We start from the raw sequence: 72,089 nt of genomic DNA on the forward strand, positions 1-72,089 counted from the left end.
AGTCAAATGTTTGTTTCTGTCAAAGAAGTGAAGATTAGAAATAGATTAACCCGTATTGTCGTAGTCAGGGGTTAGATCGGAGGGAGTTGGGTTTTACACCCATAGAACTAGATTGAGTTCTATTTCATGAATTTTTGTTCTATTGTTCCACCACCATAGCGCAAGGAAATGTGTTGTGGGAGTGATTTCTGTTAACATTGCCATGACAAAGGCAAGAAACCTTTAAGGGATACATTCACCACTCACAACACCCCAAATCAACCACTTGTTGTAGTTTTTATGAGTTTTCTCGGCATGGTACCTATCCGACAAGGAACAAAGAGGCAATGGTAATCCTTTCTGATCTTCTCTGGCTACACAGAGAGATGGGGCTGACAGGCCTGTGTTTTGATTCTTTGGCCCTGGAGCCCAGAGGAAGGCTTCATCAGGGGTTCCATGTCATCGAGACCACTGCAGTTCCTGTGTGGAGGCAGTCTGAGCTTCTGAAGTTTCCAACACAGACCTCTTAAGATGGAGGAAAGGGCCTGCGATGGTTATGGGGTTCCATCCATCATAGCCGATCATCCCCATTGGAAGCATAGCAGCAGGATGTGTAATATACCATTACAGATCCCCAGGCCGTAGTCAAGTTTAGGGGGGCCGATCGGCCAATACTGGGGCTTGGTGTGACGAGTTCCTTTCTGTTTCAATGGATCCCTTTGTTGCTCATCAGGTGCAGTCACATGGCAACCCTGCATAAGGAGAGGAAGATATGGAGTGGAAGGGAGGGGTTCTGGGGTTCATGCATTTATGCGTATTAATATGCACCTCCTTGAAGTGTCCTCAAGTGCAAAGGTATTTTAGGAGAGAACTCAATTCTTAAGTGGTTTAACACTGAGTGAACATGCACCATTGGACCTGATTGAATGTGTTTTGGTGTTGGAGCACATATAAAATAAAGTCACAAGGCTTCTTTCAGTCACAAGGCTTCTTTCAGAGGAGGAGTGCACATGTGCATTGCAGCACCACCCATGCAGGTATGTGAGAAATGCTGTGGTTAACGACTCCAGGGGTCTTGTAAAGGTGGGCTGGAGGTGGTCTGGTCGGTGGGTGGACATGGGCCTTTATCAGCTGCTCTGAGAGAAGAAAGTCAGGTCTGTGCTCCGGCATAAGGAAACAGTGTTCCGTCAACGAACGCCTCTCTGAGCAACTTGGTAAAGAACACAGGTAGGCAAACACAAGTAATCCTGCACACATGTACTGACGTACTCATGTGCCATTTTATCTCAATGGGATGCATCATACACATGCACACGTCACACACACACACACACACACACACACACACACACACACACACACACACACACACACACACACACACACACACACACACACACACACACACACACACACACACACACACACACACACACACACACACACACACACACACACACACACACACACACACACACACACACACACACGGTTTTGTATTGCTATCCTTGTGGGAACAAAATAATTGATTCCCATCCAACATCCTATTTTCCCTAACCCCTAACCCTAAATCTAACCCTAACCTAACCATAACCTAACCATAACCTGACCTTAACCTGACTCCAAAGCTCTAACCCTAAACTATACCTAACTCCTAACCCTAATGCTAACCGTAACCTCTATCCCTAATTCTAACCCTAACCCTAATTATAACCCTAAACCTAAACCTAACCCCTAAGCCTAAAATAGCATTTTTCCTCGTGGGGCCCGGCAAAATGTCCCCACTTGTCCAAATTTTCCTTGTTTTACTATCCTTGTGAGGACTTCTGGTACCCACAAGGATAGTTAAAAAAATACACACACACACACACACCAACCTGATTGGCACGTCATGGTACACTGATTGACCCATCATTAACTATGATCATTACTTAAAGTTTGCATAGTGTTACTATAAAACATGCCCAACCTTCTGGTATGTTCCTCCTATAAATACAAGTGCAGTCCAAAATCAACTCCCTGAAAGTGGCACTTCATACAATTATTTGCTTTTCCTTTTTCCCCTGATCTCATGAAACCTCTGTATCCCTAACCCTGAAGTCTCCAACCAGAGGTCTCTGCTCTCCAACGTTAAACAGTATAGACTTAGGCATAGCCATGTCTGTGCCCCACAACACAAACGCCCCAGAGACTTAGGGAACATTACAACTCATTGGTTCTCACTGTTTGATGGTTTTCGTTCTGTATCACTTGATTCAAGTATTATTTAAGTTGGATCATTTGGCGCAAACATTGAGTCCGCTTCAAGTCTCATGTTTCCATATACAACAGTGGAAGTGAGTTTTGTCCAATCAGGCCAAGCTTATTCTGGAAAATCATAAAGATCCTTCAACATCCTTAATTAGCTCATCAATTTCATCATGTATTCAAAAATCTCCTGGGAGACTCGGCCTAACAGGGTGGGTTGGCAGCCCTATAGTCCATGACCAAGTGACCAGGAGCAGTATGTACTGTATCAAGTGTCTCAGGATTGGAGTGCTGATCTAGGACCAGGTCCCACCTGCCCATGTAAACTCATCATTATGATATAAAAGGCAAAGCTGATCCTTAATCAGCACTCCTACTCATAGGCTGCGTTTACACAGGCAGCCCAATTCTGATATTTTTTCCAATAATTGGCCTTTTGACCAATCACATCAAATCTTTTCACATCCAATATTTTTCAGAGCTGATCTGATTGGTCAAAATACCAATTATTAGAAAAAATATCAGAATTGGGCTGCCTGTGTAAACGCAGCCTATGAGTAGGAGTGCTGATTAAGGATGGGCTGCTTGTGTAAACTCAACCTTATACGCTTCTTAAATACGGCCCCAGAACTCCAGTCTAAGTCATAGTTCTGTCTGAGTCCTGGACCTGAGTCTTACAACAACACTACTAACAGCTAATGAGCTGAGTGAACAGTCCTGCTACAGTAAATGGGAACCATTGAGAGGCAGCTAACACCAGGAGCCCTCATTCTACCCTGGAACCTAGCGAGACGTGTGCATACAGTGTTCACCATTCAACTGGAATCAAAATAAATACACAGGGCTTTCAACAAAAGAAGCACTGAAGGTTTTATAACAGAGCTTTTCTTTGGGAGTCAGCTTCCCACTCCAGCACACTTCACAGTGTTTAACCCCTAACAGATTAGATCTGCTTTGATTTCCCCTTGGACTACCTGGTCTGATGGCTAATGCAATACCCTCCAATAGAGGGTATAATAACTTGTGGTCAATGGAAAATGTGGGCCCAATTGTAAAAAACATACAAGTGATCAACTGTCCTGAGTGTATCTTCTCGACACCAGTTACACTGTAGATGAAAACATTCACTATCAAAAGGAGGGGGAAAATCATCAGCGCATCAATATACAACAAAGCTAGTGACAGTGGTTCTACATGCAGCTTTGCAGCAGACATAGCTCAGAGGCCTTGGCTCCAGTCATAATAAGCCCATTCATTTCATTGCGAGTGTAAAACACCCTCTTCTCCCCTCTGAAGCTGCAGTAGAAGCCCTAGCTGTAAGAGGCTGTCTCAGTGCACCAGTGTGGAAGGGAAATGGGACACACTCAGCCAATAACAGGGGTTGTAACAGCTGTAATAGCCTCCTTTGTAACGACTTCCTCCGAAGTCGGTCCCTCTCCTTGTTCGGGCGGCGTTCGGCGGTCGACGTCACCGGCCTTCTAGCCATCGTCGATCCACTTTTCATTTTCCATTTGTTTTGTCTTTGTTTTACACACCTGGTTTCAATTCCCCAATTAAATGTTAATTATTTAACCCTCTGTTTTCCCCATGGTTTTTGTGCGTGTTTGTTTTATGTATTTCGGTCCTTTTGTGTGGGCTTGGTATTACTACATTTTGCGTAATTTTGAGTAAAGTTACTTTTATTACTCATCTCTGCTGTCCTGCGCCTGACTCCTCTGCACCAGCTACACCCAGACCTTTTACACCCTTTGACATCCTCCTTTTGCCTCCGGGTCAAAGTACCAATGTGACTGACTGGGTTTGAGCCTGGGTCTCCTGTACGCCAGAAAGAGGCCAGTTTACTAATCACACCAGTGTGGGTCACCAGCCCTGAACAGGGATTGGACTAGTCTAATGTACTACATACAAATCATGGATGGACCACTGGAGGCCCCAGGGAAGGAATATCTGCCATATTCAAATGATATTAGTGGTAGAAGACTAAATACTACATACTCAATGACAGCAGATAGATCTACTTGTTCATAAACAGTGCAGTATTGACAACAAGCTACTGTACCTACTGTGGTTTGAATCACTGTCAATATGTTCTGTCTACCACTAAAATGTATAGCTTCTCCCAAGAAGCTGTCACTTAACAAAACCAAAGTCCACAGGAGGAGTGCCTGCTGAGCATTAATTAAACTGAAAGGTGTGACTGTTGTTGTTTAAACTATTAACATAATTCCATAATATTTCAGTTGAGTCCGTTTCCTCTCCAACCTTGCTTTCCAGACAGTAAAGCAAACAGCACAGGAGAGGGGCAGTAGGTATGAGAGAGAAATTAGAGAGAAGGTGAGAGGGAGTAAGGGGGAAAGAGAGAGAAAGAGAGAGAGAGAGAGAGAGAGAGAGAGAGGAGGGGAGGGGAGGGGGGAGAATGACAAACTGGTCTGATTTACTGTACTCACTGTACCAGAGGGGCTTGTGAGGGAGCTTTGTGTGTTCTTCTCTCCTGCTCAGCAAGGCTGCCTGGTGGCTCTGAAGAACGTGGTATTTTGCAGTGAAAAGAGCTTCTGAATGAGGGGAAATGTCCACTGGTCCCAAAGGGTTTCATCTGAAGCTGCTACGTCAATCAATCCTGTGTCAACTCTGTTACAACAAACTCCTCTATCTGTCTATCTGATCAGTGACAGATTCTATGGCTGATTCTGCTGATAGTAACAGGTAGGAGACCTGTTCTGTCAGGGCCTGGGGTAAATATAATCTTTAGGATTTTCTTCCACTACTATAGTATCGGGTATACAGTTAGAAAAAGGGTTCCAGGGGGTTCTTCGGCTGTCCCCATAAAAGCACCATTAGATTCCAGGTAGAACCCTTCTTAGTTCCAAGTTCCCTTTTGGGTTCCATGTAGAACCCTCTGGTTCTACATGGAACCCAAAAAGCTTCTACCTGGAACCAAAACGGGTTCTTCAAAGGGTTATCCTATGGGGACAGCCGAAGAACACATTTAGTTTCAAGATAGCACCTTTTGTTCTAAGAGTGTAGAACATTGACCTGATTTGCCTCTATGCAATGTGTTTCTCTCAACAGTTCCTAAAACAGGGTTACATGTGGAACACATGATGTAAAAACAGTGTGTTACGTGGCTATGCCTCTACACTCTGGACTAATTATGTTATTAAAACATAGTTAATCCCAGTGCAGTATATGTCAGTAATGGAAAGGAAAGTAATGGCGGTTACTGTAACTTCATCTACAGTCTAGAGGAAAGGGTCTCGTTGTAGCCTTTTAAGTTCATGGTCATCACAAACCTTTGGGATGACCTCACAGTTTATATTCTACCCATTGACAACAGGCCATGGAGGGTTTTCAGTTATAAAACAGTTTGTGAGGACTTATTTGTATTCATGAAGGTGTGGTTTCCAGGTGTAGCACTGCTTTTAAGAGGTGACCATATTATTCCTCCGTCTGAGTCAGCTGGTTCTAACCATCACCTGTCCTCAGCTGTGTATTTCCACCTCACTTTTCCTAAAGTGCCGGTTTGCCCACAACTCTGACTAATATTCCAATTACAACATGATATAAATGAACATATGACTGGTCCATTTACAGCACATGGAACCTGTGAATAATGCAACTGTAGCTAAGGTCAGTTAGTCGTACCTAGCTTAAGCTCGAGCAGCGACGGCACAGTTCCTGAGACCTGAAGTAATTGAGCCCCCAGCCCGAACAATAACAGCTGATGGGCAACATTTTTATAGTGGAAAAGCATTTTGCAAAGTGCAAAAATTACCATAGGCCTGAACCAAATTCAAATCTGGCAGCATGATTTAATTGTGAAACGTTACTTCAACAATGTGCCATATAAATAGACGTTTATTTATGTATTGCTCAGTTTACTAAACTCCAGTTAAATAATCGCCTCCTTACAACCTTATAGCATACATTGTTGAAGAAAACGTTCAAATGTAATAAGAGTGTGAGATTATAATGAGGTTTACGGTACTGTTTGGACAGAAAGGTTGCCTGATTTGTTCTTAGGGTAAAACACAAACTTTGCACAGAAGTGAGCGATTGAAGTCAGAGCATTTCACACAAACTGTTAAGAAGAGTAAAATGTCACCGTAGAGGGTGTATTTAAACAATAAGGCCCAAGGGGGTGTGTGTTATATGGCCAATATACCATGGCTAAGGGCTGTTCTTAAGCACGATGCAACGAGGAGTGCCTGGATACAGGCCTTTGCTATGGTATATTGGCCATATACCACAAACCCCCGAGGTGCCTTATTGCTATTATAAACTACTTGCCAACGTAATTAGAGCAATAAAATAAATGTTTTGGCATACCCGTAGTATACGGGCGGATATACCACGGCTGTCAGCCAATCAGCATTCAGGGATCGAACCACCCGGTTTATCATTTCAAATAATGCCTACTTTCAGTATAACCGGTTACGGTTAGAGCTAGTCCCTTGGCGTTTTGCTTTTGTGAAGGATGTCACGCTGCATGCTTAGCAAGTATTACCTCCCCTAATCGGCTCATAGAGAGACTCGAACTCAGGACCTCTGGCTTGCAAACACACGTAACCACCCTCCTGAAACATTCCGACTGTAAAAGGTCTTCTTCAATGGCACAAGCGGCAACACACACATCCCCATCTGCTACACTGTTCATTAGTGGATTACACACGGTACTCACACAGTAAAATAACTGTAGTAGTAAGGGGTCACATTAAGCATTTGAATCACAGTGAACTATGTTGCTAACCCATAATCAGAGCAGATGACACAGAAAACTAAATCTCATGGAATTGTTGTAAATGCAGGTATTGTCTTTTCCCCTGTTATTCCTTTTATTTGTGCATTCAGCTCTTCCTTTTATGTTCTGATGTGAACATTGTATTGGAGAAAATCTAAGTCTGGCTAAGTCTGTCCCTTGGATTGGTGACACAGTGCGGACATACAGGCCCGCTGTGGGATACCAGGACCGCCCCTTACGAAGTTGTCTCCAGGCACTTCAGTTACACTGTTCAGCTTAAACACATGTGAGACAGATCGGCCAAACACACCCCTCCCCAAACCTCAAGTCACATTCAACATTCCCCCCATTCCTGCATCCCTTGACTCCCTTCACCTTCTCTTCTGTGATGCTTTCTTACAGAAAGGGAAGCAGGAGGAAAGAGCAGGTAAGCATGTGGGCAGGAAACGCTGTTCCCTTACACGGCCTCAGTCATACATGAACATGACACACCCTGTGGGTTGTTGGGAGGGCTGGCAATGTAGAGGCTGCTTCCTTTACACGGCCTCAGTCATACATGAACATGACACACCCTGTGGGTTGTTGGGAGGGCTGGCAATGTAGAGGCTGCTTCCTTTACACGGCCTCAGTCATACATGAACATGACACACCCTGTGGGTTGTTGGGAGGGCTGGCAATGTAGAGGCTGCTTCCTTTACACGGCCTCAGTCATACATGAACATGACACACCCTGTGGGTTGTTGGGAGGGCTGGCAATGTAGAGGCTGCTTCCTTTACACGGCCTCAGTCATACATGAACATGACACACCCTGTGGGTTGTTGGGAGGGCTGGCAATGTAGAGGCTGCTTCCTTTACACGGCCTCAGTCATACATGAACATGACACACCCTGTGGGTTGTTGGGAGGGCTGGCAATGTAGAGGCTGCTTCCTTTGGAGTCAGAAACCTAATTGGACAGGGTCCTCTGTGTTAGACTTGCCAACAACTATGAAGGTTAAGAGACTTAATGAGAGCAAAAGACAGTAACAGAATAACCGTGGATGGAGGACAAAGGATGAAGCTGACACATAATAAAATTTATAAATTTTGCACACAAGAAATAAGAATGTAAATGTACTCCTTTCACAGGCTGCCTGGTCAATAAGTCAAGTCCATTATTGAATGCAATCTATTATCAACATAACAATTAAGACCAGACAGAATGCTTCGGTGGATAAATCTTCACTTAAACAAAATTCCAGAATGTGTCATTTTTTGTAATTGCATGTGTTGCTATTTCCTGCCCCAGTGAGCATTCAGTGGTACCACAGGAGTGAGTCTGGACCTGAAAGGGTCTCTGTTTGCCCCCCACCCGGTTTATATATTTTTTCCTACTCTTTTATCAGCACGTTGGGATCCATTTTGATACCCCTGTGAAACAAGATATGAGTAATGAGAAACAGCGAGAAAAAAGGAAGTGGGTGATTTAGTCACATTAGGCCGGAGTTTGACCTTTCACCTCATTTATGCTGAGAGGAATGACATAATAGAGAGAAGGGGACACAATATACATGTTTCTGCTATACATAAGAGGCAACAGAGCTATAACTGTAGCACTATGTACAGTACACCACATACATAATCCATCATTGACTTCTGTAGCTGCCAAAATGAATTGGGTTCCCAGAAACATCATCCAACCTTTTCCATGCACCCAAGTGATGACATAGTTTTTTCCCCATTTTACAAACCCAGATGGTTTACTGAGAACAAATATGAATAGGCCTACTATGGTGACAATTCCTCATCATAAGGAGTCAGTTGACCAAAATATCATCAGCGGGTTGGTGCCCTCTAAACTAGGCTAATTCAGGTGGTTGCCTCTGAAGTTGATACCTTAAAGTCTTTGAAATGCTAGGGCCAAAACAAATGGTATGGAAATATGACTAGGCCTATATGAATAAATCACAGAAATGTAACTTATGTCACTTGACTTATCTGGATCATTTGACTTGTGTCTGCCGTTAGCTAATTTCACTGGGAACAAGAGTTTGGTGTCATGAGGTAGCAAGTTTGAATATGTTTTCTCCATCCTCCCCTTCACTCACTACACCCTCCCCCCCCCCCCCCCCCCCCTTCCAGGTTTGTTACAGCTAAACCTGCTCCCCGTGGGAAAGTGGATTCTTTTCGCTCTCGACACTCCCGCGGACCAACGTCCTCTACCGCTCGTGGGCTGTCACTGGGATTTTAAACTTGTTCACGCGACCATCAACGGGACAAGAAACATTTACGACAGAAAACTCCCTGAGAATAAACGTCCCTCGAAGAAATAAGAATACCAGAATAATTGACCTTTTCTGCAGGTCCAGTTTTTATCTTTGAGCTGACGGTCGCGGAGAGACTCTGCATTTCCACAGGTGAACAAAACGTAATTATTTGGTTCGGGCTTTTATCAACTTGCAAACTTTAGCTTTGTGCTGTAGTGTATTGTCCACGAGCGCACATAATTCATCATCTTCACACTACCTAAAATGATGCGCAAGTCGTGCGTGCCGATAATGCAACCTTCTTACCTAGACTAATCTACACATTAGCTATCTGTAAAGATGCCGCCCTACTCCCTCCTCTATGTTTAATATAACACACATACATTCATTATTCATTTCGGTTGCCTATCCTGACGTGAAGTTTGTTCTATAGAAAGTATTTGAACCTGATGTGTGCCACAGAAACTATTTGACTCTAGCCACAAAATTAAGGAAATTAGAAGGGGGGAGATTCTCGGTGTTGTGCCGAAAGTACTATTATAACATAATAGTATTTTTGGGGGGTGCTTAGATTTGTCCTGTTAACACACAAATGTGTATGGGAATGTGATTTTTTGCATATCCCAACCCCCCCTGAGACACCCTGAGGGAGTGGGGTCACAGCCAGGGATGCCATTGTACAGTACCCCTGGAGCAATTAAGGTTAAGTGCCTTGCTCAAGGGCACAGCAACAGATTTATATATTTTTCTCCTTGTCAGCTCTGGTATTTGAATCAGCAACCTTTTGGTTAGTGGCCCAACACGCCAACCTCGAGGCTACTGCCAACCCTAAATGTGATAGATACATGAATCTAGTCCACTTCACTCACCTCAGCCCCACCTAACAGTTAGCCTAGCTAGCGACCTCGTCAAGAGGTTTGGACCTCTTAGTGTAACTTTTAAGGTGTTGGGACTGACAGTCAGAGGGACCTGTAGATGAGTCCCAGTCAGGGCTATTCACCACATTGGTGTCAGAGGTAGGAGGCACCTGGGTGCAGCCATCTAAAAGCATGTCCCATCAGTATGGACACAAGGGACTTACAAGAGTCAAGCGTTGGTACACGCTTTCCGAAAGAAGGGGTATTCTGTATTGACCTAGTACAACACCTATCCCTTTTTACCTCAGCAGTTGTCACAATTACAAAGTGCTTTACAGATACCCAGCCTAAAACCCCAACGAGCAAGCAATGCAGAGGCAGAAGCACAGTGGCTAGGAAAAACTCCCTAGAAGGCAGTAACCTAGGACGAAACCTAGAGAGGAACCCGGCTCTGAGGGGTGTCCACTGTCCAGTCCTCTTCTGGATGCCTAATGAGTGACTTTGTTCCAGGCGTTCAGACCTCTTGGCATAATGATTAAGGTGTTGGACTGACGGTATCGATAACCTAACCAGATTTGTCAATGAATTTGTCTGTGTGACACAGTTTAAATGAGAAATAGTATTATATGTGATATAAACATACTGAATTTAAATGTAAAAATAAAAATAATCAATGAACTATACAACTATACCCTAATGTCATTCAATGCTGTCATAATACCATACTGATAGTGTCTATGCCTTGTTCCCGTTCCACACTACTGAGCTGAACCGTGCTGAGCCAAGCCAGACTGTGCTATCCTGGTTAAACATCCATCATAGTTGCTGGGACCGTGCTTGGCAGAACAATGTGAAAACGAGCCAGCACAGTACTGTTCAAGTCTCCATGATGGTGTGAACCAGGTAGCAGTGCAAAAGAGCCTATAATTTACATTTTAGTCATTTAGCAGACGCTCTTATCCAGAGCGACTTACAGTAGAGTGCATACATTTTTACATACTGAGACAAGGATATCCCTACCGGCCAAACCCTCCCTACCGGCCAAACCCTCCCTAACCCGGACGACGCTATGCCAATTGTGCGTCGCCCCACGGATCTCCCGGTTGCGGCCGGCTGCGACAGAGCCTGGGCGCGAACCCAGCCCAGCCTGGGAGCGAACCCAGAGACTCTGGTGGCGCAGCTAGCACTGCGATGCAGTGCCCTAGACCACTGCGCCACCCGGGAGATCTATAATGGGATGAGTATAAGCTAACCTTGCCTCGTACCTGCAGATTTGCCTTGATAATGCCAAAGCTTGAACACTGTCATGAGTTTCACCAATAATGGACACTGCTGTGCCAATGCTCGTCAATGTCCAAGCAGTCATCATCGACACAAACGCCAAATTAATTGACAAAATGTTCTCTAATGTGGTTTCTGTTCGATGCTAATTTGCAAAAGGTGTGTCCCTCTCACTTTCAAAATCCTATATTCACTATGAGAGCTCTGATCCAATCAGTGTGTTAGTCAGCAGTAGCCATCACATCCATTAGCCATGGACCCTAACTGCTGCCATCATGTCTTACACTGCTAGCTAACCTCTCTACCTGAATGTGAGCAGTGTTACCCTGCCACTCGTCTCTCAGTGGAATGGAAAGGGCCTTGTGTTTACATTGGGCCTAATGTTGTCAGAGCTCCTATAATACCAGCTTCAGGGGGAACAGACCGGGTCTTATGGGCCCCAGCCACACCGGGAATAGACCGTACCACACCAGCTCAATGGAAACACTGTGGGGGTTAGCTGTTAGCACGGCGCTCAAATAACCTGGCGGCTAATGAACTGTCACTTTTTTTCTCAAAACAAGACGTTTTTAGTCTATGTTCGCCTGAAAAGCTCTGGCCCTGCCAGCTTTGAACCTTGATTCCAGGGTTGGCTATGTCTTTCGATGCACGTACCAGTTGTTAACTCTTTGCTAGTGGTTGGTTTTTAGATGTCTGATTCTGTTAAGGTTTATGGGGTTTGATAGTATTGAGAACAGCTATTCTCTTCATATTGACCCTACTACACTGATTCAAAGAAGTCAGCAATATGTCAAACAATGATTTCATTGTTATGCAGCTAACGTTTTTCTAGAATGATGGAGCTTATATGATGACCTTGCCTCTTTTTGCACATACTGTATTAGATCATAGAGGCAGAATAGAGACAGTAGTTACCTAACTTTCAGAAGGCTGAAAGGTTGAGGTGGACTAATGGATTGAACCCTCATCTCCAGGTGCCGTATGTGGTTTGGAAGTGTCAGTAATACCGCTAGATCAGCCTCCTGCACTACTGTCCCATAGTGTCTCTTAGAACCCCTCCGCACCACATGTATCATCATGTCACGGTAGAGTTTGCAGGGACGTGCAGAATCCATGGGCTCTGCCAGAGTGGGATCCCTCTCTATCTGACTGGACAAATATTGTCTGTCCTCCTGGGAGGTTATCCCAGGACAGTGGTCTAATACTGGGATTCTTCCTGTCCTGCTGAGAGGTTATCCCAGGACACTGGTCCAGTACTGGGATTTTTCCTGTCCTACTGAGAGGTTATCCCAGGACACTGGTCCAGTACTGGGTATCTTCCTGTCCTGCTGAGAGGTTATCCCAGGACACTGGTCCAGTACTGGGATTAATCCTGTCCTACTGAGAGGTTATCCCAGGACACTGGTCCAGTACTGGGATTCTTCCTGTCCTACTGAGAGGTTATCCCAGGACACTGGTCCAGTACGGGGATTATTCCTGTCCTACTGAAAGGTTATCCCAGGACACTGGTCCAGTACTGCGATTATTCCTGTCCTACTGAGAGGTTATCCCAGGACACTGGTCCAGTACTGGGATTCTTCCTGTCCTGCTGAGAGGTTATCCCAGGACACTGGTCCAGTACTGGGATTATTCCTTTCCCTACTGAGAGGTTATCCCAGGACACTGGTCCAGTACTGCGATTATTCCTGTCCTACTGAGAGGTTATCCCAGGACACTGGTCCAGCACTGGGATTATTCCTTTCCCTACTGAGAGGTTATCCCAGGACACTGGTCCAGTACTGCGATTATTCCTGTCCTACTGAGAGGTTATCCCAGGACACTGTTCCAGTACTGGGATTCTTCCTGTCCTGCTGAGAGGTTATCCCAGGACACTGGTCCAGTACTGGGATTATTCCTTTCCCTACTGAGAGGTTATCCCAGGACACTGGTCCAGTACTGGGATTCTTCCTGTCCTGCTGAGAGGTTATCCCAGGACACTGGTCCAGTACTGGGATTATTCCTTTCCCTACTGAGAGGTTATCCCAGGACACTGGTCCAGTACTGGGATTATTCCTGTCCTACTGAGAGGTTATCCCAGGACACTGGTCCAGTACTGGGATTCTTCCTGTCCTACTGAGAGGTTATCCCAGGACACTGGTCCAGTACTGGGATTCTTCCTGTCCTGCTGAGAGGTTATCCCAGGACACTGGTCCAGTACTGGGATTCTTCCTGTCCTGCTGAGAGGTTATCCCAGGACACTGGTCCTGTACTGGGATTCTTCCTGTCCTACTGAGAGGTTATCCCAGGACACTGGTCCAGTACTGGGATTCTTCCTGTCCTGCTGAGAGGTTATCCCAGGACACTGGTCCAGTACTGGGATTCTTCCTGTCCTACTGAGAGGTTATCCCAGGACACTGGTCCAGTACTGGGATTCTTCCTTTCCCTACTGAGAGGTTATCCCAGGACACTGGTCCAGTACTGGGATTCTTCCTGTCCTGCTGAGAGGTTATCCCAGGACACTGGTCCAGTACTGGGATTCTTCCTGTCCTACTGAGAGGTTATCACAGGACACTGGTCCAGTACTGGGATTCTTCCTGTCCTACTGAGAGGTTATCCCAGGACACTGGTCCAGTACTGGGATTCTTCCTTTCCCTACTGAGAGGTTATCCCAGGACACTGGTCCAGTACTGGGATTCTTCCTGTCCTGCTGAGAGGTTATCCCAGGACACTGGTCCAGTACTGGGATTCTTCCTGTCCTACTGAGAGGTTATCCCAGGACACTGGTCCAGTACTGGGATTCTTCCTTTCCCTACTGAGAGGTTATCCCAGGACACTGGTCCAGTACTGGGATTCTTCCTGTCCTGCTGAGAGGTTATCCCAGGACACTGGTCCAGTACTGGGATTCTTCCTGTCCTACTGAGAGGTTATCCCAGGACACTGGTCCAGTACTGGGATTCTTCCTGTCCTACTGAGAGGTTATCCCAGGACACTGGTCCAGTACTGGGATTCTTCCTGTCCCTGCTGAGAGGTTATCCCAGGACACTGGTCCAGTACTGGGATTCTTCCTGTCCTACTGAGAGGTTATCCCAGGACACTGGTCCAGTACTGGGATTCTTCCTGTCCTACTGAGAGGTTATCCCAGGACACTGGTCCAGTACTGGGATTCTTCCTGTCCCTACTGAGAGGTTATCCCAGGACACTGGTCCAGTACTGGGATTCTTCCTGTCCTGCTGAGAGGTTATCCCAGGACACTGGTCCAGTACTGGGATTCTTCCTGTCCTACTGAGAGGTTATCCCAGGACACTGGTCCAGTACTGGGATTCTTCCTGTCCTACTGAGAGGTTATCCCAGGACACTGGTCCAGTACTGGGATTCTTCCTGTCCTACTGAGAGGTTATCCCAGGACACTGGTCCAGTACTGGGATTCTTCCTGTCCTGCTCAGGTGTAATGTATTATTACGTAATCAGGCTTGGGTGTTGAAGGGAGAGTTATTGATCTGATGTTTGTTGTTTAAGGCAATGTGACAGCTGACTAACGCTTTACGTTGACTTATACCTATGTAACTATACGGGAATAACTGAATAATTGTATTCTGTGTCTAAGCTTTCCATTCTGTGTCTATGTTGACTCCCAACAGTCATACTAGATATTTTTGTGCACAATATTAACTATGTATACGTACGATGTTGTAACTGGAGATCAAGGATGAAATAACATGAACGTAAACTCACACAAGATCTGAAATGGCTTCATGCTGTTATGACTATCTTCACACAATATCTGAAATGGCTTCATGCTGTTATGACTATCTTCACACAAGATCTGAAATGGCTTCATGCTGTTATGACTATCTTCACACAAGATCTGAAATGGCTTCATGCTGTTATGACTATCTTCACACAAGATCTGAAATGGCTTCATGCTGTTATGACTATCTTCACACAAGATCTGAAATGGCTTCATGCTGTTATGACTATCTTCACACAAGATCTGAAATGGCTTCATGATGTTATGTTATGACTATCTTCACACAAGGGGGAAAACACAGTTAGGTACTCAGAGAAGATGAACAGTAAGGAAATTGCATTTGCTTTTTGCTCAGAAAATGACTATTCTGGCGTGACAATATAGCCTAGAGCTGGGCGATATGTACAACAATCCATATGGTGATAAATTGCCTGAATTGATGCAATAAATAGAACGATACGTTTATAACATTAATGTACACCATTGTTTTTTACTACTAGTTTGATGGTTGTATCCATTAATTGTCCCATTAATAATCACATACATTATCAAACTTATTTAATTTAAAACTTCACATTTCTCTAGTATAGGCTACTTATGGTAATGAAGGATATCAGCAAAATGCCTGCGATTAGTGATCGGTATGGTCGGTGTCGATCATTTTCTGTTTATTGTCCCAGATCTAAAATAGCCCCTACCTGTAACACGCTATAGATATAATCAGTACCCTGTTTTCTTCTTATGTTAGGATAAGTGTGGGAAACATGCTGTGTTAGTGGGTGTAACCATCCGGCATGGTCTGGTAATAGCACAGTGCTCATAGTTACCCCAGTGTTAGGTTAGAGTCTTAGGATGCATCCCAAATGGCACCCTATTCCCTATATAGTACACTTATTTTGACAAGAGCCCTATGGGACCTGGTCAAAAGTAGTGCACTATAAAAGGGATAGGGTATCATTTGGGATGAAGACTGTCATGGCTCATTTACTGGTTACGTCCCATCAAGAGAACAACTGTGATTATTTCATTACCATTAATCTCAGCAGCCAGAACCAAATAAACTACTGTTAAAGATGTCATGAGAGATTAGATCACCATAGCTTGCCACTAGATTTGGTTTATATTGAGTTATTTAACCTTTATATTCAGGTTGCTATTGCAGAGATAAATCTATTTTTCGAAAGTGACCTGGTCCAAGTGGTCCTAAGCCGGGTACCATATTCTGAATAAAAAATATAAATTGAAAATACATCATTATATACTTAGATCAGTGAGGGACTGAACCTCGTGAGACATGTATGCACACACATATGCACACACACACACAAGCATGCACGCACACACACGCAAACACATGCATACACACACGCAACCACGCACACACACAAACCCACACACACTGCTATTCTAGTCAGATTTATGTACTGACCAAATCATGAAAGACAAAACTATGACTGCTCTGGGTTTACCAAACTCATATTTTATTGGTCCATGTGTTTGCTACCGTTGCATTCATTACTTTCCAGCCATTGTGATGAGCCTGTCCTCCCCCCTCCCCATTTGTCCCTCCTTCCAACAGCCTCCATTGATCTGTAATAAGATGCCTGTTTCAAGTTTACTATACGTGGCTAATACATTGATCCTTCTCAGAGAAATGCACCCTGGTCGGCTATTCAAAGTGTTCAGCGAGAAGCCACCTCCCCTCCACCTCCCCTCCACCTCCCCTCCACCTCCCCTCTCTCTCCAGAAATGTTGTAGTCTTTACTTAAAGAGGAGGGAGGGGCTGTTACTCAGAAATAACCGAATCGAGCTCCAACGCAATAACACAAAACCTGAACATTTACTTCTGAAATATAACTGAGTAGCTCTTTGTTAATGGTGGGAGAACAGGGAGGTTGTGTATGAGTGTGAGTACATGTATATGAGGATGTTACTAAGCATTTCTGTTGACTGCTTTCGTCCCTGGCTACCTCCTCCCTCCGGTTTAGAGGTTTGTGTTTTACGCCTCCACCACACTGACAGCGGTGTTGTGTTTCGGTACACCAGAAGTACATTCATTTCCAATGGAGCGCTGCGTTTGCCTTGCAGCATGGCGTTGCAGAGACAGTTGTAGTGTGTTCTGTGTGCTGCATACGTTGGATTTGTCGAACGTATGCATTAAACTGTATGTTGATGTTGAACTTTTGTTTCACACATATCCAGATGATGCTGCGTACTATTTTGCACAATGACGCTGTCGGTGTGATCGATGCGTTAACAACAGAACGGACTGCTGTGTGAGATGAGGAGTGACATTTGTAATGCTTTATTTCATGAGCTTGGAGTTGCAATAAACTAACGTATATAACACTTACCACATATCAAACTCTTTCAATTACATGCAGAATTACAGGACGTTGATATTATCATGGTATTATTATCCCTTACTTGTAGCAGTATCAATACTGATGTTACAATGCCTTTGTCTATCCAATTCACCTTCTAACTTTATACTGTCACAAATGATATTTGCTTTTTTACAGTATATTAATTTGGTTGAATTTCATACAATGATGACTTATATGCTTATTTTATATCTATGAAAACTGGGGAGAGTTCATCTGGGGGGGGGGGGGGGTAACTGAGCTGCAGGCAGGGAGGGGGTTCATCCCTCCAGCCCTTGTTTAAAGTTGCCTGGAACGAATAGGCCACTGTAACTTTATGTACACAGTTGTTAAACTATAGCAATTCATTCACTCTAACAATATAGCCCTTTGTGCTTCCAATTCAATCAGAATTAATTCTGTAGTTTTGATACAACCTACATAATGAAACTGTTTATCTCAGTGAAGCTAGTAGTATAGGATGGCGTTTCAGTGTGCTTCATTCATTCTGATGTCATTAATGCCCAGATTGAACTGGTCTAAAAATGGATATTAAAAAACAGGACTGGATTTACTGCAGGTATAATGGTGTACTGTGCATGCCTTCCACACAGGCACCTCTGAGGTAATGGGTTTGTTTGGGAGGAGTTGGGAAACTAGTTCACAAATGTGTAGGCCTCTGTAGCTCAGTTGGTAGAGCATGGCACTTACAACGCTAGGATAGTGGATTCGATACCATCCGTACGTAAAATTTATGCACGCATGACTGTAAGTCACTTTCGATAAAAGTGTCTGCTAAATGGCATATACAGTGCATTTGGAAAGTGTCCAGACACCTTGACTTTTTCCACATTTTGTTACGTTACAGCCTTATTCTAAAATGGATTAAATAAAAACAAATTCTCATCAATCTACACACAATACCCCATAATGACAACGCAAAAACAGGTTTGTAGAAATTTTTGCAAATGTATTAAAAATAAAAAATAAATACCTTATTTACATAAGTATTCAGACCCTTTGACTCAAAATTGAGCTCAGGTGCATCCTGTTTTCATTGATCATCCTTGAGATGTTTCTACAACTTGATGGGAGTCCAACTGTGGTAAATTTAATTGATTGGACATGATTTGGAAAGGCACACACCGGTCTATATAAGCCCACAGTTGAGAGTGTATGTCAGAGCAAAAACCAAGACTTGAGTTTGGATGAATTGTCCGTAGAGCTTCGAGACAGGATTGTGTCGAGGCACAGATCTGGAGAAGGGTACCAAAAAATGTTAGCAGCATCAAAGGTCCCCAACAACACAGTGGCCTCCATCATTCCTAAATGGAAGAAGTTTGGAAGCACCAAGACTCTTCCTAGAGCTGGCTGCCCGGACAAACTGGGCAATCCGGGGAGAAGTGCATTGGTCAGGGATGTGACCAAGAACCCGATGGAGCTCCAAAACTTCCTCTGTGGAGATGGGAGAACCTTCCAGAAGGACAAACGTCTCTGCAGCACTCCACCAATCAGGACTTTATGGTACAGTGGCCAGACGGAAGCCACTGTACACAGCACATGAGAGCCCACTTCGAGTTTTACAAAAGGCACCTAAAGACTCTCAGACCATGAGAAACAAGATTCTCTGGTCGGATGAAACCAAGATTGAACTCTTTGGCCTGAATGCTAAGCGTCACGTCTGGAGGAAACCTGGCACCATCCTTACGGTGAAGCATGGGGGTGGCAGCATCATTCTGTGGGGATGTGTTTCACTGGCAGGGACTGGGAAACTAGTCAGGATCGAGGGAAAGATGAACGGAGCAAAGTACAGAGAGTCTATGAATGTCCTTGAGTGGCCCAGCCAGAACCTGCACTTCAAACCGATCGAACATCTCTGGAGTGACCTTAAAATAGCTGTGCAGCGACACTCCCCATCCAACCTGACAGAGAGTATTAGGATCTGCAGAGAAGAATGGGAGAAACTCCCCAAATACAGGTGTGTCAAGCTTGTAGCGTCATACCCAAGAAGACTCGATGCTGTAATCGCTGCCAAAGGTGCTTCAACAAAGTACTTAGTAAAGAATCTGAATACCTATGTAAAAAAAATATACATTTGCAAAAATGTCTAAAAACCTGTTTTTGCTTTGTCATCATGGGGTATTGTGTGGAGATTGATGAGGTAAAAAAAAAGATTTAATCAATTTTAGAATAAGGCTGTAATGTAACAAAATGTGGAAAAAGTGAAGGGGTCAGAATACCTTCCGAATGCACTGTATTACTATTGTATTATGATGATCTATTATAGATGTAGTCAGTGGACTGGACTGGGGCCAGAACCTGAGGCACCCAGTACCTGAGTGCCTCTAGTTACATTAACAAGGCATTCTAGTAGATGTCAGAGGCCAGGAGAGGTACAGAGGGTTTGTGTGGAAGTGATCCTTAATGGTCGACATTCTTAGACAAAACTGGTCTGTCTTTGATTTTAAGGTCTTTTAATGAATTTGAATGAATTTAGGCCAATGAATGCCTTTGTATAACATTAACCTTAAACTACAATGTAACAGAACACTACCTAGGGCGCATAGTCAGCGTTTATTCTTTTGATTTCAGGTAAACTATGATCAGGTGGATTGTATTACTTTGTGTTTGTCTGTCCGTCACCTCGGCAACATTCAACAATTATCAGCAAATCAGCAGCTATGAGGAGCACTCCTTTCTGGGTATGTGGACATATTACTCCTCACTATACAGTGCATATGAAATGACATATTTATCTGTGTCTGGTTTCATGGCTTTTTGTGTGTGCGTGTGTGACTGTGTCTTTACCTGTGTCTGTTTGTTAATCATTGTGTGATTATATATATATATATATATATATGTCTGTGTGTGTGTGTCCATCTCTCTGCCCTCTTCCCCTCCAGACCCTGAGGACACACTGAGTGTGAGCGTCCCACTGGAGCTGCCTCAGCGTCCTCTACTGGGCAGCACCTTGGTACTACCCTGCTACTTCCAGGTGGGTCGGCCTGGCACCAATATCAATACTACACAGTTATGAGAGATAAGGATGTTGGATTTAGCAATACATATCATATTATTTCTTTTTTTTCATTTAAAATTAACAAGATTACTACCTCCTGTTTCAGGGACCCTCCCACCAATGTTTTAACTCCCTCCACTGTGTTAACTCTCTCCACTGTGTTAACTCCCTCCACTGTGTTAACTCTCTCCACTGTGTTAACTCCCTCCACTATTTTAACTCCCTCCACTGTTTTAACTCCCTCCACTGTTTAACTCCCTCCACTGTTTTAATTCCATTCTGTTTTAACTCTCCACTGTTTTAACTTCCTTCACGGTTTAACTCCCTTCACTGTATTAACTCCCTCCACTGTTTTAACTCCCCCCACTGTTTTAACTCCCTCCACTATTTTAACTCCCTCCACTATTTTAACTCCCTCCACTATTTTAACTCCCTCCACTGTTTTAACTCCCTCCACTGTTTTAACTCCCTCCACTGTTTTAACTCCCTCCACTGTTTTAACTCCCCCCACTGTTTTAACTCCCTCCACTGTTTTAACTCCCTCCACTGTTTTAACTCCATTCACTGTTTTAACTCCCTCCACTGTTTTAACTCCCTCCACTATTTTAACTCCCTCCACTGTTTTAACTCCATTCACTGTTTTAACTCCCTCCACTATTTTAACTCCCTTCACTGTTTTAACTCCATTCACTGTTTTAACTCCCTCCACTATTTTAACTCCCTCCACTATCACTGTTTTAACTCCCTCCACTATTTTAACTCCCTACACTGTTTTAACTCCCTCCACTGTTTTAACTCCCTCCACTGTTTTAACTCCCTCCACTGTTTTAACTCCTTCCACTATTTTAACTCCCTCCACTATTTTAACTCCCTCCACTATTTTAACTCCCTCCACTGTTTTAACTCCCTCCACTATTTTAACTCCCTCCACTGTTTTAACTCCCTCCACTATTTTAACTCCCTCCACTGTTTTAACTCCTTCCACTATTTTAACTCCCTCCACTGTTTTAACTCCCTCCACTGTTTTAACTCCCCCCACTGTTTTAACTCCCTCCACTATTTTAACTCCCTCCACTATTTTAACTCCCTCCACTGTTTTAACTCCCTCCACTGTTTTAACTCCCCCCACTGTTTTAACTCCCTCCACTATTTTAACTCCCTCCACTGTTTTAACTCCCTCCACTGTTTTAACTCCCCCCACTGTTTTAACTCCCTCCACTATTTTAACTCCCTCCACTGTTTTAACTCCGTCCACTGTTTTAACTCCCTCCACTGTTTTAACTCCCCCCCACTGTTTTAACTCCCTCCACTATTTTAACTCCCTCCACTGTTTTAACTCCATTCACTGTTTTAACTCCATTCACTGTTTTAACTCCCTCCACTATTTTAACTCCCTCCACTATTTTAACTCCCTCCACTATTTTAACTCCCTCCACTATTTTAACTCCCTCCACTGTTTAACTCCCTCCACTATTTTAACTCCCTCCACTGTTTAACTCCCTCCACTATTTTAACTCCCTCCACTATTTTAACTCCCTCCACTATTTTAACTCCCTCCACTGTTTAACTCCCTCCACTATTTTAACTCCCTCCACTGTTTTAACTCCCTCCACTATTTTAACTCCCTCCACTGTTTAACTCCCTCCACTATTTTAACTCCCCCCACTTTGTTTTGACTTGTTTTCATGTTTCTCATAATACTGTTTTATGTATCAACTCTTTTCACATATTTGATTCCTGGTGAGGAGAAAAAACTCACTCAGACAGGACTGCAGTTCAATTGACCAATGAAGAGTTACAGTGATACAAAGTTCCACGATAAGAAATCCCATTGTAGTTCCACCATTATGTGACTTGATGTGTTTTATTTCAGAGTGGTCATCAACATAAACATAGTATTTACTATTGTATTGTAATGTAATTATGTTTTTCTAATAAACTTGAACCTTACTTCCAGGATCACACCGTCCACGACCCCGGCGCCCCCACCATTGCCCCCCTGTCCCACCGCATCAAATGGAGCCGCGTCACTAAGGAGCGTGTCTCTGTCATCCTGGTGGCCATGGACGGAGAGGTCAAGGTGGAGGAGGACTATCTGGACCGGGTCCACATGGTGGGCTACCCCCAGACCCCCACTGACGCCAGCATCAAGATCACAGAGTTGAGGTCCAACGACACCGGCACCTACCGATGTGAGGTCCAGCACGGCATCGAGGACAACCATGACACTGTGGACGTCCTGGTTCAAGGTAGGGACAGAGGGTAGTGGGAGTGTGACGGCAGCTTGCTGCCAAGGAATTCATCTTTGGATATTGCTCTCTTTGTAAACAAAGTTGGTGCTTAAAGCTACCCCTGTACACATGTGAGTTTCTATCTTTTGATTTTAGGACATTAAAAATGTTATTATTTGCCTAATACTAAGGATTTGTATTGTTTCATGAGTATTTTCTATAATCTGCTCTATGTACTGTATATGAACCATACAGACAACTTTGAAGCAAAATAAATCATGTATCTTTAAGCCACACAGATAGACCGTGATCTAATTATTTTATGGAGACATTAGTGGCTGCTCTGTCGCTGTTACACTGTTGTCTCTCTCCAGGTATCGTGTTTCACTACCGGGCCATCACGACACGCTACACTCTGACCTTTGAGAAGGCCAAGGCAGCCTGTATCCAGAACAGTGCTGTGATCGCGACCCCAGAGCAGCTCCAGGCCGCGTATGATGACGGCTTCCACCAGTGTGACGCCGGCTGGCTCTCCGACCAGACTGTCAGGTCAGTCTATATCCCTCTCCTTCAGCTGCACTGATCTGAAATCAGTTGTTGAAAGCAGTGAAGTGAATGAAGTGACTGGAAATAACTGAACTGATTTGAGAACAAAGTGAAGGAGGGAGTCTATAAGGATTGTCTTTAAATAGTGTTTGTTTTCTTTAAAATATTAAGTGAGCTTCAGTGAGCTTGCCTGACGCAATGGAATAATCCCAAAAGTGCAAGCTCTGCCTATCTGGCACTCCAACTAGGCTCAATCAAATGCTTTGAAAGAAAACAATGATCTAAAAAATTGAACAAATACTTAGAATTTTGAACCCAGATCTGTAATCTATCCAATGTTTGAAAATAAGTTAAACGATTTTATTACACAGTTTATAATGACTGTGCATACAGTTCTCTAAGCATCATGAGGTCTTGAGATCATTTACTTTGTATAGGAATTATAAATAAAGTTGTACTTGACGGTTTGTATTTCAACATTGTCCATTTATGTAATGTTTCCATTTTCACGTCAGTATTTGGTTTGATCCTCCATCTAAACACAGACGTCTGCCATGCAGAACTTCCTGTTGAATGTTTGACAGCTGAGCCTCTGAACATGCCACTTCCTCTCGACACACAGCCTCTCTTGTCCTCCAGCCATCCCTCCTTCCATCCCTGGCAAAAACCTAGAGGATTGTGTTTACCTTTCTCTGATCTCACCTGTACGTTTTTTTCAACACCTCAGAATGAAAGCCCTCATTCCATAAATCTCCTCTAGTTGATTTGTCAGAAATACTAGAAGGTTTAGAAGAAACATTGCGGACCGGTTTCCCGGACACAGATTAAGCCTAGTCTTGGACTAAGAAGCTTTTTAAAGCTTTTAAACCTTCAAAATAATATGTTTGAAATAATATGTAACCCAGTAAGGAAGACAAAGGCTCCAGTTGAATCAATAAAGTAACACGGCTCTGCCTCAACTGATTCAGAATGTTGATGTTGTAATGGAGGTGTTTAACTCTATTAAACCAACACACTGAATAGAATTGATTTGGGTCAAAACATATACAACGAGACATACATCAGATCCCCACAGGATACCACTTTAAAAGATCTCTCTGCAAGGTAGGCCTATCACTCTGCACTGGTATGGATTTTACACTCATTTCTGTTTTCTGTGAAAGGTACCCAATCCATGATCCACGTGAGAATTGCTATGGCGACAAAGACGAGTTCCCCGGGGTGCGAACTTACGGAGTGAGAGATGTCAACGAGACTTACGACGTGTACTGTTTTGCCGAGAAGATGACAGGTAACCAAGGCAACATCCTTGATCTTTTTTTCATAAGTGAGTGACAGGATGAGATCAGGACATGTTCACTTTGGAGAATACAGTCGTTTTCACAGACGCCTTTTTCTCTCTGATGTGAAAATTGTGAACATTTTAATTGTGATTAATGTGGATTGCCTTAATCAAATAAATTAGTTACATTGACTCAAATATTCTTAACTACACAACTATCAACCTCAAGTTACACTGAACATGTCACTATCTCACGTCCATCCTGTCCTGTTCTCTCCTCTCCCAGGCAGTGTGTTCTACTCTGCCTCTGTGGCTAAGTTCACCTACTCTGAGGCTGAGGAACAGTGTAGTAAGCAGGGGGCCCTGTTGGCCACCACAGGACAGCTGTACCTGGCCTGGCAGGCTGGTCTGGATGTGTGCAATGCAGGCTGGCTAGGAGACAGGAGCGTCCGCTACCCCATCAATGTCCGGAGGCCGCAGTGTGGAGGGGGTCTGCTGGGGGTACGGACCGTGTACCTCCACGTCAACCAGACGGGGTACCCCCTCCCCGAATCCCGCTACGATGCCTACTGCTACACAGGTAGGTTGCATTTAGCCTGGTCCCAGATCTGTTTGTGTCGTCTTCGCAACTCCTATAGGAGTTGGCTATATAGCACAAACAGATCTAGAACCAGGCTAGGTTACACTGTGAATCAACCATAGACTGGAATGTGTTATCATTGGAATGAACCTACCGACACAAGATTATTTTAATATTTCATATTGGTAAGTGTTTTAGTGTCATATTTGTAAGCTTGTGTGTGTGTGTGTTTTAGTGTCATATTTGTAAGCGTGTGTGTGTGTGTGTGTGCGTTTTAGTGTCATATTTGTAAGCGTGTGTGTGTGTGTGCGTTTTAGTGTCATATTTGTAAGCGTGCGTGTGTGTGTGCGTTTTCGTGTCATATTTGTAAGCGTGTGTGTGTGTGCGTTTTAGTGTCATATTTGTAAGCGTGTGTGTTTATTTTAGTGTCATATTTGTTAGCGTGTGTGTGTGTGCGTTTTAGTGTCACATTTGTTAGCGTGTGTGTGTGCGTTTTAGGGTCATATTTGTTAGTGTGTGTGTGTGTGTGTGCGTATTAGAGTCATATTTGTTAGCGTGTGTGTGTGCGTTTTAGTGTCATATTTGTAAGCGTGTGTGTGTGTGTTTTAGTGTCATATTTGTTAGCGTGTGTGTGTGCGTTTTCGTGTCATATTTGTAAGCGTGTGTGTGTGTGTGCGTTTTCGTGTCATATTTGTAAGCGTGTGTGTGTGTGTGTTTTAGTGTCATATTTGTAAGCGTATGTGTGTGTGTGTGTGTGTGTGTGTGTGTGTGTGCGTTTTAGTGTCATATTCCTAAGCGTGTGTGTGTGTGAGGGTTTTATTGTTTCATATTTGTCAAATGGTTGAATTTGTTCAGGATCACAACAGTGTTAAGTGAAACAGTAAACAACCATTCTCACCACACGTTTCCGTTTGGAAACCGTTCCCAACAGTTTAGTGATCACGAGCATGAACCCTTTCTTTGGTCTCCTCTAGAAACGGACGAGGAGGGCTCAGGCATGGTGGTGCCCACCGAGGCGGGCAGCGGCGTGCTGAGCGTTGCCACGGTGACCCAGGGTCCTCCCGAGTTGTTCTACAGGAACATGACCACAGAGAGCGAGGCGCTGGGTGAGGACCTGGCCACCCAGAAACCCACTAGCGTGGACTTCACCTTTGGCACTGAGTTGCCCCTGCCACAGCCGCCCAGTGTCACCAAGCTGCCCCTGCCACAGCCGCCCAGTGTCACCGAGCTGCCCCTGCCACAGCCGCCCAGTGTCACCGAGCTGCCACAGCCGCCCAGTGTCACCGAGCTGCCACAGCCGCCCAGTGTCACCGAGCTGCCACAGCCGCCCAGTGTCACCGAGCTGCCACAGCTGCCCAGTGTCACCGAGCTGCCTCTGCCACAGCCGCCCAGTGTCACCGAGCTGCCCCTACCACAGCCGCCCAGTGTCACCGAGCTGCCTCTGCCACAGCCGCCCAGTGTCACCGAGCTGCCTCTGCCACAGCCGCCCAGTGTCACCGAGCTGCTCCTGCCACAGCCGCCCGGTGTCACCGAGCTGCTCCTACCACAGCCGCCCAGTGTGAGAGAGTTGGTTGTGGATGTGGTGGGGAGAGTAACGGTCAGGCCGGATGTGGGGAGTGAGATCGGCGAAGGGAGCGGATCAGGATATTTATTTTCTGCTACAGGTCAGTGACTGGATATCTGCTGGGTTTGACTGTAAATAGCATACATAGTCACTTTTCATGGGACGCTGTGTTGGAAAAGTTGTTTCTGGAACAACTGAGTGTACAAGCCCTACTTTCAATACTACTGAGAGTTTGCATGTTGAAATGGAAAGACAAGAATTGCAGTCATTGCTGAGGAGACTTGTCAGCTTTATAGGTTGACTGTGAGAGGATATTTGCAATGTCGTTTTTACACTCTGAAGAACACAACAAATAATTGATTAAAAAATCTGAATGATTACAAACTGTGAATAAAAACACACTTGGGTGATTAATGTGTTTGGTGCATGAGATCAAGCACATTATATCAGCATCATTCCCCCTCCATCTGTAGGCGTGGTGTTCCACTACCGTGCTGGATCTAGCCGCTACGCCTTCACCTTCGTGGAGGCCCAGCTGGCCTGTCAGAGTGTTGGAGCCTCCATCGCCACCCCAGAGCAGCTCCAGGCTGCCTACGAAGCCGGCTACAACCAGTGTGATGCAGGCTGGCTTCTGGATCAGACCGTCAGGTAGGAGGGAAGACACACACACACTTGTCTGTACACATGGGCACACAAACATATTTAAAGACAGATTAATACATGCGCACACACACACACACACACACACACACACACACACACACACACACACACACACACACACACACACACACACACACACACACACACACACACACACACACACACACACACACACACACACACACACACACACACACACACACACACACACACTAACTACAGGAGGCTGATGAGAGGAGGATGGCTCATAATAATGGCTGGAATGGAGTCAATGGAGTGGTATCAAAAATGTGTTTGATTTGTACGATACCATTCCATCCATTACTATGAGCCCGTCCTCCCCAATGAAGGTGCTGCCAGCCGGCGGCCACCTGTACCACATACAGATACTGTACTTGTTTCAAGTCCCTGTTCCTTACCATCAGTACAACCCTCTTCTTCTTCATTATACTCCCATTCATGGCCATGAATAAAGGTTGTTTTCATGCCCAGGTATCCCATCGTGTCTCCTCTGGAAAAGTGCCCTGGGGATCTGGAGACTTTACCAGGAGTGAGGTCCTATGGACTGAGGCCCGCTGACGAACAATACGATGTGTACTGCTACGTGGACAGACTCAGGGGTGAGAAAACACACTAGGTTTTGTTCACTCAAATTGCTCTTGAATCACTTTGTAACACAGAGATGTTGTCATACCTTGTGTCTATTTCTTGTCTGTCTATTGCAGTAGTAGTCTTTAAAGATAAGTCAAGAGGTTGGGCTAGTTTATTATATATACTCTGTCTTAACTATGTGGGAAATGAATGGCAATTGAAAAAGAGGTTTGGCTTTTATCACAAACCACATCGCTGTGGGAGTTGTTTTGAGCACTGACTGTCCATGTCCTCTCATCCCTTAACCTGACTGTCCTCTCATCCCTTAACCTGACTGTCCTCTCTTCTCTTAACCTGACTGTCCTCTCTTCTCTTAACCTGATTGTCCTCTCATCCCTTAACCTGACTGTCCTCTCATCCCTTAACCTGACTGTCCTCTCATCCCTTAACCTGACTGTCCTCTCTTCTCTTAACCTGACTGTCCTCTCTTCTCTTAACCTGACTGTCCTCTCTTCTCTTAACCTGACTGTCCTCTCATCCCTTAATCTGACTGTCCTCTCATCCCTTAACCTGACTGTCCTCTCTTCTCTTAACCTGACTGTCCTCTCTTCTCTTAACCTGACTGTCCTCTCATCCCTTAACCTGACTGTCCTCTCATCCCTTAACCTGACTGTCCTCTCTTCTCTTAACCTGACTGTCCTCTCTTCTCTTAACCTGACTGTCCTCTCTTCTCTTAACCTGACTGTCCTCTCATCCCTTAACCTGACTGTCCTCTCATCCCTTAACCTGACTGTCCTCTCTTCTCTTAACCTGACTGTCCTCTCTTCTCTTAACCTGACTGTCCTCTCTTCTCTTAACCTGACTGTCCTCTCATCCCTTAACCTGACTGTCCGCTCTTCTCTTAACCTGACTGTCCTCTCATCCCTTAACCTGACTGTCCTCTCATCCCTTAACCTGACTGTCCTCTCTTCTCTTAACCTGACTGTCCTCTCTTCTCTTAACCTGACTGTCCTCTCATCCCTTAACCTGACTGTCCTCTCATCCCTTAACCTGACTGTCCTCTCATCCCTTAACCTGACTGTCCTCTCATCCCTTAACCTGACTGTCCTCTCATCCCTTAACCTGACTGTCTTCTCTTCTCTTGTCACCATCCTCTCATCCCTTAACCTGACTGTCTTCTCTTCTCTTGTCACCATCCTCTCATCCCTTAACCTGACTGTCCTCTTGTCACCATCCTCTCATCCCTTAACCTGACTGTCTTCTCTTCTCTTGTCACCATCCTCTCATCCCTTAACCTGACTGTCCTCTTGTCACCATCCTCTCATCCATTAACCTGACTGTCCTCTTGTCACCATCCTCTTATCCCTTAACCTGACTGTCTTCTCTTCTCTTGTCACCATCCTCTCATCCCTTAACCTGACTGTCTTCTCTTCTCTTGTCACCATCCTCTCATCCCTTAACCTGGCTGTTCTCTTCTCTTCATCTTCTCATCCCTTAACCTGGCTGTCTTCTTCTCTTCTCACCATCCTCTCATCCCTTAACCTGGCGGTCCTCTTCTCTTCATCTTCTCATCCCTTAACCTGACTGTCCTCTTCTCTTCATCCTCTCATCCCTTAACCTGACTGTCCTCTTCTCTTCATCCTCTCATCCCTTAACCTGGCTGTCCTCTTCTCTTCATCCTCTCATCCCTTAACCTGGCTGTCCTCTTCTCTTCTCACCATCCTCTCATCCCTTAACCTGGCTGTCTTCTCTTCTCTTGTCATCATCCTCTCATCCCTTAACCTGGCTGTCTTCTTCTCTTCTCACCATCCTCTCATCCCTTAACCTGGCGGTCCTCTTCTCTTCATCTTCTCATCCCTTAACCTGGCTGTCCTCTTCTCTTCATCTTCTCATCCCTTAACCTGGCTGTCTTCTTCTCTTCATCTTCTCATCCCTTAACCTGGCTGTCTTCTTCTCTTCTCACCATCCTCTCATCCCTTAACCTGACTGTCCTCTTCTCTTCTCACCATCCTCTCATCCCTTAACCTGGCTGTCCTCTTCTCTTCTCACCATCCTCTCATCCCTTAACCTGACTGTCCTCTTCTCTTCTCACCATCCTCTCATCCCTTAACCTGGCTGTCCTCTTCCCTTCATCTTCTCATCCCTTAACCTGGCTGTCCTCTTCCCTTCATCTTCTCATCCCTTAACCTGGCTGTCCTCTTCTCTTCATCTTCTCATCCCTTAACCTGACTGTCTTCTCTTCATCTTCTCATCCCTTAACCTGACTGTCCTCTTCTCTTCTCACCATCCTCTCATCCCTTAACCTGGCTGTCCTCTTCTCTTCTCTTCTCACCATCTTCTGATCCGTTAACCTAACTGTCCTCTCTTCTCTAGGTGATGTGTTCCATGCTGGCTCCAGTGAGGGCTTCACCTATGACGGTGCTCTGGCTCACTGTCAGGAGCTGAACGCTACCCTGGCCTCTACTGGACAGCTCTACGCCGCCTGGAGACAAGGCTTGGATAAGTGCCGCGCAGGTTGGCTAATCGACCGGAGTGTCCGGTACCCCATCACCAACCCCCGGGTGGCGTGTGGTGCAGGGAAGGCAGGGGTGTACACAGTATACACCCACAACAACCAGACGGGATTCCCAGACTTGTATTCCAGATATGACGCCTACTGCTTCAAAGGTTTGGACTGAAATGTGTTGAATCATAAGTCATGTTGTTTCCACTTTATTTCAACATCAAAAAAATATTCAGGCTAAAACGCAATCAAAACTGGACGTTGGTCTTGGATAGACACAGGAATGTAATAGAATAATGTGTCATCTCTCAATCACCCACTCACCCACCCACTCTCTCAATCACCCACTCACCCACTCTCTCAATCACCCACCCACCTACTGACCCACTCTCTCAATCACCCACCCACCCACTCACCCACTCTCTCAATCACCCACCCACCCACTCACCCACCTACTCACCCACCCACCCACTCACCCATTTACACACTCACCCACTCACCCACTCTCTCAATCACCCACCCACTCACCCACTCTCTCAATCACCCACTCACCCACCCACCCACCTACTCACCCACTCACCCACCCACCCACTCACCCACTCTCTCACTCACCCACCCACTCACTCACCCACTCTCTCAATCACCCAACCACCCACCCACTCTCTCAATCACCCACTCACCCACCCACCCACCTACTCACCCACTCACCCACCCACCCACCCACTCACCCACTTACCCACTCACCCACCCACTCACCCACTCTCACTCGACCACTCACCCACCCCCCCACCTACTCACCAACTCACCCACCCACCCACTTACCCACTTACCCACTCACCCACTCACCCACTCTCTCAATCACCCACCCACTCACCCACTCTCAATCGACCACTCACCCACCCCAACACCTACTTACCCACTCACTCACCCACCCACTCACCCACTCTCTCAATCACCCACCCACTCACCCACTCTCAATCGACCACTCACCCACCTACTCACCCACTCTCTCAATCACCCACCCACTCTCTCACTCACCCACCCACCCATCAACCCACACCCACTCTCTCACTCACCCTCTCACTCAGTCTTCACTCGCTCGCATTATCATTCACTCTCACTCACTTGTTCGCTTGCATGGTCACTCACTCACCTTCTCTCACTCACTCAATCACTCACCCACCCATTCAGTCATTCACTCACTCACTCACTCACTCTTTGCTTGCTCGCATGCTCACTCACTCACCCTCACTCACTCAACCACTCACTCAAACCACTCACTCACTCACTCACTCAAATCTTTTTTGTTTCCTGAAGTGGACATCTTGCTTCTTGCCAATGAAACTGGATTGAACATCACAGAGATAGAAGAGTCTTTGGTTAACCTCACATCCATCACTGATTTGCTGAGGCCTGGTAAGAGCCATTGTCTTCACTTGCCTTTAATAAGCATTTTATGGAATTCTACACTATAAATATATATATATACACTGTATATACATTACTGAAATATGTAAATCCCTTTTCTTTCTTTCTCTCTCTCTGACTCTCACTCTCTCTCCACAGTCCTGCCTTCCATCACTCCTCCCATCTCTGTGGAGTCCTCAGGCTCCGCAGAGATTCCCAGCGGATCGTCTGGTCTGAGTAGTGAAGATCCGTCCGGCTCGGGGCTGAGTGGAGACGGATCGGGAATAACGGTCACCTTCTCTTCAGGGAGTGGCAGTGTTTTATCCGGTTTGGGCTCTGGGGGTCCTCAGGAGGCTGGAGAGGGAATCACTGGGATCCTCACCTTCCCCTCAGAAATGGGATTGGGAATGTTCAGTGGCAGTGAGTTCCTGTCGGGATGGGGAAGTGGCTCCGGTGTCAGTTCTGAGGAGAGCGGCTCTTCGTCTGACAGCTCCAGCAGCTCTGGGGAAAGTGGGGGGTGGTCTGGAATGTCGTCCGGCTCCAGCTCTAGTTCCAGTGAGGAGTTGTCTGGAATGTCGTCCGGCTCCAGCTCTAGTTCCAGTGAGGAGTTTTCCGGATTTCCCTCAGGATTCTTTCCCTCAGGAGGCTCCAGTGGTCATTCGGGAGAGGAGTCGGGAAGCGGAGACACTCAGGTCCTGCTGATCGATGGGAAACTGATGGAGGTTTCCACCTCTCACACACACAAAGAGAAGGAGCTGGGTGGAGGGGGCCTGGAATTCAGCGGTTCGGCCTCAGGCAGCAGCGGCTCAGGGTTCTTCCCTGATGTGACCTTCTTGGGGTCAGGGTTTACCGACCTCACGGGGTCAGCCTCAGGGGAACAGGAGGCCTCTGGGTCTCTCCACTACGGCTCCGGAAGCGGTGATATCAGCGGTTCGGCCTCAGGCAGCAGTGGCTCAGGGTTCTTCCCGGGTGTGACCTTCTTGGGGTCAGGGTTTACCGACCTCACGGGGTCAGCCTCAGGGGAACAGGAGGCCTCGGGGTCTCTCCACTACGGCTCCGGAAGCGGTGATATCAGCGGTTCGGCCTCAGGCAGCAGTGGCTCAGGGTTCTTCCCGAGTGTGAACTTCTTTGGGTCAGGGTTTACTGACCTCACGGGGTCAGCCTCAGGGGAACAGGAGGCCTCGGGGTCTCTCCACTACGGCTCCGGAAGCGGTGATATCAGCGGTTCGGCCTCAGGCAGCAGTGGCTCAGGGTTCTTCCCGGGTGTGACCTTCTTGGGGTCAGGGTTTACCGACCTCACAGGGTCAGCCTCAGGGGAACAGGAGGCCTCGGGGTCTCTCCACTACGGATACGGAGCGGGAAGAGGTGGATACGCATCAGGGTTCGGAACGTCGGGCTTCCCATCCGGGGACATGTCTGGAATCTCCAGATCCTCCACCAGCGATGAGGAGGACAGCGCTGTCACCTTCCTGACTAATGACTTCATGACAGAGGTTTCCAAGGCGACCACGGTTTCCATGGAGCTGGGGGCTGGGCCAGTGCAGTTCAGTGGGCAGGGAAGCGGGTCCCACACAGGGAACGGTGCTGACCACCCAACCCAGGCCAGCGGTGTCTCATCTGGGGCACACTCTGGAGATCTGCTCCCTGTGGTGCTGTCCTCTCCGCCCAGCAACAGGGAGCTTATGGAGGGCACAGAGGGGCCAGAGGAGGCCATGGCTGGCGGGGCTGAGCTGGGGGAGACCACCAGCGAGTTTTACATGACCTTTGCCCCCAACCTTGCTCCCGCCGGATTGGCTGCCCCAGCCATCTCCCTGCAGACCCCTGCCGTCATGGAGGAGCCATCCTCAGAGGAGGGTGAGTCAGCACACTTTCAGTCGACTCCATGTTCATTGCTATGGACAGTTAAAAGAACGTTTGTTTGGCTGTTACGCTGTAGAGCCAACAGACTTATTTAAATGATGTAAAGTGGCATGGTGTTTTTATTGAACGGGCCAATCAGAAATGTCACCCTATTCCCTATATAGTGCACTAAATAGGGAGTATGGTGCCATTTTGGTGCAAAGGTACACACTGTATTGTATTCATCCTAATTGTATTCATGCTTAGGTATCCCTAACCCATGTGACCCTAACCCGTGTGGTGCTGGGTCATGCTCAGTGGAGGATGGTGTTGGGCTGTGCCAGTGTCCGCCCGGGAAAGTGGGAGAAGGGTGCCAGTATGGTGAGTCCTGATGCAGGGGTATCATTATCTCTCATTATCTCTCATTATCTCTCATAAGATGTCTTTGTTCCTTCGTTCCTAGCAAAGTCTTCGTTCCTATCTGCACATCTCTCTTTCTGATCCATTCTGATGTCCTCAGAAGTGTTGTAAATGTTTTACTGGAAAGTAACACACCTCAGTAAAGAAAGTTTCTAGCAATGCTTTTCTCATCTCTCTACGGTATGCCTGGACATCAGTCCCTCTGTCATAATTAGGGTTGCGAAATTCAGGGAATGGTTTCTCTGAAATCCTGGTTTCCCAGAATCAGAAGGGAATAAGCAGGAAATCCGGAATCTTCCGACCAGGATTTCTGGGAAACCAGGGAATTTGTATGTTTGGAATTTGTACTGTATGTTTTGTGTTGTAGTGTGATGTTTTGTCCTGTTTTGCCTGCACCTGGTTTTGGGTCTCTCATTCGTGTTTGTCAGACAGTCGCGGGGTCTTTGGCGTGTATGTGTGTATCGTGTCCTTGCCTCGAGGTCTCAGGATCTCCACCATACTCATTTTCACTCCATCCTCTGTTGTTTTTGTTGTGCTGTTGCCTAGGCTACAGTAAGCCTACCCAACTGCAAAAGTGGTTGAAAGGACATCATTATGATGCCATTTCAGACAGATTTTTTGCTTGTTCTATTCTCTTTCCTACTGCATGCCTGCTAACCCCTGGTACGCCTACCAACATCCTGGTGCATACTGGGTACATGCTGGGTACATACTTGGAACTTCTGCTTATATGAATCTGAACACAAGACTGCCCAAAGAATTAGAATTACTCTCATCTAGTCATTCTATTTCTATGGGTATGCCTCCCAACAAGTAGCTGATCCAGACTTAAAGTTACTTCAGATCTTAATACATTTAATATGATAAAGTATCTGTCTTCTAAACTGTATGAATCAGAAGTTCAACATTTATGAAAAAAAGTAGTAAAATGTTGTGGTCTGAAGAAAGGTTAACATGTACAGGAGTGAACATCATTGAGATGATTATTCATCTTCCTTTCAATGATGATCTGACACAGTAAGTCTGAATCACCATGTTGCAGCATCTCAGTGTTCCAATTCCATGACTTCCATGATGTTGTGTCCCAGCTCCCCCCTTGCCAAGGCAACTACTCCTTCACCCCCTGAGGCACCAGTCTCACCCCGCCCCCCCCTTTTTTGCAGAGGTTGATGTGTGCCATTCCAACCCTTGTGCCAATGGAGCCACCTGTGTGGAAAATGCAGACTCTTACAAATGCTTATGCCTGCCCAGCTACGGAGGGGACCGCTGCGAGATTGGTACGAGGTCGGCTTCAGCTAATGTTTACTAACAAACAACAACCTCTCAAAAACAACAGGAGTCATAAGGATGCAAAGGAAACTGTTATCGCTGGCAGCTTGCATCATAGCAGGGCTGCGTTCAGGAGGACAAATGGCCGAAAACGTTTTTAAATGGAAAACCCCAATTAGGGTTATCATCGGCCAAGTTTGGGTATACTTCCTCTATTTCAAAAACGTTTTCTCCTGTTTTGTGCATGCTGAACGTGACCCAGGTGTGGCAGTGAATTATTCTGTCTGCCCCAGAATAAGTTGATTGTAGGCACAGATCTAGGATCAGCTTTCCTTTTGCCAAATCCTTACCATTAGGGGTAAAAACGCAAAACTGACATTAGATCCTGTGAGCAAAACATTTTAGCGGCCCCCCTCTTAACAGAGGAGATCATTAAAAAAATAATCTACAATTAATTTCCTGCAATTCTACACATTTTGCCATAGGGTAGAGAGAAATGTTTGCAGTTTTTAATATGATATTTCAGTGAGAGTGACTAACAAAATCAATGAGGGAGCCTCGGTCTGTAATTCAACTATGATTACTACAAGTTTAGATAGTTGGCTGGATTAATTTACCAATACAAATGGTTTGGCTGACTTGGGCTAATTGAGTAACTGTCAGTGAATGACGTAACAAGAGAAACTGTTGATGCACAACCACATGTAGAAATTGCACATTGTGTATTCTTTTTTTACCCCTTTTTTTCTCCCCAATTTCGTGGTATCCAATTGGTAGTAGTTACAGTCTTGTCTCATCGCTGCAACTCCCGTACGGACTCGGGAGTGGCGTCCTCCGAAACACAACCCGCACTGCTTCTTGACACAATGCACATCCCAACCGGAAGCCAGCCGCACCAATGTGTCGGAGGAAACACCATACACCTGGCGACCTGCACTGCGCCCGGCCCGACACAGGAGTTGCTAGTGCGCCTGCCAGCCAAACCCTCCCTAGCCCAGATGACGCTGGGCCAATTGTGCACCGCCCCATGGGCCTCTAGGTCACGACAGAGCCTGGGGTCGAACCCAGAATCTTTGATGGCACAGCTAGCACTGCAATGCAGTGCCTTAGACCACTGTGCCACCCGGGAAGCGCATCTTCTGTATTCTAAGTGTCAACAGTAAGTTAAGACCCTGACTGATCCACGGGCCTAAAGGGGTATAGGGGCGTCCGTAGTCTGGGGGCAATGTCATCATACTGCTCCCTGTCCTTTACTCAAGACTATGCTTATACAGTGGGGCAAAAAAGTATTTAGTCAGCCACCAATTGTGCAAGTTCTCAATCCAGAAAATCACATTTTCTGATTCGGATTTTTTATGAATTTATTTGCAAATTATGGTGGAAAATAAGTATTTGGTCAATAACAAAAGTTTATCTCAATACTTTGTTATATACCCTTTGTTGGCAATGACAGAGGTCAAACGTTTTCTGTAAGTCTTCACAAGGTTTTCACACACTGTTGCTGGTATTTTGGCCCATTCCTCCATGCAGATCTCCTTTAGAGCAGTGATGTTTTGGGGCTGTTGCTGGGCAACACGGACTTTCAACTCCCTCCAAAGATTTTCTATGGGGTTAAGATCTGGAGACTGGCTAGGCCACTCCAGGACCTTGAAATGCTTCTTACGAAGCCACTCCTTCGTTGCCCGGGCGGTGTGTTTGGGATCATTGTCATGCTGAAAGACCCAGCCACGTTTCATCTTCAATGCCCTTGCTGATGGTAGGCTTTGTTACTTTGGTCCCAGCTCTCTGCAGGTCATTCACTAGCTCCCCCCGTGTGGTTCTGGGATTTTTGCTCACCGTTCTTGTGATCTTTTTGACCCCACGGGGTGAGATCTTGCGTGGAGCCCTAGATCGAGGGAGATTATCAGTGGTCTTGTATGTCTTCCATTTCCTAATAATTGCTCCCACAGTTGATTTCTTCAAACCAAGCTGCTTACCTATTGCAGATTCAGTCTTCCCAGCCTGGTGCAGGTCTACAATTTGGTTTCTGGTGTCCTTTGACAGCTCTTTGGTCTTGGCCATAGTGGAGTTTGGAGTGTGACTGTTTGAGGTTGTGGACAGGTGTCTTTTATACTGATAACAAGTTCAAACAGGTGCCATTAATACAGGTAACGAGTGGAGGACAGAGGAGCCTCTTAAAGAAGAAGTTACAGGTCTGTGAGAGCCAGAAATCTTGCTTGTTTGTAGGTGACCAAATACTTATTTTCCACCATAATTTGCAAATAAAATCATAAAAAATCCTACAATGTGATTTTCTGGAATTTTTTTTCTCATTTTGTCTGTCATAGTTGAAGTGTACCTATGATGATAAATTACAGGCCTCTCTCATCTTTTTAAGTGGGAGAACTTGCACAATTGGTGGCTGACTAAATACTTTTTTTGCCCCACTGTATCTGGTAGGTGGATTTTCTCAGCCAGGTCTACACACAAAACAAGAGCTTCTGTATAATGCCAAATAAGGGTTCTTTGGCTTGTAACCATAGTGGATCCCTTTTTGGTGCCATATATAACCTTTTTTTGAAGGTTCTATAAAGAACCATGCTCATAAGGTTCTAAATGGAACCTTTATGGTGCTATAAAAAACAATTTCCTAAGGTTCTATAAAGGATCTATATAGCACCAATAAAGGGTTCCGCTATGGTTTAAAGCCTTTTTGGGGCCACATAGAACCCCATTTTTATGGTTCTTTATAGGACCTTGATGGAGAATAGTTATATAAAGAACCTTTGTTAGTGTAAAAGGTTCTTTGTAGATCCTTTTGAAGAACCATACATGTTGTTTTATTATATTGTTGAAATTCCTGCTGCGTTATTATTGTTTTCGCTGACACGTTGAGTTAGGTGTGCTAGCTCTGGGAGTCACTAAGGAGAGAATTGACAACCACTGATTTAGTAAGCAGTCAAATGTTCTCAATTGACACAAGTTCATACATGAGTCTTTTACAAGACACTGTCACTGGCCATAGTCATATTTAACACAACAGATTAGATCAACTGGAATGACACTCACAGTTGTACAAAAAGCTATGGGCAAGCCACGCCCCAAAATATTCTAATGAATACATTTTAATTATCACAAAACTGCAAAGAACCATTGAAGGGCTCAAATGGTTCTTTGAGTCATTATGGTTCCACATAGAACCATCACCCTTCCCAAAGAACCCTTGAGGAACCTTCTTTTCTTAGTGTGTAGTTCTGTTGCTGCTCCTAGCAAGCAGGTGTATGGAAGTAGCTGAAGAAGCCATTTTGTGAAATTGTTTAGTCATGTAGGTGTGGTGAAGGAATGAATGAAACCTTGAACGGTACAGTGAAGGGAAAAAAAGGTATTCACCATGTTCTGTAAACAAGTATACAGAGTACATTTCCCTACAGCAACTCTTATTAACTGTTGGGAGGGCCTCACTACAGAAACTCTCATTAACTGTTGGGAGGGCCTCACTACAGAAACTCTCATTAACTGTTGGGAGGGCCTCACTACAGAAACTCTCATTAACTGTTGGGAGGGCCTCACTACAGAAACTCTCATTAACTGTTGGGAAGGCCTCACTACAGAAACTCTCATTAACTGTTGGGAGGGCCTCACTAGGCTGACTATTTAAATGATTTGTTGTATATTTAAAGTATCACAACCAATTATTATTTAGTTAGACTACCCAAGAGACCCCGTGTGCTAATTTTCCAGGTGTTTTTCGTTTGTGCTTTAGTTTTTAAAACACAAATGCATTATAGAAAGAACCATTTTCTGCATTAACAACTGTACATTTTTGGCTTGTTTTGCAGAACAACAACACGTTGGCTAAAGCAGAATGTTTTGGTCACCAAACCCTGTAGTTGAGGGTTAAATGGATGCTTGATGAATGTTTCACCCATTCCAAAAAATGTCATATACCTCAAAGTGCCAGTGTTCTCAAGCAGTGAATCAAGTTGATAGTTAATAGGTCCCGGAAAACGCAGTATTTTCACTAATGTGCAGTAATATTTATCACACCATAGGTTGGACTGAAAGAAATCAATGATTATAGTTGGACTAATAATGGAGCATAGAAAAATGGCAGCAGTTCTAGAACAAACACAGCCTCCATAAAACCTCTATGGTGTCATATGTGGTGTTGATCAGCATTCCCTCCTATCTAATGTAAATGTATTTGAGTGTCTGTAATAAACCGGGCTTCTCCGGGGTGTGGTATCCTCTGTCTCATTATCGCCCCCTGCTGTTGACGACACAGACGAGCAGGATTGTGAGGAGGGGTGGACTAAGTTTCAGGGCAACTGTTACCTGCACTTCCCCGAGAGAGAGACCTGGCTGGACGCCGAGCAGCGCTGCCGAGACCTCAGCGCTCACCTGGTCAGCATCATCACCCCAGAGGAACAGCACTTTGTCAACTGTGAGTAAAGGCCTGTGTGTGTGTGTGTGTGTGTGTGTGTGAGAGAGAGAGAGAGAGAGAGAGAGAGAGAGAGAGAGAATATCCCTTCACTCTTTCCCCCCTCCAGCCAACGGCCAGGACTACCAGTGGATTGGGCTCAATGACAAGACAGTGGAGAATGACTTCCGCTGGATAGACGGCACACCACTGGTGAGTCAGGCAGACAGACACAGTACAGAGAAAGTGGGTTAGCACAGAACATAGTCCCCACTCAGAGTGCTCTCCCCCAGTGGTTCCCAACATTTCCTTTCCCGGGACCACCAGATCACCTACTGTAGCCTACCGCATTCATACACTGTTCATACTGTAGCCTACCGCATTCAAACACTGTTCATACTCTACCTGTACCTGTAAATTCATACACTGTTCATACTGTACTTGTAGATTCATACACTGTTCATACTGTACCTGTAGATTCAAACACTGTTCATACTGTACCTGTAGATTCATACACTGTTCATACTGTACCTGTAGATTCATACACTGTTCATACTGTACCTGTAGATTCAAACACTGTTCCTACTGTACCTGTAGATTAATACACTGTTCATACTGTACCTGTAGATTCATACACTGTTCATACTGTACCAGTACATTCATACACTGTTCATACTGTACCTGTAGATTCATACACTGTTCATACTGTACCTGTAGATTCAAACACTGTTCATACTGTACCTGTAGATTCATACACTGTTCATACTGTACCTGTAGATTCATACACTGTTCATACTGTACCTGTACATTCATACATTGTTCATACTGTACCTGTCCATTCTGATCTGCATGCTATAGCCTACTTACTTACTCTCCTGATTTCTGTTTTTTTTACATTGAAAACAAGAAACCAACAGAAACATAAATGGTCTTTGTAACTTCCTACCAATGTTGCTCTCCTCACCCCTCAGCAATTTGAGAACTGGCGGCCGAACCAGCCGGATAACTACTTTAACTCTGGAGAAGACTGTGTGGTGATGATCTGGCACGAGAACGGCCAATGGAACGACGTTCCCTGCAACTACCACCTGCCCTTCACCTGCAAGACTGGCCCAGGTACATATGGGTCAGGGGTTAGGGTTCAAGAATTGTGTTCTAGAGTCTGGATGGGCACTGGTAATTATTTTCTTAAAAACTCATTTTACTGTACCTTCGCCATCATTATGTGTATGTTATCTTATACCTGTGCTGGTGTTACAACTCGTTCATGTTTTATTAACTCATTAGGCAGGTACCCTTCAAAATAAATTGCTACCAATAAATATCATCAGTTGTAATTTGATGGATTGATAGATTTGTTGATTGATTGATTTACTGATCATTGTTCCCCAGTCTACTGTGGCGCACCGCCAGAGGTGGAGAATGCCAAGATGTTCGGCAGCAGGCGGGAGCAGTATACTGTGGGGTCCATCATCCGCTACCAGTGTAACCCAGGCCTCCTACAGCGCCACCTGCCTGTGGTGCGCTGCATGGCAGACGGACAGTGGGAGAAGCCACAGGTGGAATGTATGGGCGGTGAGTAGTACACACTCTTTTGCTCTTTCAACACTCTATAAACATACCTGTAGGTCCCACATTGACACACTTCCAATTCTCCTTAAGAACTCTGCTATTGAAATGATCGGTAGAAAGGTGGAAATCGAGGTTCCTTGTAGGTTGACGAAAATGTCACTGTAGTTTTCAGTGAAGCTTTGCATTATTGTAATTTTGTCTAATGCTATGAAATTACTTTTGAATCATTGAAGGTAATGTATGAATCTATGAAGGTAATGTTTGTTTCTCTTGCCAACAGCAGTGCCCTCCCCCAGTAACAGAATACAGCGCAGATTGATCAGAAGGCGAGGAGAATCAACCAGCAGCAAACGTCACTAAGCAGGGAAGATTAAGGGAGATCTCTTGAAGATAATTATTTTATAAGAACATTTACAGAACACAGAAGCCATTTTCTAACTTACTAAAGAGGTTTGAATGTTTGAAGTACCCACCTTGTACATAAGACCAAATCAACTTAGAGCAGTAACATTGTCTTTTCAGTTTGTCGCTCTCTGACTATTTTTAAAAAGTATAAATTAAGCCATTATGTAAATGTATGTTTTTGTCATTCTTGTCCCAAAATAATGACATGTTTTCATTATATATAAGAGTTGTTTATTGTTTGGAGTTTTATTGTTATTATTATTATTAATATAATTTGTTGTTTTGGTGGATTGGGATGCCGTCGATAAGGTGTGAGTTGTTGCTGAAATACTTTGTCCATGTCGCCAACTAGACTGGATTATGGAGACACGGTGTAGGGGGAAGTTTCCGCTAGACACTGATCTTGGGTCAGTTTTACTTTTCCTCCACTAATGGTTAAGATTAGGGTTGGTGGAGGGGAAGCTGATCCTAACTCTGTACCTAGGGGAAACTTCACCCCGGAGCATGTACTCATAGACGGTGCATCAATCAGACTCTCTAGTCTGTTCTATATCTTTGCCAAACCAGACAGTGTGTGTTAGAATGTACCACCCAGAGGTAAACACCCAATCTGGATCAGCCGGTATTTAGTGGGGGTTTGGCACGTTGCTATGAGCCAAGCAGAGGCTTGGTGAAATTCACCCATGAGGAGATACTAGACAGTCAGAAGTATGTTTGTATTCTGGAGGTGCCTATGTAATATACACTCACTATGGGAGATGGATATAGGTCTAAAAATCCATGAAGGACTGTGAATTTGATAGAAAAAGTCTATTGAGTTACTTTTGTGCGCTGTTAGCCTAGCGCTGTTAGCCTAGCGCTGTTAGCCTAGCCATGTCCGGTTGTAGCAATGATGAGCAAGATGAAGTAAAGGGGATGAGATCTTGTGCATATATCCACCAAACAAGCATTTATGAGTCACCAAATTGTCACCTATCTTGAAAATTGTAGATGCTAAAGGGGAAAACAATATCTATATTTGTCAGATGTCTTCATACATCAAAAGTGGTGTTGTGTCAAACGGAGAAATCTTTTACGCTTCAATTGCAAATATCAACACTTTTGAGGAATAAAAATGTCTGACGAGTTTTGATTTTGGGGTGAACGATTGCTTTCACCTTTTACTGCAGTGGGCTAAATCAGGGTCACATAAATCTACTTTGAAACAAAAGTATACACCTCACACACATGGTTATGGGCTTAAAAGAAAAAAGACACCAGTACCATGTCACATATAGAGTTGAAATGTATTAAATGTTGAGTTTGAATCCCAATATTACACTTTATATACATCACAGAAAACTAAAATATAACAAAACTGTTTGACATAGAAAAAACTGATTTGTTCAAAATAATGCTTATTAATTATGAAATATGAAAAATATGAATAACATTCCACCCATGAGGCCACTAGGTCATTTGACTGCAGGAAAGGGCTACGGGAGGGGATAATAAGGGAGATATTATTTATTTAATCTCTAAGTCATAAAGAGAAAGCTAGCGAAGCCGACACAGCAGGCTACTGTGTCCGTCTGTATTTCAAACCTACATCAGTTGTTTAGAGCAGAAGGGAGACAGAGTGCCTGATGTGAATAATACACAGCAATGCTAGAATCTCTGCCTGCCACACTGGAGAGGCAACATCATGCAATCTACTGAGGCTGCCCTCAAATAAGAGAGTGAAAGAGGACTCAACTTCTCAAATAAGAAAGAGAGGACTCAACTTCTCAAACAAGAGAGAGAGTACTCAACTTCTCTCTCAGGTTCAGTAGTGACACGGTAGAATAAAAAAAAAACAGGGTTGGGGTCAATTCCATTTCAATTTCAGTCAGTTAATTCATTGAAATTCACTGTATTTATTTCCTGAGGGGATTGGAATTTAATCGGAATTGACCCCTTGGTTTGTCAACGTTGTTGGCCTAAGCAGGACCAAACGGATGAATGTCATTGGTCGGTTTGACACTTTTGTCATCTCACACAAGGCTGTGCAGTGCATAGCAACTCCGTGGGACCAGTTTAAACAACTGCAGTAGCTTTCAGATCAAATGTTTCTCTTCATTGTCTGTTTTGTTTCACAGAAAAATCTCAGCAGACACATTTACTTAAACTCCAGATCCATGGCCATTTGAATCGCTTGTAGTCCTTCAGTTTTGTATTGTGTGCATAACCTGCTGTTATATCTGATGAACATATAGATGCTTCATTCATTGTTTATGTTTACAGGAGGCTGTGCCTCCTCCTTCAACACACCGTCATATGTCTTGCTGGCCAAAAGCTTCACCTGCAATCATAAACCATATACCAATCAAAGAGATGACTGAGAGGTTCCACAAAGAACAGGCTTAAAGCAATTCTCTACCTGGAACTTCCGATGACAGAAGTGTCATTTAAAGTTCCACACACCTTTGCTTTTTACTGTACCCCTACAGGGCTGAAAGTATTAAGAGCTTTTAGAAGATAATAACACAATGCCAGGTCTAGTGTATAAAATCAAAAGGACTGAAATGCCTCCTGGCATTGCTGAGGGATGATTGTCTCCAAAGCAGCTGAAGCAACTTGACAAAGGGGTGTAGAGCAGTGTTTAGCAACCTTTTACTACCAGTGATTGGCAAACGATGACACCCTTGACAACTAACCGCTTGAGGGACCTATCAGCCACGTCCCAGGGAAAGGTGCCGGTCCACGGACCAGAGGTTGAGAAACACTGGTGTAGAGCACTCCTGCAACTCCCCCGACTCTGCCATCTGTTTAGGGTTGTGTACTGCACAAAACAGGAGCAAGATGTTCTGAAATGGAGCACGGGATCAGTTACCTGAACACTTCTCCTGTTTTCTTCTGTTTCCCACTAGGCACTAACTGGTTGAATCAACGTTGTTTCCATGTCATTACAACAGCAAAGATCTATGTGATGACATTGAATCAACGTGGAAAACTGATTGGATTTGCAAAAAGTGATCAAAGTAAAGGATTTCGGGTATACTTGTCTTTTTTTCACCTAACTTGTATCCTAAATCCAATGAGATGGTTAGCATGTTTGTTGATTTTACTTTGAGTTCACGTTAGTTGACAGTCAAAACTCTATGTTGAACTGACGTCTGTGTCTAGTGGGTTGTGTGAGGGTTGTGTGAGAGCGACACCCTGTGCATGAACAGGCCCAATAAACCACATACTGAGAACATCATGAGTAGCAAGAGGTGTACAGGTTCTAGTCTTATGGAGCTCTACAGAATGTACCCAAATGTGCCTGAAATTAACTGTTTGTCTTCCAATGTCTGTATTCAACATTTGTTCCAAAACTTGCCAAATAAAGATACTTTACTTGTTACTTTCTCTTGATTTCATTCACTTTCTGTGTGCGGAGCATGTTCAACAGTGAAGAATTAATGTTCAAATGGATAGTTTATTGGCATGGTCTTTTAGGTCAGAGTGTTTAACAGGATTGACACACAACAAAGATCAATCACATCCCTCTAATTCTGGGAGTGTCTCCCAAACATTCTAGGTAGAGGCAACAAAAGACCTCTTTCACCTCCCATCAGTCTCAGTCGACTCACTGTTTCTAAGGCAGCTGGTTCAGTATAAACAGGATATGACTTAGAGTCATGAGGAATAATCAAATTATGGTACATTTCTATTTGCCAACAGGGTGGGTTGCCGTCAGTTTAGCCCTGTGAGTGTGACTGAATAGAGGCCTGTTTGTGGTCCCCTCTCTGCCTTGCCTACTCCCTCTTTCCCTCCCTCCCCCAGACTGACTGTCTCTCTGTCTGGCCACACCGGTTCACCTCCCTGGCCCAGAACTCCTGGCTGTGTGCTCTTTCTCTCTCCCATCTCTCTCTCTTTCCGTTTGTCTCTCTCACTCATCACTCATCACTCACAGTCACTCTGTCTTCCACACCTTCTCTCCCATATTCTCTCCAACACACTCTCTCTCTTCTCGTCCTCTCTGTCACTATCTTACAATCTCTCTCTTGCCTGTTGCACCCTCTGTTGGTTGTTCCATGAAGCTGATCGGTTGGAAATATTGAGATAGAAAGAGAGCCCATTAGCGCTTTGACAGCATAGGCAACACCAGGTGTAGACCTTACAGTGAAATGCTTACTTACAAGCCCTTAACCACAATGCAGTTTAAAGAAAAGACCTAAAAAAAAGACAAGAATAACAAATAATTAAAGAGCAGCAGTAAATAACAATAGCGGGGCTATATACAGGGGGTACCGGTACAGAGTCAATGTGTCAATGTGCGGGGGCACCGGTGTCGAGGTAATTGAGCTAATTATGTACACGTAGGTAGAGTTTTAAAGTGGCTATGTATAGATAATAACAGAGAGTAGCAGCAGCGTGGGGGGGAAATGCAAATAGTCTGGGTAGCCATTTTAACTAGCTGTTCAGGAGTCTTATGGTTTGGGGGTAGAAGGTGTTTAGAAGCCTCTTGGACCTAGACTTGGCGCTCGGGTACCGCTTGCCGTGTGGTAGCAGAGAGAACAGTCTATGACTAGGGTGGCTGGAGTCTTTGACAATTTTGTGGGCCTTCCTCTGACACCGCCTGTTATAGAGGTCCTGGATGGCAGGAAGCTTGGCCCCAGTGATGTACTGGGCCATACGCACTACCCTCTGTAGTGCCTTGTGGTCAGAGGCCGAGCAGTTGCCATACCAGGCAGTGATGCAACCCATCAGGATGCTCTCGATGGTGCAGCTGTATAACCTTTTGAGGATCTGAGGACCCATGCCAAATCTTTTCAGTATCCTGAGGGGGAATAGGTTTTTTCGTGCCCTCTTCACGACTGTCTTGGTGTGCTTGGACCATGTTAGTTTGTTGGTGATGTGGACGCCAAGGAACCTGCTCCACTAAAGCCCCGTCGATGAGAATGGGGGCGTGCTCGGTCCTCCTTTTCCTGTAGTCCACAATCATCTCCTTTGTCTTGATCACGTTGAGGGAGAATTTGTTGTCCTTGCACCACAAGGTCAGGTCTCTGACGTCCTCCCTATAATCTGTCCCATCGTTGTCGGTGATCAGGCCTACCACTGTTGTGTCATCAGAAAACTTAATGATGGTGTTGGAGTCGTGCCTGGCTGTGCAGTCATGAGTGAACAGGGAGTACAGGAAGGGACTGAGCACGCACCCCCGAGGGGCCCCCGTGTTGAGGATCAGTGTGGCGGATGTGTTGTCATCTACCCTTACCACCTGGGGATGGCCCGTCAGGAAGTCCAGGATCCAGTTGCAGAGGGAGGTGTTTAGTCCCAAAGCTTAGTGATAAGCTTTGAGTGCAAAGTGGGAAAGGGCAGTGTAGAATACAATAGAGATGGCATCATCTATGGATCTGTTGATGCGGTATGCAAATTGGAGTGGGTCTTGGTTTTCTGGGATAATGATGTTGATGTGAGCCATGATCAGCCTTTCAAAGCATTTCATTGCTACAGACGTGAATGCTACGGGTCGGTAGTCATTTAGGCAGGTTACCTTAGTGTTCTTGGGCACAGGGACTATGGTGGTCTGCTTGAAACATGTTGGTATTACAGACTCAGACAGGGAGAGGTTGAAAATGTTAGTGAAGACACTTCCCAGTTGGTCAGTGCATGCTCGGAGTACACGTCCTGGTAATCCGTCTGGCCCAGCGGCCTTGTGAATGTTGACCTGTTTAAAGGTCTTACTCACATCGGCTGTGGAGAGCGTGATCACACAGTCGTCCGGAACAGCTGATGCTCTCATGCATGTTTCAGTATTACTTGCCTCGAAGCGAGCATAGAAGTTATTTAGCTCGTCTGGTAAGCTCGTGTCACTGGGCAGCGCTCGGCTGTGTTTCCCTTTGTAGCCTGTAATAGTTTGCAAGCCCCTTCACATCTGACGAGTGTCGGAGCCGGTGTAGTACGATTCGATCTTAGTCCTGTATTGACGCTTTGCCTGTTTGATGGTTCGCCGGAGGACATAGCAAGATTTCTTATAAGCTTCCGGGTTAGAGTCCCGCTCCTTGAAAGTGGAAGCTCTACCCTTTAGCTCAGTGCGAATGTTGCCTTTAATCCAAGCCTTCTGGTTGGGGTATGTACGTACAGTCACTGTGGGGACGATGTTCTCGATGCACTTATTGATAGAGCCAGTGACTGATGTGGTGTACTTCTCAATGCCATCGGAAGAATCCCGGAACATATTCCAGTCTGTGCTAGCAAAACAGTCCTTTAGTTTAGAATCTGCTTCATCTGATCACTGGTGCTTCCTGCTTTAATTTTTGTTTGTAAGCAGGAATCAGGAGGATAGAGTTATGGTCAGATTTGCCAAATGAAGGGTGAGGGAGAGCTTTGTACGCGTCTCTGTGTGTGGAGTAAAAGTGGTCTGGAATTTTTTCCCCTCTGGTTGCACATTTAACATGCTGATAGAAATGAGTTAAAACTGATTTAAGTTTCCCTGCATTAAAGTCCCCGGCCACTAGGAGCGCCGCCTCTGGGTGAGCGTTTTCCTGTTTGCTTATGGCGCAATACAGCTCATTGAGTCCAGTTTTAGGGCCAGTCTCAGTCTGTGGTGGTATGTAGACAGCTACAAAAAAAATACAGATTGAAACTCTCTAGGTAGATAGTGTGGACTACAGCTTATCATGAGATACTCTACCTCAGGCGAGTAAAACCTTGAGACTTCCTTAGATATCGTGTACCAGCTATTGTTTACAAATATGCATAGGCCCCCACCCCGTGTCTTACCTGAGGCTGCTGTTCTGTCCTGCCGATAGAGTGCATAACCCGCCAGCTGTATGTTCTTAATGTCGTCGTTCAGCCACGACTCGGTGAAATATAAGATATTACAGTTTTTAATGTCCTGTTGGTAGGATATATGTGCTTTCAGTTCACCCCATTTATTTTCCAGTGATTGAACATTAGCTAGCAGAACAGAAGGCAAGGGCAGATTAGCCATTCGTCGCCTGATCCTCACAAGGCATCCTGATCTCTTTCCGCGAAACCTGTTTCCTTTTCCAGCGAATCACGGGGATCTGGGCCTGGTCGGGTGTCTGTAGTATATCCCTCGCGTCCAACTCATTGAAGAAGAACTCCTCGTCCAATTTGAGGTGAATAATCGCAGTTCTGATATTCAGAAGCTCTTTTCGGTCATAAGAGATGGTAGCAGCAACATTATGTACAAAACAAGTTACAAACAACACAAAAAAACTAACAAAATAGCATGGTTGGATAAGATGGCAGCCCTCCCCGGCGCCGGAGAAAATACTTTCATTTTAAAGTATTTATTCTACTTTATTCTATGAGTTTATTGGTGGTTCATAAATAAACTGAAAAGCGCATACCATCAGCTACTGTGCTGGAGTGTGTGAACAGGCATAAAGTCAATGTTGGTAATTCACTTCCATCTGCAGTGCTGGAATGTTTGCTCAGGACTATAATTCATTGGCTTTTCCCTCCTGCGTACCTAAATGGAATTATGTGATCCCTCATTAACCCATGGGAAGTCCCACGCAGTTTACTTCTATAAAATACTGAATACCTTATAGGGGCAATCTGCAGTTTGAACAATAACAAAGCGTTTACCCCACCACTGATTTAGTAAACAGCTGAGGGATGGAGCTGGAGAAATGTAACCACTCGCAAAGTAATGGACAGAGCTAAGGATTACAAAGACTGACCATCCATTATATCAAAATGATAGTTTTAACTATGTTTTGAGGCTACAAAGTGTTTGTTTACTTGTACATTGTTTGCAAACAATGGAGTTAAACAATCTTACATTTTGGGTTCTGATGGGGTGCGACAGTTAAACTAAGCTCATCTACTGTATAAATTATATTCTTCATGAATCAATGGGTAATTATAATTAATTAAAAAGTCTAAAAATGAATGTAGCAACTGCAGATTGCCTCTTTAATCCCTGGCGCTGCCCATGCAAAAACAGGCTTTGCAAAAACTGGCAAGTGTGCCCTCTATCCGTCTATGTGGTTGGAAAACAAGGCAGGGATATATAGAAATAAGTTGTTTATAGTCGTTTTCTATACTACAATAAGAGATATTGTTTCTCAAACACAGATATTACTAGTCTTTCCTGTCTTCGGCTTTGCGGATTGTTTGTGAAGGATTACATTTTTGGATTGAATTGAATGGTTTTAAAAACACAAACAAACCAAGCATGCCTCGCACAATCATTAACACATTAATCAAAAGCCTCTTAAGGTAGACAATTTATTTAACAAAAATATCAGTTGAGATCAGCTCCTGTGTCGTACAGGAAAATGTTTACAAAGAGAGAACAGTAAATGTATACAATACATGAGTTTAACTAACAATACGCATAATATTACAGTTAAAGCTGAGGTCCGGGTTTAACTACAGGTTCATTCACACATAGTGAGGGATCACATTATAGGCTACAGCAAGATTTAGGTGGGTCCATAATGTACTAAAGTTGTTGACCATTATTGGTCCAAAATGTAGGTATAGTATTCATACATTATATTACAATATAACACTGTGACACATCTATCAACAGTCATAGATATGCATACTGTAAAGATCTGGCTCATGACATCAGAACAACTGTGTAGATGTTTTAATACTAACTAGTGTACTTCAATGATAATCTGAGGACAACCACTGGAAATTAGCTCAGGTATGATGGTGCTTTGCATCTGACTGTTGTTCATTCAATCTCTAGATTATATCTGTCCCTATCAAATACCGGCAAAAAAACAGAGCAAGGAAATCTCAAGTCCTTGAATGGTGGACTATGACAAATGTTCCTGATTTCGTTGACCACAGGCTAGATGCAATGAGTGTTTAATCCTGTGTGAGAAATGCATGTTCACCATGGTACTGCTAACCTGCTGGTGTAAATAACAAGGGTGGCTGCTCACAAGGAGGACCATAGTAAACATGTACAGCCACTAAGTACAGACAGATAATTCTCCCAGTTGTTTTTAGCAGGCCCCAGCTACATTAGAAATTCTCACAACTTCACACCATAACACAACCTTCGCATCCTAATATAGTATTTCTAGAATTTCTAGTCATGAGATACACCTATTCATTTGTGGATTGTGATCTGTTACCATACTAGAAGAGATGTGAGATTGGTGATATGTAGATTTATCACATCTATGAGATTTACTGCATACCTGCACTGTAGCAGTACACCCCATGCTTCTGGTATGGAGGGGGGAACCCAAAGCTGCGCACCCCTGGTTCCAGGGGGCCACAGTTGCGGCTGGGTTTGGTGATGGGATAGCGCAGGCTCCCGTCGGCGAGCCATCCGGCATCACAGTGGTTCAGGCCCATGAACCTCCAGGCGACATAGAGCTGGCCCACCTTGGCTATCTGGGCCCCGTCGTTGAAGCACGCCTGCTGGGCCTCAGTGAGGTTGACCTTCTGGGGGAGCTGGAGGTAGTAGACCTTACCTGGAGAAGAGAAAGGGAAACTGTATTGTCTACCCATCCAAATCCAAGCTTAGCATATTTAAAGCTACACTCTTAGAAAAAAAGGTGTTATCTAGAACCTAAAATTGTTCTTCGGCTGTCCCCATAGGAGAACCCTTTAAAAAAAACTTTTGGGTTCCATGTAGAACCCTTTCCACAGAGGATTCTACCTGAAACCCAAAAGGGTTCTACCTGGAACCAAAAATGGTTCTACCTGGAACCTAAAAGAGTTCTCCTATTGGGACAGCCGAAGAACCCTTTTGGAACCTTTTTTTCCTAAGAGTGTTCGCATCCAGTTACACAGTGTTGATCTTTCTCTATGGGATGTACAGCAGTCTAAAAATCTCTCACCTCGGAGGGGGGAGGAGGAGCAAAACACGTCGTAGCGGTGGAGGTGGCGGTGGCGACTACCGTAACTCCTAACCCCGGGGGCGAGACCGAGTCCCCCACAGGGCCTTCGGGGCTTGGTGATGGGGTACTGCACTGTCCCGTCAGCCAGCCAGCCTGCGTTGCACCAGTTCAGACCCTCCTCCCAGGCCTGGAACAGCTGCTCGAAGGTGGCTAGAGTGGAGTCCTGCTCCTGGCAGACTTTCTGAGCATCATGGTAGGTCAGGTTGTAGCGGCCATGAGGAGGCTGGTAGGGAAACACCACAACTGGAGGGGAGCAAGAGATATGTAATCACTGTAATGTAATTCTATTTTTCAGCCAAACAACAGCCCTGCCACTGGAATTGAAATAAAGCTGAGGGATAGGACTGGAGCAATGTAACCACAGGTGCAAAGGCAGACAGTCCATGAGATCTAAATAATAGTTTTAACCATGTTCTAAAGCGAAACATTATTTGTTTACAAATACAATGTTTACAAACAATGGAGTAAAACAACATATTTTGGGTTTGTGATGGGGTAAGGCAGTTGTACATGGCTCATTAGGAATTGCGTGTGTACGAGTGGCTCTGTTTTATAAAGTCGTTGAGTGGCTCTGTTTTATAAAGTCGGTGGTTGGTCACCACCTTTCCAAGTGTGTTGCATTATGGGGATAAAAATGGTCAGACTTGCGCTTACATGTTGACCAACTTTGACGCAATTAATGTACACAGTGGATATATACAAATGAAGGGGTTATTTGAGGCTCTCCCTCACTAATTGGCCAAGGCTTTCGACTCTGTCAATCACCGTATTCTTATCGGCAGACTCAACAGCCTTGGTTTCTCAAATGACTGCCTCGCCTGGTTCACCAACTACTTCTCAGACAAAGTTCAGTGTGTCAAATCGGAGGGCCTGTTGTCCAGACCTCTGGTAGTCTCTATGGGGGTACCACAGGGTTCAATTCTTTTCGGGCCGACTCTTTTCTATGTATATATCAACGATGTCGCTCTTGCTGCTGGTGATTCCTGATCCACCTCTACGCAGACGACACCATTCTGTATACATCTGGCCCTTCTTTGGACACTGTGTTAACAAACCTCCAAATGAGCTTCAATGCCATACCACACTCCTTCTGTGGCCTCCAACTGCTCTTAAACGCTAGTAAAACCGAAAATGCATGCTTTTCAACCGTTCGCTGCCCGCACCCGCCCACCCGACTAGCATCACTACTCTGGACGGTTCTGACTTAGAATATGTGGACAACTACAAATACCTAGGTGTCTGGCTAGACTGTAAACTCTCCTTCCAGACTCATATTAAGCATCTCCAATCCAAAATTAAATCTAGAAGCGGCTTCCTATTTCACAACAAAACCTCCTTCACTCATGCTGCCAAACTGACTATCCTACTGATCCTCGACTTCGGCGATGTCATTAACAAAATAACTTCCAATACTCTACTCAGCAAACTGGATGCAGTCTATCACAGTGTCATCCGTTTTGTCACCAATGCCCCTTATACCACCCACCACTGCGACCTGTATGCTCTAGTCGGCTGGCCCTCGCTACATATTCGTCGCCAGACCCACTGGCTCCAGGTCATCTATAAATCTATGCTAGGTAAAGCTCTGCCTTATCTCAGCTCACTGGTCATGATAACAACACCCACCCGTAGCACGCGCTCCAGCAGGTATATCTCACTGGTCATCCCCAAAGCCAGCACCGCATTTGGCCGCCTTTCCTTCCAGTTCTCTACTGCCAATGACTGGAACGAATTGCAAAAATCGCTGAAGCTGGAGACTTATATTTCCCTCACTAACTTTAAACATCAGCTATCTGAGCAGCTAACAGATCGCTGCAGCTGTACACAGCCCATCTGTAAATAGCCCACCCAATCTACCTACCTCATCCCCATATTGTTTTTATTTACTTTTCTGCTCTTTTGCACACCAGTATTTCTACTTGCACATCACCATCTGCTCATCCATCACTCCAGTGTTAATTTGCTAAATTGTAATTACTTCGCTACTATGGCCTATTTATTGCCTTACCTCCTCACGCCATTTGCACACACTGTATATAGACTTTATTTTTTTCTATTGTGTTATTGATGGTACGCTTGTTTATTCCATGTGTAACTCTGTGTTGTTGTTTGTGTCGCACTGCTTTGCTTTATCTTGGCCAGGTCGCAGTTGTAAATGAGAACTTGTTCTCAACTAGCTTACCTGGTTAAATAAATAAATAAAATCATGTATTAAAGTTGTTAATAGCAGTGTAATCATGTATTACAGTTGTTAATAGCAGTGTAATCATGTATTACAGTTGTTAATAGCAGTGTAATCATGTGTTCAAAGTTGTTAATAGCAGTGTAATCATGTATTACAGTTGTTAATAGCAGTGTAATCATGTATTACAGTTGTTAATAGCAGTGTAATCATGCATTAACGTTGTTAATAGCAGTGTAATCATGTATTACAGTTGTTAATAGCAGTGTAATCATGCATTAAAGTTGTTAATAGCAGTGTAATCATGTATTAAAGTTGTTAATAGCAGTGTAATCATGTATTACAGTTGTTAATAGCAGTGTAATCATGTATTACAGTTGTTAATAGCAGTGTAATCATGTATTACAGTTGTTAATAGCAGTGTAATCATGTATTACAGTTGTTAATAGCAGTGTAATCATGTATTACAGTTGTTAATAGCAGTGTAATCATGTATTACAGTTGTTAATAGCAGTGTAATCATGTATTACAGTTGTTAATAGCAGTGTAATCATGTATTACAGTTGTTAATAGCAGCGTAATCATGTATTAACGTTGTTAATAGCAGTGTAATCATGTATTAACGTTGTTAATAGCAGTGTAATCATGTATTAAAGTTGTTAATAGCAGTGTAATCATGTATTAACGTTGTTAATAGCAGTGTAATCATGTATTACAGTTGTTAATAGCAGTGTAATCATGTATTAAAGTTGTTAATAGCGGTGTAATCATGTGTTCAAAGTTGTTAATAGCAGTGTAATCATGTATTACAGTTGTTAATAGCAGTGTAATCATGTATTACAGTTGTTAATAGCATTGTAATCATGTATTAAAGTTGTTAATAGCAGTGTAATCATGTATTACAGTTGTTAATAGCAGTGTAATCATGTATTACAGTTGTTAATAGCAGTGTAATCATGTATTAACGTTGTTAATAGCAGTGTAATCATGTATTAACGTTGTTAATAGCAGTGTAATCATGTATTACAGTTGTTAATAGCAGTGTAATCATGTATTAAAGTTGTTAATAGCAGTGTAATCATGTATTACAGTTGTTAATAGCAGTGTAATCATGTATTAAAGTTGTTAATAGCAATGTAATCATGTATTACAGTTGTTAATAGCAGTGTAATCATGTATTAACGTTGTTAATAGCAGTGTAATCATGTATTAAAGTTGTTAATAGCAGTGTAATCATGTATTACAGTTGTTAATAGCAGTGTAATCATGTATTAAAGTTGTTAATAGCATTGTAATCGTGTATTAAAGTTGTTAATAGCAGTGTAATCATGTATTACAGTTGTTAATAGCAGTGTAATCATGTATTACAGTTGTTAATAGCAGTGTAATCATGTATTACAGTTGTTAATAGCAGTGTAATCATGTATTACAGTTGTTAATAGCAGTGTAATCATGTATTACAGTTGTTAATAGCATTGTAATCATGTATTAAAGTTGTTAATAGCAGTGTAATCATGTATTACAGTTGTTAATAGCAGTGTAATCATGTATTACAGTTGTTAATAGCAGTGTAATCATGTATTACAGTTGTTAATAGCAGTGTAATCATGTATTACAGTTGTTAATAGCAGTGTAATCATGTATTACAGTTGTTAATAGCGGTGTAATCATGTGTTCAAAGTTGTTAATAGCAGTGTAATCATGTATTACAGTTGTTAATAGCAGTGTAATCATGTATTACAGTTGTTAATAGCAGTGTAATCATGTGTTCAAAGTTGTTAATAGCAGTGTAATCATGTATTAAAGTTGTTAATAGCAGTGTAATCATGTATTAACGTTGTTAATAGCAGTGTAATAATGTATTAAAGTTGTTAATAGCAGTGTAATCATGTATTACAGTTGTTAATAGCAGTGTAATCATGTATTACAGTTGTTAATAGCAGTGTAATCATGTACTACAGTTGTTAATAGCAGTGTAATCATGTATTACAGTTGTTAATAGCAGTGTAATCATGTATTAAAGTTGTTAATAGCAGTGTAATCATGTATTAACGTTGTTAATAGCAGTGTAATCATGTATTACAGTTGTTAATAGCAGTGTTGCAATGCTTGAACAGATGGATGCTGAGGTAGAGCAGGACACAACGTGTTAGACCAGGATTCAATCCCATCCTGGGTTATAGGCATAGGCATTGCGCTTTTTAAAGGAAATTTACGATTGAGCCGACATTTACAGTGTTTATCGTGAAAGGGATCTTCGCAAACGCGGGAACATTGCCTTTAAAAGCCTCAATAACTATAACCCGCAATTGCATTGAATCCCAACCTTAACGTTTTTCTGAACATGTTAAAAACTTCATGGCAAAACATGCTAATTATAATCTGGTGATGTGCTCATTGACTTAAATGAAACATTGCCGAAACTCACAAAGAACTGGACACTTTCACGTAAGGAGAACAGTAAAACATAACATTCCACAAAGGTTTCAGACATAGGAATTGTTAGCCGGGTTGTGTGTGAGTCAGAGGAGGCGGATGGGAGGAGCTATAGGAGGATGGGCTCATTGTAATTGGCTGAATGGAATAAATGGAACTGTATCAAACACATCAAACATATGGAAACCACGTTTGACTCGGTTCCATTCATTCCATTCCAGTCATTACAATGAGCCCGTCCTCCTATAGCTCCTCCCACCAGCTTCCTCTGGTGTGAGTGTAACGGAGATAAGATCGTGCTGTTAGCTCACTCCGCAGCTTGAAATGTCGCCAATAGTGCCATTGAATTGGATCTTTTTTGTTTGTTGCACAACTGGTTAGTACGTTGTCAAGCAGGGTGGTCACCTGTGTTGGCGAGGCAGAGGGCGCAAGATCAAGTACTGGTAAGGATGTTGTGAGCGAGGAAGCAACACTGCTAAGCCTGGTACATGTGCAAGGATTTAATGTTTGAATTGAACTGAACGTTCTAAAAACACAAACAAACCAAGCATGGCTCCAAAGTACGCAAAATCATTAACACATTAATCAAAATGTTTACTATTTATTTTACAAAAATAAGTTAGTATACGTGTCCGTTATCATCTAAAACCATGTTAAAACCCACCACCTACATAATCAAACCAACCAAGTGAGGTACAGGCCATACAGTATAAAAGATAAGTACTTGTTTTTGAGATAAACATAATAACAGCTTATAAATCATCACATAACTGGTTATTCTTGATAATTAATTACTTATTAATTCTGAGTTCAGCTCCTATGTCATACACAAATATGTTTACAAAGAGAGTACAGCAGATAAATACAATACATGAAGTATAAATAAAAATATGCATAATATTGCAGTTGAAGCTGAGGTCAGAGTTTAAATACAGATTCATTCATACTTAGTGATGGATCACATTATAGCCTGCAGCAAGATTTAGGTGGGTCCAGAATTATTGGTAAAACATATTAATATTATAATATTATTATTATTAAGTATAATATTCATACATGACATTAGAGGATAAGTCATAGATTAATTCAACGAACACTTCACAGTTTAACCTCATATTTGTTACATCCAGCACCATACCAGTGTCTGCATATGTGAAATGGTTTTGTAGTCAACAAGGGGTGCGCTCGTAAATTCACTCTGGAGTGCTAGAGAGCGCTCAAAGTGTGCTCTGGGCGTTCGTAAATTCAGAGAGTTGTCAGATTGTCCATTCGTAAATTCAGAGTGTTTGGCACTCGGAGCATTCAGAGCGAACACTGGATGCTCTGGCCGAGGAGTAAGGTTGTTCTGAGCGTTCTGGCCTCACAACGGCAGTCAAGCACCCAAACTAACTGGCTAAAGTTAGCTAGCTTGCTAGCTACTTCCAGACATAAATGAGAGAACACTTCCCTCTGACCATGTTATCTAGAGTGTTGGTGACTGTAACTGTGCTGTTGGCAACAATTTAATTATGCTTTTATGCCGACGTTTACTGACACTGGCCATATTCAACAGGTGTTGAGAGTTCGCAAACTCATCAATTATTCTGCACTCTGGCACACTCAGACGATAGTGCTCTGAAATCGGAGTAGATAGCCAGAGTGAATTTACGAATGCACCCAAGGTAGAAGAAAAGGTTCTGAGAAAAATAAGCCCGGTGATATCACCGGGAGCCATTTTCAAATTAAAACAATGATTTTTGAAGACTGGAAAGCCATTGTATGAAAGTCTTTGTTTTCATTTGAAAATTACAGACGACATCACTGGGAGTAATTTGGTTACAACCCTTTCTTCCATCTTTTTGACAACAAAACATTGAAACGTGCCATTTCCATATGTAGACTGGTATTGTCCTAGATATAATGAATATGAGGTAAAACTTCTAGAAAAAAGAAACCCTTTAACATAAAGAGCAAGGACATCCCAATCCAGGAAGAAGTCATTGAACAAAATGTCCCTTTTGTTACAGTGAGTGGCTAACCCCCGTGTGGAACATGCATGTTGTTCACCATGGCGTTGCTAACCTGCTTGTCTAAATCACAAGGGAGGCTGACAGACTAGCGAGGACTATAACCCTGAAACACAACCACCAGGCCATCGTATCCCAGTATTATTATCAAGCCTTCACCACAGTAGAGGCCCTCACACACCATACCACAACTTTACATCATAACACAGCCCTCTCACCATAGCATCTTGAATTTCTATGCATGTCAACATTCATTCATGTGGATTTCGGTTTGTTCCCCTACCTACTACGAGAGATGTAAATGGTATGACCTAAGGGTGGTATGTACTTTTACCACGTATATCAGATTTACCGCGTACCTGCACTGTAGCAGTACACCCCATGCTTCTGGTATGGAGGGGGGAACCCAAAGCTGCGCACCCCTGGTTCCATGGGGCCACAGTTGCGGCGGGGGTTGGTGATGGGATAGCGCAGGCTCCCGTCAGCAAGCCATCCGGCATCACAGCGGTCCAGGCCCATGAACTTCCAGGCGGCGTAGAGCTGGCCCACCTTGGCTATCTGGGCCCCGTCGTTGAAGCACGCCTGCTGGGCCTCAGTGAGGTTGACCTTCTGGGGGAGCTGGAGGTAGTAGACCTTACCTGGAGAAGAGGACATGGCAGAGACCGGAGGTGTATAAGGTGATCAATTCAAAGTTATGCATCTAAGGGAGCTCACTGAAAGTTCACCACAAAATGAAAGTTACAGTAAGAGTCAATTGCAGATTTCTTCAAATGCATATAACAGAATGTTACACAATAGATGGACTGTGCTTGACTCTAGTTGTAGGGTGAATTATCTCTATATCTGCACCTGTATAGTGTGTGTACCTGTATAGTGTGTACCTGTATAGTGTGTGTACCTGTATAGTGTGTACCTGTATAGTGTGTGTACCTGTATGGTGTGTGTACCTGTATAGTGTGTGTACCTGTATAGTGTGTGTACCTGTATAGTGTGTGTACCTGTATAGTGTGTACCTGTATAGTGTGTGTACCTGTATAGTGTGTGTACCTGTATAGTGTGTACCTGTATAGTGTGTGTACCTATATAGTGTGTACCTGTATAGTGTGTGTGTGTGTGTGTGTGTGTGTGAGTGTGTGTGTCTCACCTCGGAGGGAGGAGGAGAAACAGAAGACGTCGTATCGGTGGAGGTGGCGGTGGCGTCTACCGTAGCTCCTAACCCCGGGGGCGAGGCCTAGCCCCCCACAGGGGCTCCGGGGCTTGGTGATTGGGTACTGCACTGTCCCGTCAGCCAGCCAACCTGCGTTGCACCAGTCCAGCCCCTCCTCCCAGGCCTGGAACAGCTGCTCGAAGGTGGCCAGAGTGGAGTCCTGCTCCTGGCAGACTTGCTGGGCATCATGGTAGGTCAGGTTGTAACGGCCGTGAGGAGGCTGGTAGGGAAATACCACACCTGGAGGGGAGCAAGAGATATGTAATGACTTTTAAGGCATAATCCTTCATTAGTTTGTCAGCCAAACAGCAGCCTTACTTGGTTAGCCTAACTTAGTTGAAGCTGAGGGATGTGGCTGGACCAATGTAACACTTCAACCCAAAGAGAGAACTTTAAATGTAGTGCATGACAGTACATGACATCAATAAGATGGGGTAAGGCAGATGAACAGTACTAAACAAATACATTATATTTTTCAAGAATCAATTGATAGGCTTTATAATATATAATTCATTTAGATGACCACATAATAGCTGTACATATTGCAGATTTGCACCTTAATTGTGTGTGAGTACAGTAGTGATGGGAGGGGCTGGGTGACACTCACAAATTAGGTTGTTATACGGCACTATAATATAGTCTACCTCGTAGCTCGAGGTCGACCGTGGCGCTCTTGTCCTCCAGCCCGTCAATGACCTCACAGCGGTAACGACCCGTGTCATTGAGCTGGAGTTCAGTCATGACCAGCGAAGCATCTCCTGGTGAGTCCTGTCTGAGACGCACCCGGTCCCTGAGAGATAAATAGAGGACTTTGTTATCATCAATGTGTTCAACAGATGCATAAACATTTTTGTGCAGGCAAACTCAAAATTATCCATTGTATCACAACAGTTGTGTGAAATGCATTTTTCCTCATCTATATAGCCCAGAGTGTCAGTGGTGTAAAGTAACAAAAAAAATACTTTGAAGTACTACCTATATATTCATATGTTTGTCAACTTTAACTCCACTTCATTCCTAAAGAAAATACACTTTTTATTCCCATACATTTTTCCTGACACCCAAAAGTGCTTGTTACATTGAAACACTCAGGCAGGACAGCAAAAAGTGTCCAATTCACACACGTATCAATATAACACATCATCACCCCCGTGTCTGCTCTGGATCAATATAACACACCATCACCCCCGTGTCTGCTCTGGATCAATATAACACACCATCACCCCCGTGTCTGCTCTGGATCAATGTAACACACCATCACCCCCGTGTCTGCTCTGGATCAATGTAACACACCATCACCCCCGTGTCTGCTCTGGATCAATATAACACACCATCACCCCCGTGTCTGCTCTGGATCAATGTAACACACCATCACCCCCGTGTCTGCTCTGGATCAATGTAACACACCATCACCCCCGTGTCTGCTCTGGATCAATATAACACATCATCACCCCCGTGTCTGCTCTGGATCAATATAACACACCATCACCCCCGTGTCTGCTCTGGATCAATATAACACACCATCACCCCCGTGTCTGCTCTGGATCAATATAACACACCATCACCCCCGTGTCTGCTCTGGATCAATATAACACACCATCACCCCCGTGTCTGCTCTGGATCAATATAACACACCATCACCCCCGTGTCTGCTCTGGAGCAATATAACACACCATCACCCCCGTGTCTGCTCTGGATCAATATAACACACCATCACCCCCGTGTCTGCTCTGGATCAATATAACACATCATCACCCCCGTGTCTGCTCTGGATCAATATAACACACCATCACCCCCGTGTCTGCTCTGGATCAATATAACACACCATCACCCCCGTGTCTGCTCTGGAGCAATATAACACACCATCACCCCCGTGTCTGCTCTGGATCAATATAACACACCATCACCCCCGTGTCTGCTCTGGATCAATATAACACACCATCACCCCCGTGTCTGCTCTGGATCAATATAACACACCATCACCCCCGTGTCTGCTCTGGATCAATATAACACATCATCACCCCCGTGTCTGCTCTGGATCAATATAACACACCATCACCCCCGTGTCTGCTCTGGATCAATATAACACACCATCACCCCCGTGTCTGCTCTGGATCAATATAACACACCATCACCCCCGTGTCTGCTCTGGATCAATATAACACACCATCACCCCCGTGTCTGCTCTGGATCAATATAACACACCATCACCCCCGTGTCTGCTCTGGATCAATATAACACACCATCACCCCCGTGTCTGCTCTGGATCAATATAACACACCATCACCCCCGTGTCTGCTCTGGATCAATATAACACACCATCACCCCCGTGTCTGCTCTGGATCAATATAACACACCATCACCCCCGTGTCTGCTCTGGATCAATATAACACACCATCACCCCCGTGTCTGCTCTGGATCAATATAACACATCATCACCCCCGTGTCTGCTCTGGTGGACTCAACTCATGTTGCGTTGGCCAATTGTGTCTTTGGCCAATTGAGTTTTGGAGTGTGCCCCTGGCTGTGAATCTTTAAATCAAGAATCTGACAGTCTGGTTTGCTTAATATAAGGAATTTAATTTAAAGCATTCACATTGACTTTTGATACTTATGTATATTTAAGACCAGATACTTTTGGACTTTTACTCCAGTAGTATTTTACTGGGTGGCTTAAAAAAAATTATTGAGTCATTTACAACCTCATGCTAATCACTCATGCTAATCACACACGTTAGCTCAACCGCCCCGCAGGGGACCCACCAATCCTAAAGAAGTTTTAAGATAGCTTTACTTTTACTCAAGTATGACAATTTTCCACTTCTGCCGAGTGTGAATTAAGCCTTTTTTTATGTAACCTTTATTTATACAGTGAAGTCCCATTTCGACAGATGTCTCTTTGCGAGGAAGCCCTGAATTCACCAAAATGCAGTAAAAGAAATGCAAGGTACATAATAAGGAATTTGTGACACAATTATAACAATGAAAGGAATACAAAATAAAAAAATGTAAACTATAAAAATCAAAGGCGGGATCTTAAGAACTACAGTATAGAAATAAAAACACTCACTAAACACAAATGATCATAATGGTTTTAGAATGATCGGGCCTGCATCAAGAATAGCTAGAGTACCTGAAATCCCCAAAGCTGTGAATGCGGGGCCCGATGGCCACTAGAATGTCTGTCTCATGGCCCCCCACGACGGGCAGCCAGGACCACTTCACCCGCACCCTCCTGGGGGAGCTCAACTCTGGCTCATACCAGTATCGGCAGGGTAGGGTTGCGTTACTCCCCCGCAAAGCGAACACAGAGGGCTGGGAGGAGTCCACATGGAGCTTTACACCGTTAAAGTGGACTAGAAAGGAAAATACACACAAAACAGCAGTTAGTCAGACTTCATTTGGGTCTGTGCAACCTCCTCTGAGAGTTTGAATTGATAAGCCATTCATGGGTCGTGTTCATTAGGCACCAAGGGACTGAAAGAGGGAGGAACTACCTGGACTTGTTCAATAAGAAAGGCTCACTATCGTTTTCAATTGCAAAACATTTGTGTATGTTACATGGAAGGTGGATGCATTGCCCCTACCTAAGGCATGTACTCATGTTCAACTCTTCATTCATAAAACATAAGTGCATGCTCCTACTCTCTCCATTGCCGTTTCCGTTGAGAATGTCTTGGTAGAAGAATCTGTTGGAGTATCCGAGCGCGGGCAAGCAGGAGAGGAGCAGCGGCAGCAATATCACCAACAGGGGGCGAGGGTGAGCCACCATCATCCTTGTCACTGAACCATAGAGGGTACAAGCAAATATAAGGCTTGGGGTACGAGTATAGTGTCTTCAGCCTAATTATAATACTCTCCCTTCTCCCCGAAGTGTGCACTTGTTCACTCCCCTCATGGATATCAATCAATCAAATGTATTTATATAAAGCCCTTCTTACATCAGCTGATGTCACAAAGTTCTGTACAGAAACCCAGCCTAAAACCCCAAACAGCAAGCAATGCAGGTGTAGAAGCACGGTGGCTAGGAAAAACTCCCTAGAAAGGCCAGCACCTAGGAAGGAACCTAGAGAGGAAGCCCTGAATTCACCAAAATGCAGTAAAAGAAATGGATATAAAAGGACTGGACTGATATCTGTTCAGCCAATTCAACCACTATTTCAATTATTTTAAATCCTTGAGTGGGAACGAACCAGTGCACAATGCAGGGAGAAGGTACACAAATAGAGTTGGGATGGTGTCTTGACTGGACCCCCTTCCCAGTGGTTCCCATATGGTGGGACGGGACCCAGAGGAGGGTCACAGATAATTCCCTCTGGGTAGCGGCTAAACACTGGGGCCTGTTCAGACACATTGATTTAGATTATGTGGTGGGTCTAAGAAAAAAAAAAAAAGAACTGTAAAGGGTGTGGGAACCACTGACTTTGACTGACCCCAATCTCAGCCCCCTGACCTTTCTCCACAGCTAGTGCTATCCGGGATCCTTGGGATCTCCCTACCCTAAACCCTAACCATAAACATAAACATAAACCATACCTAACGATAACCCTAACCTTAACCATTTAACATTTAAACTTCAAGGATCCCAGTTAGCACTAGCCTCTCTCTCCCCTGCTGCTGGCCTATCTCCCTAGCCCTAATACTGTTACGTTCCACTTGCATATTAACAGTAGTCGTAGCTATAAACTGCCAATAGGTGGCAGTATTATATCATGTTTTGCATGGCAAATCTGCAACTCACAAAAGACTTAAGAAAAGATGTGAAGTTTATGTCACTGTTTGAGCATTGCAAAGGTTGTAGATTAACATTTTTGTTTTGTTTTATTTAGTACGTAGTAAACTTTGGGTCCTAGTCAAAAGCTGATGTGAAAACAACATCTTAATTTAGCGCAATAATTTGTCTGTGCTCTTGCTCCAGATGTCTGTGCTTCTGACCCAAATACAGTCTAGTTAATCAGAGTGAATACGGGAACAAAATGCATTATACAATTAAATCCATCTAAAACATATTACTGCAGTTCTTTGCCCTGAATATTAGATCTGAAAGGCAATTTCATTTCATGTCTATAGTCTATGTTTTTCCTGTTATTTTCTCAGAGAAGGTTTGCCATGGGGTGGAGGGTAGGGGTTGTTGTGTTTGTAGGTTATTACATTTCAATGTGTTTTGTGTTTTACAGATTATTTAAAAAAAAATAACATTTGGTCACACAAAAAACAGTACTCAAAATATTCAATAGGCAACAATACATGTGTTTTGATTCAACATCTCAATTAGACTTCTTGATCATAATAGTCTTTGATTATAATATAGAAACCTATAGAGGCTATATGCACCGTAATAGTCAATTTCCCAGAAAGTCGGTAAGGAATATGATACTGCCTCCTGTTCTGTACACCTGACATTTACTTACACATAGCGACGATTCCAGTAAAACAACTTATCAAACTACGTAGCGACGATATGAGTAATACAATTTACCAACCTGAATCAGAATAATATTTTTCAATCTGATACCGTTAATTTGTCATCTGTTTTATGATATTCTTCATGTGGTGATTATTATTTACTTACAGTTTAACAACTAGCTGGTATAATGCCGCGTGACTTTTCTTCTTCGAGTTTTTATTAAACCGCAAAATATTAAAAAGATGCAGCTTCTTCTTATGGATGTTCAGCAGAAAAAAATGTGTAAGTCTGCGGAGTTCTTGGACCGTCCTCAGAAAAGGTACCCGCCTGTGGTTATAGTGGCACTATGGATTCTGACCGCAATGATGACACAAAAAACATATCCAAGTACTTGGCTTCAAAAGAATACATGAAAAGAATCTACAAGTTTTTCCAAAAACCTTGAGTAATTTACGGTTGTGTGAATTTATTAGAAACAAAGCAAAACCGATCCATCTGACCATTTGTTTTCATTATAAACGGATCCAATGCATAATTGCCAGGTCAGCAGAAATAATGACGGACATGCTCTAATACACTGCATGAATTGAGTCACTTTCCCCAGAGTCTCTAAAACTTTAAAGGGGCAATCTGCGATTGCTACATACATTTGTTGACTTTTAAATAATAATATATAGATTGAGCTCCAAAAGTATTAGGACAGTGACACATTTTTGTTGTTTTGGCTATGTACTGCAGAAATTTGGATTTTCAATGACACAATGATGAGGTTAAAGTGCGGACTGTCAGCTTTAATTTGAGGGTATATCCATCCATATCGGGTGAACCGTTTATAAATGACAGCACGTTTTCGACATAGTCCCCCATTTTAGGAGACCAAACGTATTTTGACAAATTAACTTACAGTATATGTGTATTAAAATTGTCAAAAGTGTAGTATTTGGTCCCATATTCATAGCACGTAATGACTACATCAAGTTTGTGACTTTAGAAATTTGTTGGATGCATTTGCTGTTTGTTTTGGTTGTGTTTACGATTATTTTGTGTCCAATAGAAAGTAATGGTAAATAACATATTGCGTCATTTTGTAGTCACTTGTATTGTAAATAAGAGTAGAATATGTTTCTAAACACTTCTACATTAATGTGGATGCTACCATGATTACATTTTTTTATGATTGCATATTATTATTATTTTTTCACCTTTATTTAACCAGGTAGCGACCTGCGACCTGGCCAATATAAAGCAAAGCAGTGCGACACAAACAGCAACACAGAGTTACACATGGAATAAACAAACGTACAGTCAATAACACAATAGAAAAAATCTATATACAGTGTGTGCAAATAAGGTAAGATTAGGGAGGTAAGGCAATAAATAGGCCATAGTGGCGAAGTAATTCAAATTGAGCAATTAAACACTGCAGTGATAGATGCGCAGAAGATGGATGTGCAAGTAGAGATACTGGGGTGTGATCTCCTAACCCACAATATGTAAATGTCCTGCTGTCTATATCGGTTGCTGATGGTTTATGTTTAGACCGGCATTGTTTAGCAATATAATCTTGCGATGCTTTATCTTGTTTATCTCAGGGATTGACCCAGGATGACACTTAATTGAGCAATATGTTTAAATTGCAATTTATTCTGTTTTGGTTTATTAGATGCTAAATTAACACTTTATTTGCGGGAGCCTCCTCAGTTCATATGTTAGTAGAAGTTCTTGGATATTGAGAGGTGAACGTATAGTTGGGATTTTATTTTTGTTTTACCTCTCGTTCGAGGTCGCGCCGTGCATTTTTGGCATCGGGCAGACAATGTGTTTATTATTTGTATTTTTTCTCTCCTATTTGTGTATGCCTGTTAAAGGTGGGTTGAGGGGGAGGGTAAATGTTGGGGAAAGTTGGGGGACAGGGTAAGGGTGCTTGCCGGAGGGGAGGGCTCGGTTGGATACTGCTCGGGTGTAGGTGCTACATATGCTGATCGTAATGGTTTGGTGGGCTTTCTTAACTTTTTATTGAGTTACATGTTATGCAGGCCACCATATGAACTACAAACGAGAGGAGGGCGGGGTTTACATTTACTTCCTGGAATGTCAAGGGTTTAAACGAACCAATTAAGAGAGGCAAGGTCCTAGCCCACTTGAAAGCACTCTCGTCTGATATTATATTTTTTTGCAAGAAACCCATCTGAAAAACAATTCTCATAGCAGACTTAAATGTAGGTGGGTGGGGCAAGTGTATCACTCTAACTTCTCTGCCAAAACGAGAGGCACAGCGATTCTGGTACGGAAAGGAATTCCCTTTCTACATAAAACCACTATTGCGGATAAAGAGGGTCGTTATGTGATCGTAATAGGAGAGATCCACTCTACTTCTGTAACTCTACTAAATATCTATGGGCCAAACATTGATAACCCCTCTTTTTCAAAAGAGTCCTTGCCCTGATTCCAGATATCTCCCATACTAATCTGGTCATTGGAGGGGACCTTAACTGTGTGCTAGACCAATATTTGGATAGATCCTCTACCCGGCGAACCCCTACCTCCTATTCAAGCGAATTCTTGAATACCTACATAAAAAAATTGAATTTATTTGATATATGGAGGATCACTAACCCTACGGGTAGGGAATACTCCTTTTACTCTCATGTTCACAATGTTTATACCCGAATCGATTACTTTTTGGTTGATGCGAAATGACTCCCCTATACCTATAATGTGAGGTATCATGATATTTTAATCTCTGACCACAGTCCACTCACCTTCTCCCTGAGATTGGGTGACATCGTATCAAACGAGAGGGTCTGGAGGTTGAATCCTCAGCTTCTCACAGAACCAACATTCTGTGAACATCTTAAAGACCAAATACATTTTTTCTTTGATACCAACGACAACACAGAGACTTCCCCAGCATTATTGTGGGAAACACTGAAGGCTTATTTGAGAGGCTGTATCATCTCCTTTCAGGCTGCCAGGAGTAGGCAAAACAGAGAAAAAATTGTAGAATTGGAGGGACAAATTCACTTACTGGATAGGGAGACTGCTAGCCATCCATCCATGGAGAAACATAAAATAATTATTTGAATATAATCAGATTCTCTCAGCTAAAATTGCTAAATCTTTTCTCTATGCCAACCAGAAATATTTTGAGTTTGGTGACAAACCACACAAATTACTCGGCAGACAACTTCGAAAAAATGTGAGTGACCGAATGATTCACAAAGTTAAATCTGCATCTGGGGAATTACTCTCTTCCCCCAAAGACATCAATGACAGATTCCGTCAGTTTTACGAGACTCTATATACATCTAAAGCAGATCCTAACCCCTTAATTATGCAAAACTTTTTGGAGGACTGTAATCTCCCTGCCCTGAACCAGGAAGATTCCAACTTCCTGAATAAGGAAATATATCTTGGAGAAATTCGAGAAACAATTAAATCTCTAAAGAGTGGCAAGACCCCGAGCCCAGATGGATACCCTGGTGAATTCTATAAAACATTCAGCAACATGCTCTCTCCCTACCGGCACAAAATGTTGGTTCAGGCCAGTGAGGATGGAGCTCTCCCACCTACTTTGGATGAGGCGTTCATTACAGTTATACATAAGAAGGGTAAAGATCTGGAAGAGGTAGGGTCATATAGACCAATATCTCTCCTTAATACAGACCAAAAGATTTTAGCAAAAACTCTGGCTAACAGGATTAGCACTTTAATGGACAAATTGGTCCATTCGGACCAGACCAGCTTTATCCCTAACAGAAACTCATTCTTCAATCTCAGGCGCCTCTTCAACATTATGTATGCTCAGAGGTTACCCAACGTGGACCTTGCCGTTATATCTCTTGATGCCGAAAAGGCCTTTGGCCAAGTTGAGTGGTCCTATCTATTCAAGATCCTACAGAAATGTTATATTGGAGATGGTTTCATAAATTGGTTCCAGCTTTAATATAGGAACCCCTGTGCGAGAATACTCACTAACCAATCATTGTCGCCCCGATTTAACCTTTATAGAGGGACAAGGCAGGGTTGTGCGCTGTCGCCTATGCTCTTTGCTCTAATTATTGAACCTCTCGCTCAGGCGATCAGATCTCATGCAGCAATACACGGCTATAATACTAAAGATACTCTAAATACGATTTCTCTAAACGCAGATGACATTCTCCTCTATGTAACAGAACCCCAAGCTAGTATTCCAGCTATTCTTGATGTGATTAATTTGTTTGGTACCTTCTCGGGAAACAGAATAAATTGGAACAAGAGCGAATTAATACCCATATGGTTGCAAAACACCTCTTGGTTAGAACATCTTCCAGTTAAGTTATATTCAGAAAAATTTACCTACCTAGGAATTGTAGTTACCAAGCAATACTCCTCACTATTTAAAGAGAATTTCCCCTCTCTGATGCAAAAACTAAAGGCAAACATACAATTTTGGAGAACTCTTCCAATTTCTCTGCTCTGAAGAATTAATGCCATTAAAATGGTCTTCCTCCCACAACTGCTCTACCTATTCCAGAACATCCCAGTATTCATACCCAAGTCCTTTCATAAACAACTGGACTCAATTATCAATCCATTCATCTGGGATTATAAAACACACAGGATAGATAAAAAACACCTGTCACGCCCTGACCTTAGAGAGCCTTTTTTATGTCTCTTTTTGGTTTGGTCAGGGTGTGATTTGGGTGGGCATTCTATGTCCTTTATTTCTATGATTTGTGTTTCTATGTTTTGGCCGGGTATGGTTCTCAATCAGGGACAGCTGTCTATCGTTGTTTCTGATTGGGAATCATACTTAGGCAGCCCTTTTTCCCACCTGTGATTGTGGGTAGTTGACTTTGTTAGTGGCACTATAGCCCTCGTAAGCTTCACGGTCGTTTATTTTGTTTCTTGTTTTGTTGGTGACATTCTATAATAAAAGGAAATGTACGCTCACTACGCTGCACTTTGGTCCACTTCTTTCGATGGCCGTGACAACACCTCTGTAAATCCAAGATGGAAGGAGGATTGTGTCTCCCAAATTCTATATTTTACTATTGGGCCGCTAACCTCCTGGCGTTGTTACGTTTTTGCTGGATGACACACTTCCGTCATCCTGTAGTATGGAGAGTGAGGAGTGTCACCGCTTCTCTATTGGCGCTGTGATTTTGTCACCTGTCAATCTGGAGATGTCACTTTATAGTAGCAATCCTATTATACATAGCACAGTCCGAATCTGGAAGCAAATTAAAGTCCACTTTGACCTTAGACCAATATCCTTCATGCTCCCTGTTGCGAGGAATCCCTCCTTTGCCCCCTCTAACCTTGATAACACCTTTGAGCGATGTGGAGAACTAGGGATAAATACCATAGGGGATCTATACATAGAAGGGACTTTTGCCTCCTTTGAGTTGCTGAGGGAAATTTATAATCTTCCCAGAAGTAACTTTTTCAGATACCTACAGATTAGAGACTATGTTAGAAAACACCTTCCAACATTTGGGAATGCTAAACCGTCCATGTTTGACGGATGCATAAAAATATCCCCCACCTCAAACAAACTGATATCTTGTCGATATGACGCTTTCAATCTGTTAGCACAACTTCTACAGATACCATTAAGGCAAAATGGAGGAAGAACTAGGGACTGACATTTCTGTGGCAGACTGGGAAGATAGCTTGGAGTATATCCACACATGCTCCATTAACTCCAGACATCGTCTCATACAATTCAAGGTATTACACAGATTACACTATTCAAAAATTAAGCTGCAAAGGATATTTCCTGATACATCCCCTATGTGTGATAAATGTCAGGCTGCGCAGGGTACACTACTCCACTGCTTTGCCCTGTGCTCTAACTTGTATGGTTATTGGTGTGGCATTTTTAGGATCCTCTCTGAAGTTCTGGAGACTTCAATTGACCCAGACCCGCTTCTGATAATACTGGGAGTGTCTGATTCCCTAAACGGATTAACCAACCCCCAAAAACAACTAATCTCTTACAGTCTCATTTCGGCAAAAGATTGCATCGTGTTGTTTTGGAAAAGGAAGGAAGCTCCCTCTACCAAATTATGTCTCAGCGAATTGGCAAACACTGTACACTTAGAAAGAATTAGATATATTCTGAACAATAAATTATCAACATTTTATCAAATCTGGCATCCTTTCCTCTCTTACTTGGACCAGTCGGCGCTGTGAATGTATACATTTTAACATACTCTTAATTGTAATATTTTAACCTACCTTTTGTCATGTCTGCTCCCGCTCTTCTCCCCCCTGGCGCTTGAGGGCGCCAGGCTGCCCTTCATCGCGCACCCCTGCCATCTATTACGCACACCTGCCTTCCCTCGTCACATGCATCAGCGATATTGGACTCACCTGGACTCATTCATCACCTGTTTATTTCCTTCCCTATATTTGTCAGTTCCCCAGCTCTGTTCCCTGCTGCTGCATTGATTGTTTTTTTCTTTAGTATTAGTTTGCTGACGCTGTTCCTGTTTCGTTCCATGTCCGTTATTTATTAAATGTTTTACTCCCCGTACCTGCTTCGTCTCTCCTTTTTCTTTCTACCTGTCCTTGTTCTGCATGTCTTATTTTGTATTATTTACTTTCTACCTAGAACTCTGGGTCTTGTTGTTTCTGTCTGCTCTTTTATGTTTAGATAAGAATTGCATACTTGTCTTTTATACCTATACACCATTCTTGTGTGTGTTCAATAAAAAATATTTGAACGAGATACTGGGGTGCAAAGGAGCAAAAAAATAAAAATACAAAATGGGGATGAGGTAGTTGGATGGGCTATTTACAGATAGGCTATGTACAGGTGCAATGATCTGTGAGCTGCTCTGACAGCTGATGCTTAAATAAATGAATAAGCATTAGTGAGATGCACAAATATAACCCCCCCACCTCTCCCCAAATGCTAACCTCCCCTGTTATTGTAATGATGACAGGTTAGCAAGTCTTGGGGGTATCATATTTGTGCATCTGTAACTTTCTCACTCATCATTATTCACCATTCAGGATTATCCGTAATCATGGTAACATTCACATTAATGTAGAAGTGTTTAGAAACATATTCTATTCTTATTTACAATACAAGTGACTACAAAATGACACAATACATTATTTACCATTCATTTCTATTGGGCACAAAATAATCGTAAACACAACCAAAACAAACAGCAAATGCATCCAACAAATTTGTAAAGTCACAATCTTAATGTAGTCATTGTGTGCTATGAATATGAGACCAAATACTTAACTTTTTACAACTTTAATACACATAAGTGAA

General features: G+C 43.7%; 2 protein-coding genes across 7 annotated transcripts in view; one reads left to right on the top strand and one right to left on the bottom strand.

Moving 5' to 3' along the window:
• Window positions 1–9,120: 9,120 nt before the first annotated feature.
• On the top strand, window positions 9,121–45,091 carry LOC139575732 (aggrecan core protein-like). 4 transcript variants are annotated; one of them, XM_071400969.1, is made up of 20 exons: window positions 9,121–9,359; window positions 20,030–20,139; window positions 20,341–20,432; window positions 22,414–22,705; window positions 23,062–23,236; window positions 24,397–24,524; window positions 24,802–25,095; window positions 26,070–26,759; window positions 27,133–27,307; window positions 27,815–27,942; window positions 30,287–30,580; window positions 31,734–31,832; window positions 31,983–33,677; window positions 33,930–34,043; window positions 35,246–35,359; window positions 39,616–39,774; window positions 39,881–39,963; window positions 40,722–40,866; window positions 41,143–41,325; window positions 41,603–45,091. In XM_071400969.1, the coding sequence occupies exons 2-20, from the start codon at window positions 20,037–20,039 to the stop codon at window positions 41,680–41,682; spliced, it is 5,043 nt and encodes a 1,680-aa protein (XP_071257070.1). In that variant the 5' UTR covers window positions 9,121–9,359; window positions 20,030–20,036; the 3' UTR covers window positions 41,683–45,091. The 4 variants fall into 4 exon arrangements, with proteins under 4 accessions (XP_071257070.1, XP_071257071.1, XP_071257072.1 ...); XM_071400970.1 differs by having other exon boundaries at window positions 41,606–45,091; XM_071400971.1 differs by lacking the exon at window positions 35,246–35,359.
• Window positions 45,092–49,921: 4,830 nt separating this feature from the next.
• Window positions 49,922–72,089, bottom strand: part of LOC139575733 (hyaluronan and proteoglycan link protein 3-like) — a 22,694-nt gene continuing 526 nt past the window's right edge. The window contains exons 1-8 of one of the 3 annotated variants that reach the window (XM_071400974.1): window positions 64,979–65,419; window positions 63,052–63,189; window positions 62,540–62,762; window positions 60,051–60,196; window positions 59,344–59,646; window positions 58,559–58,837; window positions 51,516–51,818; window positions 49,922–51,146 (exon numbers count right to left, since the gene is read on the bottom strand). In XM_071400974.1, the coding sequence (XP_071257075.1) occupies window positions 50,857–51,146; window positions 51,516–51,818; window positions 58,559–58,837; window positions 59,344–59,646; window positions 60,051–60,196; window positions 62,540–62,762; window positions 63,052–63,181 (1,674 nt within the window). In that variant the 5' untranslated portion in view covers window positions 63,182–63,189; window positions 64,979–65,419 and the 3' untranslated portion in view covers window positions 49,922–50,856. Of the gene's footprint in view, window positions 51,147–51,515; window positions 51,819–58,558; window positions 58,838–59,343; window positions 59,647–60,050; window positions 60,197–62,539; window positions 62,763–63,051; window positions 63,190–64,889; window positions 65,420–72,089 lie in introns of those variants that run through there. The other 2 variants (XM_071400975.1, XM_071400973.1) reach the window with 2 other exon arrangements.

Source organism: Salvelinus alpinus, chromosome 5, assembly GCF_045679555.1.
Source record: "Salvelinus alpinus chromosome 5, SLU_Salpinus.1, whole genome shotgun sequence".
NCBI classification, from domain to species: Eukaryota; Metazoa; Chordata; class Actinopteri; order Salmoniformes; family Salmonidae; genus Salvelinus; species Salvelinus alpinus.

Bases quoted from the DNA above. Each gene is read 5' to 3' on its own strand.
- LOC139575732 (XM_071400969.1), top strand. From the start codon at position 20,037: ATGATCAGGTGGATTGTATTACTTTGTGTTTGTCTGTCCGTCACCTCG. The intron at 26,760-27,132 runs GTCAGTGACTGG...CTCCATCTGTAG, and splicing joins ATATTTATTTTCTGCTACAG to GCGTGGTGTTCCACTACCGT. The intron at 41,326-41,602 runs GTGAGTAGTACA...TCTTGCCAACAG, and splicing joins ACAGGTGGAATGTATGGGCG to CAGTGCCCTCCCCCAGTAAC.